The sequence below is a fragment of the Quercus lobata genome, chromosome 4, assembly GCF_001633185.2.
Source record: "Quercus lobata isolate SW786 chromosome 4, ValleyOak3.0 Primary Assembly, whole genome shotgun sequence".
In the NCBI taxonomy this organism is placed as follows: domain Eukaryota; kingdom Viridiplantae; phylum Streptophyta; class Magnoliopsida; order Fagales; family Fagaceae; genus Quercus; species Quercus lobata.
Genome location: NC_044907.1, coordinates 36,722,013 through 36,794,101, shown reverse-complemented (window position 1 = coordinate 36,794,101; position 72,089 = coordinate 36,722,013). Strand labels below are relative to the sequence as shown.

The window sequence follows — 72,089 nt, the reverse complement described above, 5'->3', positions numbered from 1 at the left end:
ATGCAAAATCATATCTTGATCTAGGAATCCCTTTCCCTTTCACATTCAGCCAACCAATGCAAAGCCCCACTAACAAATTGAGCAAATGAAAACAAGTCGATATCAAAGACCACAACTAACAAATCATATTTTGATCTCAATGGGATTTCAAAGCTTTACACCATTGTAGTCATTTGTCTTGGATTGATAAGCTAATCCAGTAGAAACCCAAATTTCTTGGTCGCTAGAAAAATAGTTGCTTAAATACAAATCAGGCAATCTCTTAAATTTTCTAAGGTTTATTTTAACGAGTGCCCTTAGGGCAATAGTTAACATTCAATTTTTTTTTTTTTTTAAAAAAAAATTGACACCACGTTAATAGAAAATGCAAAAAGATATCAAAACATTAATTTTTTTTTCTTTTCTCATAAAAATTTTCTTTAAATGGATTATTAACCATTGCCCTAAGATCATCCATTAGCATTTCCCATTTTCTAATACTGGGGTCTGCATCATCAGTATTGGAAGGATTTGCATGTTGTATGAGACAAACTAAACCATTGCACGAACTGACCATTTTAGACATGTTCAAATCAAAAGCAGAGGGAACTGAATACTTAAAAACCCAATCCAACATGCGGTCACAACAAAGAACCTTACAAACTTTTGGTATCTTAAAAGAATTATATTGAATATACAAGTTTGTATGAGAGAAGCATGATCATGATCATTGTTGTTATTAAGGTGGGTGGAAATGAAATTAGGAGTAGTGATTGAGGAGTCCCAAGTTTTGCAAACACACTTGAATCTTAGGAGTGACTTGACTAGTAGCCTTGACAAAATGTTCAGTACGATGTCATCTGGGAGATGATTCTTCCATGGTCGGAGGATTAGAGGTTGTGGATGAGAATCTCTTGTTTGGAGCATGTTTTCGGCAGAACAGAGAGTTTAGTTTTTGGCATAAAGAGTAAAGTAAAGACATTTTAACTAATTTGTTAAGTTGGGTTGGTTAGGCTTATTGATGTGGTTAATTGATAAGCTGATTGATGGGTTGGTTCATTTGATTTTGTTTTAATGACATCATTGTGCAATTTTGTAGGTGGCCCCATTTCGTATAGTAGTTTAACAACGTATTTTCAGTTTTTAAATAATACTAGTCGCAGACCCACGCATTACGCGTGATTATTTTTAAGTAAAATATTATTTTAGTCTTTAAACTTTGTAAAGAAATTCTTGAAAAAAAAATCGTTTTATCAAATTTTTTATAATCTTGTTTATAATGTTTCTTACCATTATGATATATTTATTGGTTGATGATTTGCATGACATAGACATTAAATAAGAGAGAGAATTGTTCATTAGATTTTTTTAAGTCATGGTATATAATACATATATACATATATACATATACATATACATACATACATACATATATATATATATATATATATAAGGTTAAATGAAATGTCCAACAGAGAGATTATAAAATTTTCCAACTTTATTTCTAACATAATTTCCAAATTACTAAAGGACATCTCATTTTTAGTTATGATAGGAAATATAATTTCCCTAGTTAGAGTTTGATTAGTTTTAAGTTTAAATTTTGTATTATTATATTTAATTGTTGATTATTGATTTATTTTTATTTTTTTGAGAAACGGACAGCTGTAATATTATTAAACAAGGGGTGCCAAATTGGCAACAATTACAACATTAAGATGAGAAGGAACATCCTCCATCCATACCTCTAAATCACTAACATGTCTAACGTGTCTAGCAAGTTTATAAGCAACAGAATTTCCTTGTCTCTTAACATGAGAACAGTAAAATCAACAAAGGATTTTGTTAAAACCTTAGCATCCTCAATCAAATGACCGAAAGAAACAAAAGAAGGTTCTTCACTCCTTAGGGACTTTATTATTCTCTCAGAGTCTCCCTCGAGGATAATGGAAGAAAAACCAACTTCTTGAGCAAAATATATAGCTCTCATAGCAACCAAAGCTTCAATTTCATCCACTGAGGAAGGTAAATGAATAGATTCATACATAGAAGCCATAACCTGTCCAAGATCATCCCGAATAACAACTCCTATTCCAACTGAATTACTCTCCTTAAACACAACACCATCAAAGTTAACTTTAACCTTCGGGTGAGGAGAAGGAGACAACATCACTCTAGATGGTCCGTGAGAATTTAGAGTTGGTAGAGCAGTAGGGAGAGTGTATATAAAATCTGCATGAACTACAATTGCATTAGGGAGGACTTGAGAGATGGGGAAAGGCTTATCTGAAGTGTGAAGTAAATTCCTACTAGACCAAATTGTCCACACAATGACTACAAGCAGTTCTAAATTCTTTCCTTCTTCAATGATAAACTTGATCAACTCTCCAAAACTATTAAACTCTGAATTATTTTGAAAAGTCCACATAGAGTCAGAATCCCAAATAGGAGAAAGGCAGGGACAATTCCAAAGTGCATGCAATGTATCTTCACATGATAGATGACAATGATCACAACTATCTTCATTGAGTACGTTCCTTCTCACCAGATTTGTCTTCAAGGGAATGGAATTCTTGCAAGCTCTCCAAAAAAAGTTACGCACCTTATTTGGTATTGACAAACTCCATATTTTCTGCCATTTAGCTTGACCGATAGGTAGCACAACTGCCTGACCAAGTTGCAGACCTTCAACATTAGTAGACTTCTGCTCTTCCACTAAGAATTGATAACCAGATTTAACAGTATACACTCCCGATTGATTTAAAGGCCATAAAGATCCCATTGTTTGGTCATAGGATTAATAAGGTCAGCAACATGAGCTTTAGTAAGATATGCAGACAAAGCAGATTGAAGCTTTGAATTTTTAAGTGAAGGCAGCCACGGATCAGCCCATAACTTAATATTTTCCCCTATTCCAACCCTCCAACGAACAACTTTTTTGAGCACATTTCTACCTCTTAAGATACTCCTCCAAGCATATGACCCACGAGGATTATCTTTAGCATCTAAAACTAAACAATTGGGAAAAAATTTAGACTTAAACACCCTGTAGAGTAGTGAATCTTTATTGTGAAGAAGGCGCCAAGCTTGTTTAGCAAGAAGAGCATCGTTAAACAAAGATAAGTCTTTAAAACCCATGCCTCCCTCCTTTTTTTGGCTTACACAACTCACTCCACTTCAACTAATGAATTTTCCGCCGGCCACCCCTTTGACCCCACCAAAATCTTCTAATCAAACTTTCAAGATCATTACATAATCCCAATGACAATTTGAAACAATTCATAGAATAAGTAGGGATAGCTTGTAGCACAGCTTTAATCAAAACCTCCTTGCCAGCTTGAGATAAAAGTTTATCTTCCCACCCTTGCAATTTCTTCCAAACCTTTTCTTTAATGAACTCAAAACTCTGCTTCTTTTTCCTTCCCACAAAGGATGGCAAACCCAAACATTTTTCATATTGCTTTATTTCCACAATCCCCAAAGCATCTTTGATTTGAATTCTGTTAGCCACTGAAGTTGATTTACTAAAAAAGATAATCGTCTTGTTCTTTTTTATTTGTTGACCCTACCACCTCTCATATACTCCAAGGATATCCAAAAATTTCTGACATTCCTCTGAAGTTGATCTACAAAACAAAAGACTATCGTTTGCAAATAAAAGATGCGTCAATTTTAAGCTGCACTTACTAAAAGAAAAACCATGTATATCACCCTGATGTGCTACCTGTGAAATAAGTCCATTGAGTCCTTCAGTGCACAAAAGAAAAAGGAAAGGTGAAAGAGGATCACTCTGACGTATACCTCTTGTAGGATGAATAACTCCTTTAGGTTCACCATTAACAAGGATGGAATATGAAACTGATTTAACACAGAGCATCAACAAAGAAATCCATTGATCATTAAAACCTAGCTTCCTTATTACAACCTCCAAAAAAGACCACTCAACTCTATCATATGCTTTGCTCCTGTCAAGTTTGAGAGCCATGAAACCTTCCTTAGCTGATTTGTGATTGTGCATACTATGAAGAGTTTCAAAAGCTACCAAAATATTGTCAGATATGTTTCGATTCTTGGTAAAGGCACTTTGATATTTTCTGATAATATTAGGTATAATTTTCTTGAGTTTATTCGCCAAAACCTTAGAAAATAGTTTATACAAAACATTGCATAGACTAATAGGTCGAAAATAAGAAACTGATTCTAGATTATTAACCTTAGGAACAAGAGTAAGGAAAGTATGATTGAGATGTTGGGGAAGAGAAGCTAAATTGAGTAAAGACAAAATAGATTGTGAAACATCCATACCTACAAGATTCCAATAATTTTGATAGAAGAGTGTAGGCATGCCATCGGGACCAAGGCATTTGAGAGGAGCCATTTGTGTTAAAGCAGCTTGGACTTCCCACAACATGAAATCTGCAAAAAGCATTTCATTCATCTTTGGTGTAATCAGGTTTGGAATTGTACTGATGGCCTCTTTGGGTTGACAAGCATCAAAAGTTGTAAAAAGGGACTTGTAATAGCTGACAAGACAGTCAGCAACATCATTAGGATTAGTAACCCATTGCCCAACAGAATTTTTAATACCCCAAATTTTATTCCTTCTAAACCTCTAAGTAGCTTTACTGTGAAAATATTTTGAATTTCTATCTCCATGAACAGCCCATAAAGATCTTGATCTTTGAAACCACATTTTGTTTTCTTTATCAAGCAACTTATTAACTTTACTCCTCAATTCCAAAACTCGATTATTAACCCCTGAAATCATAACATCCTTCTTGGCTTGAATCAAATTTTTTTTTGCTTGTTCCAAGTCCCTCCTCACACTACCAAAACACTTTCTGCTCCATGAAGTTAGAGCTTGTCCATACTTCTCCACCTTGCTAACAACTCAAATTCCAAGATCCACATGATTAAGGTTAATCTAAACAGCTTCAATAGTTTCATCACAACCTTTATCTGATAGTCACATCTCTTCAAATCGGAAAGATTTGGATGATCTAGCAAATTCTAAACCATTAGGGACAATCCACATTGGAATATGATCTGAGGTACTACAATGCAAGTGATGTACTTTAGAGCCTGCAAATTTAATCAACCAATCATTATTCGCCAAACATCTATCCAACCTTTCCCAAATCGAATGACCATTGGAAAAGTGCCTTTGCCAAGTATATTGAGAGCCTGTAAATCCCAAATCTATAAAGCCACACTCATCAATTGCTTCCCTAAAAAGCTGCATTTGAACTGGACTCCTTAAACTTCCTCCTAACTTTTTCGAACTATTAACAATCTCATTAAAGTCTCTAGGACAGAGCCAAGGTAAATCAAAATGCCTATTCAGCAAACAGAGTAAATCCCAAGACTTCTTCCTCTTCTGTGCATCTAGTTCTCCATAAAATCCCGTAAATCTCCAAGCTTCATTTGATCCCTTATTAATAATTGAGTCAATATGATTCTTAGAAAATGATTCAATTGACAGATTGATAGAGTTTTTCCATAACATAGCTAAACCTCCTCCTCTATTCACTCTTGGAACAAAAAACAAACTGTCAAAATGAACATCCTTCTTAATTTGATTTAGCCTTGGTTCATCTGCCCATGTTTCAACTATAAACACAACAGAGGGATCTTTAGCCTCTACTAATTCACCGAGCTCCTTCCCTATACATAGGTTCCCAAGCCCATGACAGTTCCAAACTAAAAGACTCATTGCTCTTGGAGTGGCTGCATAGCAGCCTCCGCCAATTTGAAAGGTATTGCTTCATCAACTTTCAAAACCTGTAAACGTTTGCTAGGTAAATTCAGTTGATTTCCCTCACTATCAGACACTACTCTCTTCCCATAGGACTTGTTATGCACAACTAGACTTCTTGGTTTTTTCTTTCTACCCAATCGTTTCCAGGACCCTAACTTAAGATGCATATCATCTTCATTGGAGTTATGTGTTCCAGGAATAGGAGTTGTATTCATAGTGGATGTCTTAGCCATCTCCAGAGCATTACTATCTAATACATTCCTATTCAAATTGTCAGTTAAAGTCTTTGAAGATAAGGAAGTCACCGGAATAGGAGTTGTATTCACATTGGATGCCTTAGCCTTCTCCATAGCATTGATATCTAATACATTCCTATCCAAATTGGCAGATAAGGTCTTTGAAGATGAGAAAGTCTCGGGAATAGAGGTTGTACTAGCATTAGTTCCCTTAGCCATCTCCACACTATTGGTATCTAGACAATCCTTATCTAACTTAATAGATAAAGTCCTTGAAGATGAGGGAAATAAAGAGTTTGGATAAGCCACACCTGTTTGGAAAGAATTCCCCTTGTCAAACTTCTTTAATTCAGTATCTATCTGTAGAATTTTAGCTTCAAAAGATTTTGGTGATGAAAGTGAAGTTTCTAGTGTTAGGAATTGAGTATCTGAAGGAATATCCTTGCTAATTTTGAGGGAGTGGTTAATCCCCACCAAATCAGGAGATTTTTTAGTAGAGAACAGAGTAGCAGTTTGAGTGGCAGTTTTTACATCCTCATTTAAAAATTTGTGAAATTCCTAATTTAGTGAAGTAACGGTTCCTTGTTCAAAATCCATAGAACTGACAGTAACTACCCTGGCCACCAATGTCCGTGGAGAAACACCATGTATCTCTTCCCCAGAACCTTCCACAATAACCACACTCTTCTTACCAAGATTGAAAATCGAAGCTCGAAGCCAAACCCCAAATTCTTGTGATTCAAATAGGTAAGGTTCCTTTGCTAGGTAACCAATGCTCATAATCCTTTTCATCGTGACTGACAAGGCCACACCAATAAGCTTCTCATACTTGAATGCCACCCATCCTTCCTTATCATCATCGAAAATAACTTTGTGACCCCAACAAAGTGGTTTTGAAACATCAACTCTAACTCTGATACGCATAAAGTCACCCCCCGTCATATCATTCTTAAACTGGGTTGAAACTACTGGACCCATAGTCCTTCCAATTTCCTTTACAATTTCAACATTCAGTTAATCACTAGCAAGCAATGTAATTGAATCCATAACAAAGTATGAGAGAAATTAATATTCTGGGTAGAAGAATTATTTTCCAATCGTTTGAATAAAACCAAGTGTTTATCAAAACTCCAAGGTTCATTCATCAACACTCTCTCAACATCAGTATCTATTTGGAAAACAAAAAGAACCACATTGTTACCAATATCTCGAATCTTGAATTCATTCTGAGATTTCCAAAGTGGCTTAAAAGTCCGACCAATTGCCTCAACATTCAAAGCACATTTGGTTAAAAATTTTGCTGTCAAAACATACTCTTGATTACTCTGATTCCCTGGAAGATGGACATGAGAAGTTTCTTTATTTGACAGAGTGAAATGATTCCAGTTGGAGAGAATAGAACCCATTAGAACGACAAAGAGAATTGTATCCCCAACCCAAAGAAAATCCCAACAAACCCTACCAGAAACAAAGTTGAAGGAGGGAGAGAAATATCACTCTAAATAAGATAAAATGTTCTACTGAGTAAGTGCCAAGGCCGGGGCCTAAGAGTCTTACATACAAAGAAAAAAGTTTCCACTTAGGGAAAATTATTGATTTAATTAAGTGAATGTAATGGTTGATTTTATTGCACTATAAAGTTTTCAATGTCCTCTGTATAGTCATTTCTATTTTATTTCTTACTCCTCTTAGCCAATTTTTTACTTTCCAAATAATGGTTACTATTGAAGTTTGATTTGATTTCATTTTTTCTTCCATCATTTTTTCTTGATTACTTTGTATGTTCCCTCATTAGTTGTAGTTTTTATGGTTATCAATAAGAAATAGATATCATGGATGACTTAAATAGTTATAGATGTAGTTACGTTAGTGATATATCAAAGGTTTTTTTTTTTTTTTTTTTTTTTTTTTTTCCTTTTGAATTTTCAAGGAAATATGAAAGACATTTCTCTAGTTTGGTCTCAATCAATTTAGACATCTATAATATCTTAACAGAAGTAATAATGAGCATTAAATTTTTTTAATGTATGAAAAGGTTAAGTTAGTGGTATGTCAAAGTTAAAAAGTTCATGAATAATTATTTCATTGTTTACTTACAAATATCTAAATTAAAGTTTTTTTTTTTAAATCTAAATTAAATAAATGAATATGTAGAGGTAAAATGATATGAAAAGTTAAAACTACCCAAGATGAACATTTAACCATTGGTAGATATGTGTTTTGGGAAGACTTTGCTTGATTGCTTTACCTGGAACTATATAACTATCCAAATATTGTTAGGAATGGATCCATCATTTGCAAATTATCAAGTTTGATGGCCTTATATGAACTCCTGTTTTGTGACAACCTTTTTTTAAAAAAAAAAATATATATATATATATATATATATTATTTTTGCCAAAACAACTTAAGAATATTAAAACTTAAGTTATCACATGTGGTAACTGTAAAACAAGCCAGTGATATGAAAAATAGAAAGGTTTAAACTTTTAAAAAACATTTTCAGTAGACTATAATATAAAACATTTTTTTCTCAATATTTTATGTAACTTTTCCCATAAGATCAATATTGTTGACATCCTTCAAAGATGATACATAATATTTTTGAGAAGAAGAAGAAGAAGAAGTAGACACGATGCTAACACATAATATAAAATTATTAAGTTTGCGTGATTTAAATTTGTGGTAAAAAAAAAAAATAATATATCTACGATAAAGGTTTTTATCTAAATGATATATAGTAGTCCATATTTTTTTAGTCTTGATTCAAAAAGTCCATTCTCAATAGCCTTATAAGACTATAAATTACTCAATCTATAGGCGTAGACACATTCAAAGAGTGCTATCTAAATTATAAATTATATGACTCTTTATCACACAAATATTTTGAATCTCCTAATGTATGGTAAAGGAAGGCAAGTGTGTGTCTAACCATTTTCTTGATTTGTGCTGCATAAGTTTGGAGGATGTGACTGAATTTAAATGTTGAATAAAATAATATAAGAAAAAAAAGAGTAAAAATAAAATATATAACAATAAATATCAAATTATCCAAGTCATTCTATGTAATATAATAACATTATATTATTATATACTATCTGTATAATGCAGTGGGATAATATTTAACAATCAAAGAGAATAAAAAAGATACCAACTTAAAACACAAAACTAAATCAAATCAACCCAAAGTAGAATTCTAATTAACACAAAAAATTCATCAACCTAAGTATGGATGCAATAGAAAAAATGAAAAACAAATTGAGAGAGAAAGAGAGAGAGAGAGAGAGAGAAGTAACCTTTTTGTGTGAGAAAACTATGCATAGAATGAAAAAAAAAAAAAAAAAAGTCAAATTTATAGTAATATGTTGAATAAGAAGAGTTAAAATAAAGGAAGATAAAAGGGTAGAGAATGAATGATTTTAAGGTAGAAAGTAGTGGGGAGATGAAGAGGTAAAAATGACGGAGAGTTTTGGAAAATTAATAATAAAAATAATGATTAAAAGATATTTTAATTTTTAGATAATGGAGTTTTTAAGTCACATTATTAAATGAGAAAATGTTTTAAAAACTATTTAGGAAAAATTAGAAACAAAAAAGGATAATGACGTGGCTGTTGAGGTGGCTCAACCGGAGTGTATTAACAATAAATGCTACATTTCATTTTTTAGATATATATATATATATATATATATATATATATAGATTACATGCATTTTCACACATTTTTTTACCCACACGTATTTCCAAAAAAATACAAATAACGTTACTAGAGCAATGTTAATAAACGGCCCCATTTAATATGTCTTGACTCAATAGTTGTGGTGTTTTTTCTCTTTTAATTGATTAATCTACTTGGCAAGTATTACCTAATCAGTTTGGTGTTTTATACTTTCTCATAAAAAAAAGTTTGGTGTTTTATACAATTAGGAAGTTTGACATTAAATACATTTTGTGTGCATCTCCATGAAGAATTTTATCATAGGGCTCAAAACAGTCAATGTGGGATTTTCTTATTCTAAACTCATTACTCATTTGTGATAATGTTACTCTTTCATTGATCTCTCTTTGCAGATTTATAACTTCTACTATACTTGGAGAGAATGGATGAGAGAGCCAAGATGCCTAAATTTGGTAAATTTTGATAATTCTAAATTCAAAAATTTTTTTTATTAGAAAAATATTTCTTAAAAAAAAAAACTTCAAATAAGGGGAGAAGAAAATTTTGAACTTCAGTTCTCCTTTATAAGAGAACTGATAGTGTAATTGAGCCATAAGGCTCTTGATTGAATTCCCAACACTTAATGTTAAATTGTTAATATTAAAACATATAAATTAAAATGTAAAATGGAGGACAAAATGTTGGAAAATCTGGTTTTGCATCTCATACAAAACATACAGTGGAAGCAACAATCACGGATCTACTTCATTCATGAGAGATAACATGTAACCTTGAATTCTAGAACAAAGAATAGAAAGCATAACTTGATACAAAGAAATTCAAAACAAAAGATCAGAAGTACTTGGAAACACTTTTAATCTTCACTCCAATTCCACTAACGCCTAAGAAGTGTGGTCTCTCAATCAGTACAAGGGAGAAAATAAGAGAGTGGTTTTCTCTCACACATACACACCATTTCATAATGATTGCTCTTTATCATGTTACTTACAAAATTCTGTATGTTTCTCTCTTTATATCTAACTGATTATCTAATTGGGCTAGCCTTTTGGGCCTTTCCAATTGGGCTTAAGCGTGTGGCTTGGAGTGGGACTAAAAGGGACCAATAAGAAACTAGCCCAAGGGAACTCTTGACAAGTCCAAAGTTATCATTAACTATATTTAATACCACTATATAAATATAGTTGCACTCTAGGCCTTATCTATAAATTATATCCCAAGACTTTATTGTATATGCAGACCCTTCATAAAATATTCGTAGTAATAAAAAGTTAAGAACGTAGACTGCCACTTTGAAGATTACTACATCTTAATCCTTGAGTACCCGATTTAATCTTTTAAGTTATTCATCATATATTTATGAAATCCAATTCCATAAATATATACTTTAGTAACTCCTTACTAAAGTGGTTAGGCCCAACTCTCTAAATAACCAAATCCATTAAACTTATCTCAAGGGAATATTTTGTATCTCCGTTAAGAGACTATGAATTCCATCTTGAGAATATATGTTCCATCAACACTAAATGCGGCTGCCTAACATATTGAGGTTTTAATCGTGTCTTATAGATCTCACTCCTGATGTATCAAAGCAACCTACATCTCATGATCAAGTCCATTATTCTCTCAGGATTAAGAGTTGATGTAAATAGATGTCGTGAGATTTATCATTCATTTGGCAGTCGTTAGGAGAATAATAAATCTCATAGTGGTCCAGTTCAAAATGTCTTAACTCTTAAAACATATCAACATACCAACTAGAAGTCTCCACTTCCATGATCAAGACAAATCATCTTAGTTGATATGTTATAGTCTTCGCAAATGAAATGCCTAATTTCATCACCGACTGCGACCTATTTTAAGTTTACAAGGAACATGTGATTTATATCTTTTGTGACTAAATCACATACAATGCATCTCATGGACTATGATAATGTCCCATTAGTTCATTTATAGATAATCTCATATAATTAAACAACTTAATTATTTATGACATGCTAATAAATTGGATTTTAGGGCATAAACCCCAACACAAAATGGGTGGATGGTAAGCTCACAAGTTGATGTGCATATCATGTGTTATGGAACAATCTTGAATGTTCTCCATGTATATAAATTCATTAAATTGCAATGAAATGGAAGACTAGACTCATATACATATGATTTTTTCTTTGTTTTATGAGCTGATTTTCACATTCAAATCGTACTTTTTTATCCAAAAAAATTACTAAATAAATCATCCTCAAGAATAGTAACTCCATCCAAAAAAAAAAAACCTTTCAAATTGCCACCGGTATGTGCCCAATTCATTTCATTGCTCAAGATTTGGTTAATTTGTGTTCAGAAAACTATAGATGGTCTATATTTTTACATAATTGTTTTGAACATTGTGCTTTTCTTAAATCCTTACATTTAGTGCCCTAGATAAAATTAATCCAAACATTGCTACATCTTTTGAATCCACATTTGAAGTTAACACCATCACTTATCTTGGTGTCATTTTCTCCATTTGCACAATGTCTCACCTCCGTAGCCTCTTCACAAATTCTACATACATAAAAGAAAATTGGGGCCCTAGATGGATTTAAGTCTAGAATGGCACTAGATTTGAGAGGTGTTGGGTCGATTAACCATGCTCGTGCCCACTCAATGTATAATTTAGGTCCCATTAAAAATAAAATAAAAAAATATAAAAAAAAAACATATAATTTAGGTCATATAGACATATCATGAAAAGAGAGAGAGAGAGGAATCCCTACCTTCAATGAAGAAAAACTATGATACGGGAATAAATGTGTACTTTGTGGGGAAGTCTATGAATGCATCTAAGTCCTAACTCCATGCCCAAATTCAGAACATAGTTAAGGGTCACCTTACTATTGGTGCATCCAATTTTTTTTCCCATTGAGTTCATGTGTGGATCCAACGTGTAAATGTTGAAATCTAATCACAAAATGGCATCCAAGTAAGTTATAAAATTGGGTATGAGTTTAGGTGTGGTTGTAGATTAAATTGTTTAGGTGTGTTTTTTGTTCAACCTAATACAAGAGAGGAGGTTGAATATGTAGCATAGTGTATGTAGGCCTCATAGTAGACTAATTAGAGAGGCAAATATCCTTTATTAAGACTAAAACCATAGATACAATGATGGTCCTTGATTTTAGATTGTTCAAAGGTGAATATGTATGGAAAATATATTATACACTATCATTTCTCCTCGAACAAGTGGCATTGAACATTTTATTTGGAATTTGAAAAGAAGATCTCAATATATTATACACCAACCAACCCATTAAATAGAAAATGCCACAATAGAACATAATCATTAGCAGTGTCTCAAATAATGCTACGACGTAAGGGCAATTGAAAACCAATATGTGCAATAATAATTGTTATATAATGAACCAATGTGTGCATTATTTCATTAAAGGTCATCATGTAATATCTTAACTAAATGGTGATTAAAAATGAAAGAAGACATTTACTAAATTGATGTGGAAGGTAAACAAGAGTGATAAGGATGATGTTGCAGAATATCTTGAAAGGTAGGGGACTTAGTGCAATTAAGAAGAAACTTAAGTACCATATTTCAAATAAAGATTTAAGTTTCCAGCCCATGACTCCTCGTGCTTTTCCCTTTCACACCACCAGCCTTATTTCTTGGCACCACCTACTTCTTGTACAACAAAAATTGCCACCGTATGACACCTCCTCCTTAACATGCCACATCCTCCTTTTTCATGTAACCAGCCACAAATTGTGTCTTGGCTTCCATGTTTCGGGCAAAAACAATGTGTAATCGGCCAAAATATGAGAGAGCTAAAATTAAAAAGAGAAAGAAAGAAACTTTGGTGCAAGACTAACCTATTCTACCTAAACCGATTCTACCTTCAATTTTATGTAAGTTGTGATTTCATGTACTGATTTTTATTTGGCTGTGAATATTTCTTGTTACATGATTCAATTGAATTCCATGGCTATGTGTTCTTGATGTCAATTCAAGAATAGTGGCTGCAAGTTCATGTTGTAGAGACCTTATGCAACTTTATCTAGTCAAGAATCAAAAACACTAAATCTGTTGTTGAATTAAGTGTAACTTAATTCAACGGTGAAAACCATAGTTTTAAAAACTGGATTGGACCGGCCAATCCGACCGTTTCAACTAGGAACTGATCACTAGTCCGATCTAATTATGGTAAAAAACCAAAAATAGGTTTAAAACTGGTAAATAGTAAAAACTGACCGGTTCAACTTGAGAACCAAAAACTGGCGTGGTCTAACCGGTTAATGACCAGTTGGGGTTTTTTGACTTCTCCACTAAAACTACGTCGTTTTGGCCCTCAATAAAATCCTAAAACTAACCCTAAGCCAAATAAGATCTCTCTCTCATCTCAGTCTCACGATCATCCTGCCTCACTTTGCCTAAAAAAACCCATGCGAAGAAGAACCAAAAACACCAACAACAACCAAAAAAAAAATCAGAAACCCACAAACCTGGTAATCCAAAACCCATGAACCCAGAATTCCCGCCGTCGCCAATCATGGTGCTATTTTACTGCCACTTTGACCGAGCATAGAGCTTCAATGGGTTGGTGGCTGGGCAAATCTGATGGTTATGCACTGGACAAATCTGATGGGTCGGCGGCAAGTGAAGGAAGAGAGGGAAAAAAACAAAAAGGAGAGGGTGAGCTACTATGGAAGATTTGGATTGGCTAGGGAAGAGAGGAAAAACAAAAGTGGGGAGGTTGTAGAACCAGAGAACGTACGAAAAAAAAAAAAAAAAAAAAAAAAAAAGGAAACAGAGAAACAGTTCAGAGTGAAAGAGAGAGATTTGAGCAATTTTTTTGGACTTTTTAGATAAGGAGAGGAGACTCAAGAGAGGACAATCTATTTTAAATGTGGTTGGATACTTGGATGTCCTTTGGCCACATTGATTGTTAGGTGGGAGAGGCAGAAAACATTTTGTTTTTTTTTTTTTTTTTTTTTTTTTTCTTTTGATGAGAAATACGTTTGTGATATGGCTTATGTGGGTTCGAGTGGTCCATCAAAGGCAAAGAGTTATTTGCACTTCGTATACCAGTAAGGTTATTGCAATATTCAAGACAAGTATAAAATATTTTTATAATAAATACAATTTTTTTAGAAAAAATATTTAGATGTGAAATTATATTAACATAGATAAATATTTTTAAATTAAATAATAGTTTTTTAAAAAATATTGAAAATTATATATGATTAAAAATCTTTAGAACCAAAACCTTTCTTTTTTCTTGGGAGTTTGTTTAGGTTAACTTCTTTTTCTTTCTCTAAAAAAATGATAATTTATTTTTCTTTTAATTTGAGCTAAATTTAACATGAAAATACTTCTAAAATTTTATATCTTTTTTTAATAAATATCAGTAGCTATACCTATATCCAAAAAACCGGTAATCAATCTCTTTTCCGGTTCTTTTACCATACCGGTTTTTAAAACCATGGTGAAAACAATGGTGGGACAACAACGTTTAGCCTGAATGGATATTCTGGCACACCCAAAATTCATATGCCCACTTTGAAGCCTTCGATTAGCATCTCTACCCCTAGGCTAAAAACATCATAACCAGCCACCATCCCACAAGTAACTGCCATTTCAACTTTTCCACCTTCTGCCACAAGGTTCTGTTAAGCTATGTAGAGAATATACATAGAACTGTAAAGTACCACTTGTGACTGGCTCTATCACTCTTTCTCTTCTATCCGATATACTTATCCATCAATCATAAACATAAGAATATACATTCATCTCAGTCATCAACAATAACAACTTTAAAGGACAATATATAATGGAATACATATAATATCTACTTTATTCTTGAAATATAAGAATAAACAATGCAATTTTTGTATAACTAGTTGCAGACCCGTGCGATGCATGGGAATATATTATTACTTTGAAATTGTGGTATGATGTAGAATATATTCTCTCTAAAAATCAAAAAATTTCTAAAATTATTTTTCATTTATCCGTCTTTACATATATATCATTTTAATATTTTAGGTTTTTTTGATTGATTTTTTTTTTTTTTTTGAGGTGATCCATATTTTTCTAAATTATATTATGGTAAGTTTTGTTTTCCTTTTTTTTTTTTTTCTTGCAGCTAAATTCTTTAAGTTTTTTACTTAATTTTTTTTTTTAAGTTTCAAATATATTATTCAAATTTCTCATTTCTTAAATAAGATATCATGATAATCAAAACTCAACACAAAATTACACCTATATTACTCAAATAGTTGAGAAACACATTCAAATACATAGCGAGATTGTATTTTAATATAAATTCTAACTTTCACTTTCAAAATAACTAAGTATTATGTCAAACAAAAATCAAACAAAATCTATGAGAGGGAGAGATAAGGCTTGTGATGGAGAACTCAAAAACACACATAAAATTGTATATTAACACAAAATAGTGTTATAAAAAAAAAATATAATGATTCATCAACTTAAAGTTTAGTTGCAAGAATGAATAAATAATTGAGAAAGAGAATAATCACCTTTTTTGGGGGAGACCTAAATTGGATAATTTATATAAAATAAGATGTGAAGAAGAATAGTCAAAATAAAAGATATAGTCACACGAAATTATCCAAATCATGTTGTGTAATTGAATAACATTATATTCTTATATTCTATCTTTATAATGCAATATGATAGCATATGACAATAAAAAAAAAAAAAAAAAAAGGAAAAATAACAACTTGAAAACATAAAACCAAAATGTTTGGAGCATGAAATTCAATTCAATCCCATTTATTTTTTTGTAGTGGTATGCATCAATTTAAAGTAGAGTTTTAAAGAACACATAAATTCATCAACCTAAAGAGATATAAAACATTTTTTTTAAAAAAAAACTACACAAATATATATATATATATATATATATATATATATATGTATGTATATATATGTAGGGACTCAATTTGGAGCGACCCCAAAACTTGTATTGGGTTTGAATGCTAAAGGCCCAAACAATAAATTTGTAAAGCGTGGATATAAAAGAACTAGATTAACTTTAAAAGAAAAACGATTTAATTTCATGTTTCTAGATGGATTACAACAAATATTACAATCAGTTTCTCCTTTAGTCAAGTTGAGTTCTTATTTCGTCAAGTTTTCTTCTAAGTGTCACTTGTTCAGAAGTTCCGATCCCTTTTCTCAATGCACTCTTCTACATTATATACTACCATGTTGGTGTCCTCTTTACCACACATGTGTAGGTTGGATTCGGGGAATCACCTCCTGTCCCATCCAACACTTCCTGGATCCTTTAACCAATAGCTGTAAGGCTGCTTCATCACTGTTCAAGCATCATCTCCACATTAATGCGGCCAGAAAGTTGGTTGAGAGGCAATTAATGCGGAGGTAGCAGTTGTTCAAGATATTTGTTCATCTTTTCTTTCTTACCCTTGGTCCCATGTCCCACCTTTAGTGGTGATGTAGCTCTAAAGTGTGTTTGTAACAATATGGAGTTCAGGTCATCCTCAGACTCACACTGCTAAGGAGGATTTTTTCCTCGGACTAATACTAAACTCACCTCACGTGATATCTACTCTTCTTTTCATTTGGTTACCCTTATGACCTTATATGGCCTCCTCGAATGGTTTTACATCCTTGGATGGGCCACAGGCCCATTTAGATCGGTTTTAATAATTGTTAAATAACCGGCCCCCACAATATATATGTGTGTGTGTGTGAGGGGGAGAGAGTGAGAGAGGGAGAATAATAGTAGAGTTCTAAAGAACATTGAAATTCATCAATATAAAGCAAAGATACAAAAATATTTTATTTTTTATTTTAAAAAAAGCTACCAAAAGAAAAGAAAAACATGAGAAAGAGAAAGAGTAATAACCTTTTGGTGTGATAAAATATGTATAGAGTGAAAGATATTAGCAAATTTATGGTAAGAAGATGGGGATAAGAATAGTCAAAATAAAAGGAAGATGAAGAGGTAAAGGAAAAGCGATATTAATGTTAATAGTAGTGGAGAGATGAAAATGCATAAGGGAAGGGGGAAAGTTGGAGAAAATGTAACTGTAAACTACAACATTAATAAATAAATAAAAAGAGTCAAACAAATAAAAGAGAAATGATTGAAAACAAGTAAGTGATATAGCTGCTGACGTGGTTCAACAAAAGCGTAGTAATAATAGATTTTACGCTTCAACTTTTAGATAAGTAGGTGATATAGTTGCTGACATGGCTCAACAGAAGCGTAGGAATAATAAATTCTACGCTTCAGCTTTTAGATATATATATATATATATATATATATATATATAGATTTGGTAATATCTCATAAAATTTTGTCCCACTTTGAACAAATAGCCTTCTGCTTACCATTTTTTTTTTTTTTTTTTTGATAATCTTCAATGTCATTACTCAAAAAGAAGGGGGTACAAGATGACTATCTGCTAAACATACAGACTTATAAAGAGTTGATGGCAGTTTGTCATTATTATAACTTATAGAAATGCTAGAGTTCAAGGATAATTTAGTTGCAACAAGGGCAGTAGAATTTCCTGATCTTCTAACCCAAGAAAAGGAAAACCTATTTAAAGATTCAATTAAAGTACTGATATTGCTAATAACATTTCTAATAGTCCATTCAGAAGGTAAATTAGAAGACAGAGGATCTATGCATTCCTTGGAGTCACTTTCAAAGATAACCTGGGACAATCCTTCAATGGAAGCATTTTGAACAACCACATGAGAGGTCATGATAACAACTATGCCAGTGGAGTTTCTTACAACGGCGGCAATTGCAATGGAGGATGTAGCTATGGCAGCATTAGAGTTCACCTTGATCCAACCATGAGGAGGCGAAGTCCAACACAGGTTATGAAGTTGTTTGGGATTTTGAAGGTCGGCAATGAAAGAAGGGAGAACTCTTGTGCTCTTTCCTAGATTCTCTTGCTGGAATTCTGAATGCAAGGATGGCCCCCATTGTGAAGAGCATCGTTCCTGAGACCCCATAATTCATCAATAACACAAGGTTTTGAATCTAAAATAAATAAAGGGCGTAAAAAGTGGCATGTTAATTAAAATTTAAAGCACTTGACTCTGGGAACTCAACTGTTGTCAGACAATAAACACTAAGTTAACTCGTCAAACCCATCTTATCTGAATATTTCAAAATCTCAATCTCTCTCCTCCATCGCCATGCTTTGCTCTCTCTTAAGTCTCAACCTTGCTATTGCAGCGTTGCCGTTGCCACTACCACAGTCACCACCGTGTGCCAAGTCTCAATGTTTGGTTGCTTGAAAAAAGAAGGAAAATAAATTATTATATGGCTATTTTTTTCGTCATAACGTATGGAGTGCATCAATAGAACAATGATAGAAAAATGGAATGGAGCACACTGACAGACAAAGATAGAAATGGGGTAAGAACTATAACCTTATTGTTGGTTCCCATAACAAAAGTGATGCTAAGCCTGATATTTTCAATAGAAGACCTAAAGTGCAGATGTGTAATGCAGCCCAAGAGTCCATAGAGCACCTATTCTTCAAATGCCTAGTGACTCGGAATTTGTGGCCATCCCCAACAACGTTTTAGAATTGAAGAGCTCAACCTGTCATCTATCGAGGAATGGATCCAAAGTGTTCAATTCAAAAAGCTCAATGAAGGTCCCACTAGAAGATGTAAGAAATTTATCAATGTGTGCTACCATATGTTGTGATGTAATCTGGATGCAAAAGACTAGATAGATCGTACGTAGGACTACGACTAATCCAATGCAAGAAGCACATCTCAAACTACAAAAACTCATTTGCAAGCCTGGGAATCCAAAACTGAGGTACAAAGGTACCAGAACATATACACCTTTTCCTCCTCCTTTTGTCAAAGTTAATTTTGATGCAGCATTAACAAACAACCAAACATGTGTTGCAACAGATGGCCATGATCATAAGAATGACATTATTTGTTTTGTATCAAGCTAATAATAAGGATGGATGGATGGATGGTCCTCTTATAGCAGAAGCAAGAGCAGCACTCAAAGCTTTGTTTTAGAAAAGTTTTGATGGAGGGAAATGAACTAAATGAAATTCAATGAATCCAAAGTTCTCTATGCAAATCTCACTAGTCCATAGAACCACTAATAATGGATAGTAGCTTGGCATCAACTTCATGCTATTGTTGGCAAGCTTTACATGTAGTTAGAAAGTGCAATTCCTAAACCCACACTATTGCTCATTGGACTCTGCTTGTTGAGGAAATTATTCCGATAACTAAACTAATACCCATTGGCTTCCTTTTAATTATTCAACTCTTTGGAAATTTCCTTTGCTATTAAAATTTGCTTCCTATTGTATAATTGTCTCCCAATGTTGTGGTGTGTCTTCTTCAGTTGCTATAGAGCTCGTTTGGGCAAGTTAGAATCTACCGATTTTCTCTTTTCACTTTGATTTGGTTTTCCATACCTTATCACGGCAACTATAGTCTATAGATACCATGTGTATGGTCAAGTCCAAGCAAGCATGGATGATAAACTGATATATATATATATATATATATATATATATTATTAGAGATATATTAGCCCATTAGCATAGGCCTAAGCCTAATTCTACTTTGTGTGCAAGCCAAGTCTCCTACTTGTACTAGAAGTCTATTAGTCTAGGGTTTAGTCTATTATATATACACATGTTATAATTCATTGTAACACAGGATTTGTACTACACTCTAATATATTATTGATGTAGCCCTTTAGGGTTTCCTCCGTGGATGTAAGCCGTTAGGTTGAACCACATAACTCTCATATGTTACTGTGTTCTATACTTTATGCTTTCGCTTCCGCATCCATACTAGCATATTCAACATAGTGTATCAATGCTAATATTTAACATGGTATCAGAGCCACCTTCCTATGGCCATGATTTTCTGTCCTTGTGGTATATTTAAGAGCAATCTTTGTCTTCCTCGGTGTTTTTTCACTGCGTTCATCTTCTTTGGCTTTCTACTACTGCCATCAAAACTCTCCGGTATAGTCAAGCCACCATTAAAAGTCACATCAACACTGCAAGACCATTGCCTTCCTCAAACTACCATCATAGAGCCAAACTTCATTCAAGGGATCTTCTCAACCTTATCAAATCTCAAGATTTCATCAAGCTTCCATCTTGAGTTTGAGAGGGGGTGTTAGAGATATATTGGCCCATTAGCATAGGCCCAAGCCTAATTCTACTTTGTGTGCAAGCCAAGTCTCCTACTTGTATTAGAAGTCTATTAGTCTAGGGTTTAGTCTATTATATATACACATGTTATAATAATTCATGTGAGAGAGAGAGGGAGAGAGAGAGAGAGAGAGAGAGCTTTCAAAAGAATAAGTGACAACTGGATTTAATAGTGCACTCATTCCTTATCAGATCTCCAAATTACATATCTTTGGAATTATGAATAAAATGATGTACAAAATCTAGTAATGTAATGAAATTTAATCCTTTTTGGTGCAATTAAGAAAATGTTGGTAGAGAAGAGAAACTTTTGGTTCCAAAAGGTTGGCTGTTGTGGATGAGGTAATTTGGATAAGATGGATGATATCAAGAGAGTGTCCCACCAAAATAAATAAAAAGTTCTTAAACTACAGCGATTATTAAAAACAAATACAGAAACCGCTTCCTAGAAACTACACATTTTCAATTTTACTTAAAAACCATTCATGATTTTAATGAACATTAGCAGTAATCATATTCATGATGGAGTGATTAAATCTTAAAAAAAAAAAGAAAAAAAAACAATGTTGAAATGTCATAGGTATACAGTGATTATATAGTAACAAGTGAAAACCACTCCAAGACATAGGTACATCTCATTGTTTACAAAGTTGTTTAACTTTACTAAGTACTAACTGCAACTTTATCTGAGGCCCTTTAAAAAAAGAAAAAGGAAAAGAAAAATGAAGACCGTCCAATTTATGAAAGATTATTTAAAAAGATCTTATCAAACATGACTAAATATAAGGTGGCAGGCACTAGCACAAACTTGTTTGATTTAAAAGCACAGACCAACCAAATTTTTGTGCTTTGATTGGCAAGGAACACAACAAACAACCATCTCATTGTTACAAGAATCTAAGCAAATTGTGGCAAACTTTTGACTGCCAAAAGAACGAATATCACTAAGAATTAAGAACCTTTTATCCAAACACAACATAATGCTCTATAAAAAACAATAGTTCTTGAACCTCCCTCTAGCAACCACACTAGTCTCGACTCTTGTCTTACAATTTGATGGAGTGCCCAATATCTTCTTTTGAGCTTATTCGACTTCCTTGAATGTCCTATTTCTCTACAATAAAGATAGAAAATTTAAGAACCCCAAGCTAATTTGCTCATAACAGTATTTAAAATCAAGCTTCTTCTTCTCCAGTATTTGATACCCCTCCACAAGCATTAAGGGATGTTAAAAATCATGAATAAAAATTTACGACCCTACATCATACCCATGCTTTTATGCCTACATCAATCAGCATCTCCACCCCTAGGCTAAAACCATCATACCTAGCCACCATCGCATAAGTAGCTGCCATTTCAACTTTTCCACCCTCTGCCACAAGGTACTGCTATAAGAATACTAGGATGGACAAAGCATTTAAACTACAGCCCACCTCTGCCCCCCTACATAAAAATAAGAACATGATTATTCAAGACAATCTTCTTTTCTGAAAACCAAACAAATGGTTTTAAACATATCTTTGAATGAATTGGTTTGAAAGCATTCCTATTAAATAACTTTTAAAGAAGACACCCGACGATCATTTACGCAATATATATATAACATGTGTCTTGAACCCACGATCTATATATTTATTAAAGTTGTACGCTTCAACATGAGTATCCAATTACAACAAATTTGGTGGAATTATCCCTTATTCTTATTTTTTTTTTCATCTTCAATCACACCTCATGTATTACACATACAACTGTATGAATCATCCAACAATAATTATATTTACCAAATTCTCTACAGGTTTTACACCACCATATACTCATATCATGAAAAGAGAGAGGAATTCATACCTTCAACATCTGATCATGTGCTACATTGCCAAGGAAATTGTTGAAAGGTTCATTATGTGGTTTAACAGGAGTGTCCACTTCCCATGTGTTTGTTGCATCCCTACAAATGGTAGAAAGGTAAGCACTACAACTTAGGACTTCAAAATCTAGCATTAACACTTATTCTTTCATGTGCTATTTTATTGTAATGTATCCAAATAGCCCAAAGATTGTTGAAAGAATACAGTGAAGTGATTGCACTGGCCTTATGCTTTATACACAATTTCCAGCCAAGTAGCAACATAATTATGACTTGACTTTGACTCAAGTACCTCCTAATGGTGAGTGGTGATCTGAACCACATCACACAAGTTAAGTTATAGGTGATCCAAGCATTCCTCTTCTATAACACAAGAAGGGCAAGAAGTATCAATGAAGAGATTCCTATTTGCTAACTCCTAATCAATTGAAGACAATCATCTTGTAGTTTCCAAAGGAAATAAGGAATTTAAATGGAAGTTCATGCTTCCATAGGGAAGCCCACATATGAGAGCCATATCTCTAAGTTCTACTCTTCCATCTGAGCATCAACAGTGGAGAAGTGAGGCTCTCTTGACTGTTTAATGACATGACTGATTGTCTGTACTTCCAAATCAGTTACTAATTGTCTTGTTTTCTAATGGAAAAAGTATGACTCAAAACTACTTTGAGAATTTAATTTAAGCTTTAGAAAATCATTTTTAAGCACAAAAACTCAAGGGATCAAGATGTTTTTATCAATAGGTACAGTTGTTATCTTAACAATGACAAAGTTGTGGCGTTGACATCATCATTAATTCAAATATTCCTAATTAACAAACAAGCAAATAAAAACATGTGCTTAAATAATTCCTCATCCTCAACCAATCAAATATGAATAATATGAAGAGGTGAGCCCCACTCTCAAGGCAAATTTTGCAGAAGAAAAGGCTTCTGGGGCCATAGCTTATTGCAAATTTTAATTTACATTTCTCTTGCTAACCAGCTCAATACATCCTTGTCCAATGCCATTTATCTTTCAATAAATTTATGAACAATCTAAATAATACTCCCTCTGTCTCACTTTGTTTGTCCTGTTTGAAAAGTCTAACTTTTTAAGAGAACATCATTTATTGTCTTGTCTACCTTTTAAAAATGTACAAGTTTCCAAAACTACCCTTAAATAAATTTATCAAAAAATTGAAATAGTAAATTAATAAGGGTATAATAGGAACATTAGTAAATTAATGACTTTTATTTTTAGAAACAAGACAATATTTTGGGACATCTCAAAATAGAATAGAGGACAAACAAAGTGGGACGGAGGGAGTATTATTTAGTAAATCAATAAAAGCAAAGAAACATCTATGACAATTTGACAATATTAAAATTTAAAAACCTAGTGGAAAAGCATAAGTAATTAAATAAGTAATCAAACAGAAATATTTTTGTAGAAATTAAAAACTAAACCTTCACAATTGGCTCGATGAGTAGCATAGGTCAGCGAAGCAACCAGGTTCAATATCTTGAAGAAGTATTTCATCGAACAGTTGTGTGCTTGACTTGAATTTCAATTTCGAAGTATTAGTAGGCATACTCATTATTTGGTAAAATTGAAGTTTAGAAGAAGAAATTATGCACCAGAAGTAGACAAATAAGATGAATAAAAGACATATATTATAATAGATGAAAATCAAATTGCAAGGTGAAAATGATTCTTAGGCCTACCAATTACTTTAATAGCAACAAGGCATCATCTGCATTGAAAAAGAAATAAAGAAATTAAAACACAATAGTTTGAATAATTACATAGCCCAACGGTTTGATTTCGCTATTATTTACTTAAAACACAATATATACTTGAGCAACAATCGTATGAATAAGCCATTCAATTTAGAGAAATAGAAAGAGACAAACCTTTTCTTCAAAGTTGGATCAAGATGTTTTTGTGTTCTATGATGGTCAATACAGATTGGTGTTGCTATCATAGTTGAAAAAGGTATTGATTGAAGATGAACCCTGATCGTGAAACCCATTGGTAAATCACCGTCTCCAGGGTTTGGAGCTTCGTTTCCAGAGTTGGAATTGGAATCGAAGTAAGCGGGACATGTAGTGTTTTTGGGGACACCTTTCATGGGTTGGTCGATGGTTTCTTCTTTGCATTCGGTGTCGGATTCCAACATGGCTTGAATCTTCTTCCCCATTGTTAAAAGCCCATTGATCCATAGATGACGTAGGAGATATATTGGGTTTCTGAGGACAACAGATGCATTCTACGTAAATCCTCATCCTATTTAGAGAAATATTTATCCCTTCACTTACAGCAACCTCAATGCGATTCTCTTCGAATGGATTTGATATATTCACTTTCCCATAAACTAACCATACATTGTTGCAAGTACAAAATGTCTCACATATGGTTTGTTGTTTACCACCATTGATGGAAATCTTAATTGACAAAAGGCTATTCATATTGGTGTTCACAAGCTTTGATGGAAAAGCAACACAAACAACCAAATTTGAAAATTTGGGACCAACCAAGAATGATACGGAATTTCCGAAAATCTGATGATGGTTGAATTTGAACCACTTTGGAATCTCAATTGCTGGTAATGTAAGATAATAATGACGGTAAATTTTAGATTCAAGGCTTCTTGTAGCTTCAGCAACTGTATTTGGTAAAATCCTTAGAATTTCTCCAAACTGCAAGAAATTGAAGTATAACATAAATTGCTTCTTTATACCTTGAACTTCAAAGAGAGAAAGAGAGAGAGAAAGAGATACCTGATTCCATAATCTACTTAATGATTGTGGATCCAGCCGATAGCATCTAAGTGCATCCACAGTTCTAATAGATTGTGGAAGTCTGGGAATTTCTCGAAGCTTTTTGCAATCTCTTATGTAAAGATATTGTAATCTAGCAAATCTAGTAATACTTTCTGGGATGGTAACAATACTAGTATAAGCTAGATCTAAATTGGTCAATACTGGGAAGTAATCAGGTTGCATCCAAGAATCTAATCCAACTTTAATTCCAACACATGCGCCAAGATTTAGTTGTGTCATGCTTAGAAACCCAATTGGTCTCGAAAAGTTATGAAAGGAATTGCATGCTAGTCTCAATTTGGCAGAAGGAATATCTACTTCCTCCTGCATTTGTGATTTATTGGCCCTAACTAGAAAATTTGTAAGCTTACCACAAAAAATTAGTCCTAATGTGTCAAGTCTAGTCAAATACAATAGTGATGAAGGCAATTCTCTAAGACCACTAGAAAGCAAATACAATTTCTTTAGACATTTCATTTCAGGGTGAATATCGGGGAACTTCTCAAGCCTTGAGCAGTTATTTAGATTAAAATATCCAAGAGATTTTAGCATGAGTGTACTTGGAAGAATTTGAAGTTGTGAACAGCCATGGAGATTCCATACTTTAAGCTTCTCAAGAAATCCAATGGACTCATGAACCTCAATTAAATTTTCACAACTGTGAAGGTCCAATTTCTCTAAGTTTGGGGAGCACAAGTCAGGTAATTTTGTAATGAATTTACAAAATCTCAGCTCGATAGTTTTCAAATTTTTGTACTGGAACCCCTATAAAAAAATAAAAAAACAAAAAAAAAATTTATCTTCAACAACTTTTAAAAACATTTAAAGAAATTAAAAGTTATAAATACTAATACTTATACCTGCTTGAATACCTTCTCCAATAAAATGCTAGACATCTTGAGTGCAACAAGTTGTTCAGGGGGACAACATTTGGAAGATAAGGACAAAGGAAATACATGCCATTCCAGAAACCTTAACTCATTTGGGAGGTATTTAAGTTTTTCACCAATATGTACATTGCCTATAAGAAATTTGAGATTTTTCATCCTTTTGAAAACATTAGCTTTCAATGAAACCTCTGTTCGTTCAAGTGAGCACAACTTTATACCACGAATTTTATTTGTTCCCTGCTTAAGAAACAAAATTAGTCACGCCTTATAATAGGATTCAACAAGAGAATAAAGATTTTGAAACTTTAAACAAAACATATATTGAGAAAATTATATTATTTTCAATATTGAAAGGGGGGAAATCCAATAAAGAAATATCTCGAAAAAAAAAAATGTAGAAGCAAAGAATGTATACCATATTTCTAGTTAGTAATTTATAAGCATCCTTATAACGCCATATCCTACTACGTTGTTCAAGCTCTTCTGATTCTTGTTGAACGATTTCTCTACCCATTTGTTGCAGCAAGTCATGCATTGACAAACGGCCATGTTCCAAGGTTATGAGACACTTGTCAATAAGCTTTCCAATACCATAGTCTGGATATAAATCGCATGAACCTAATATATATACAACATCATCCTTGTCGTAATCCTTAAAAAAACATGCAATATCAAGAAAAATATCCTTTTCAGTTTTTTCCAACCCATCATAACTTATTTTGAGTATTTCTTGAATTTTTACATGTGGAATGTTTTTATACTTTTCTAATGCACTTTTCCATTCATGTATATTTTTTCCACACAAATCAGAACCAATTATTTTTATAGCTAATGGAAGGCCATCTGCATAACGTATAATTTGTTTTGCAAGTTCTGAATAATCATCCCCATATTTACTTGTTCGGAAGGCATGCTGGTTGAAAAGTTCACGAGCTTCACCTTGACTCAATTTTTTAACCTCGTATTCTCGATGATCTCTTCTCAAAGTGGTTAGTACATGTTTGTTTCTTGTTGTTATAATTACTCTACTTCCGGTAGCAAGCCAATTACATTCTCCAAGCAAATTTTCTACCTCTTTTGATTCACCCACATCATCAAGAATTAAAAGAACTTTTTTACTACGAAGTCTTTCCATTATCAAATTGGTACCTCCAAATACACTGTACACCTTCAAATATCTATCTAAGATATTAGAAAGAAGTGTCTCTTGTAGTTGGATTATGTCACCATTTATCTTTGACCTTTCTCTAACATTCTCTAAAAAACAGCTTCCTTCAAAACGGTTAGCAATTCTATTATAAACTGCTTTCGAGATCATAGTCTTACCTATTCCCCCAAGACCATAAATTCCCACCATGCAAACATCATTCAACTCCATATCTAAAAGCAATTCTACGGCCTCCACTCGAATATCTATTCCAGTTGGATATTTAGCAACAAATAATGGCATAGGATTTGATTTAGTACTTGATATCTCTTTTATAACTCTTTGGATAAACTCAAATTCAGATTCAATGCAGCTGCAAAGCATAGAGCATAAGAAAGGCATAATGAGTTGGATTAGTTGTAAATATAAATATAAAGATGAACTAAATTCAATATATCTATTTTTTTTTAAAAAAAGTATACATTAAAAAAATTGAACATTTAATAGTCACAAAATCATTTAAAAGTTTCTAACTAATGAAAGAAAAAGAGTTGTCAAAATGATTTTTATTTTTTATTATTTTTTGAGAGAAAGGTTGTCTGAATATATAACATCATATGAATTAAAATTATTCTATTTCTAGCATCTATCTATCTATATATTATTGGACAAAGTTTGACTACAAACTTAATTTTAGTTTAAGGTTACAACTTCATTTAATATATTTTTATTGGATGTGAATTTTGACAAATCCACAATTGGATTACGTTTTCTTTTTATATCTTCTATGCTTACAAAATTTCTACAAAATTAAAAATCAATAGATATGTCATCAATCAACTGTTCAAATTGCAAATTTTTGTAGTCTAAAATTATGCATATAAATAATTTTATGAATCATATAGTCAATAACATCTGATTGGCACAAAAGTTGACATGTATGTTAAGAGCATAACGAACATGCAATCTAACGATTAAATTTTCAAAATATATAATCATGTTAATTGTTTTAATGGTACTTGTAGTCTTATGCTACCACCAAGTTTGTAGCCAAACTTTGTCCTATATTATATATATAATCTATATATATCGAAAAGCTGAAACGTAGCATTTATTGTTGCTATGCTCCAGTTAAGTCACATCAGCAGCCACATCATTATCCTTTTTTGTTTCCAATTTTTCCTATATATAATTTTTTTAATTCTCATTTAATAAGGTGACTTAAAAACTCCATTATTTAAAAATTAAAATATTTTTTAACTATTATTTTTATTATTAATTTTCCAAAACTCTCCCTCCATTTTACCTCTTCATCTCCCCTCTACTTTCTACCTTAATATCATTCTTTCTCTACCCTTTTATCTTCCTTTATTTTTACTCTTCTTATTGTCAACATATTACTATAAATTTTACATTTTCTTTTTTATTCTATGCATAGTTTTCTCACACAAAAATGTTACTTCTCTCTCTCTCTCTCTCTCTCTCTCTCTCTTTGTTTTTCATTTTTTTTTCTTGATTTTTTTTAAATTTTTATTGCATCCATACTTAGGTTGATGAATTTTTGTGTTAATTAGAATTCTACTTAGGTTGATGTGATTTAGTTTTGTGTTTTAAGTTTTTATGCTTTCTATTCTCTTTGATTATTAAATATTATCCTACTACATTATACATATAGTATATAATAATACAATGTTATTATATTACATAGAATGACTTGAGTAATTTGATGTTTATTGTTATATATTTTATTTTTACTCTTTTTTCTTCTTATCTTATTTTATTCAACATTTAATTCAATCACATCCTCCAAATTTATGTAGCACAAATCAAGAAAATGGCTAGACACACACTTGCCTTCCTTTACCATACAATAGGGGAATCAAAATACTTGTGTGATAAAGGGTCATATAATTAATAATTTAGTTAGCACTCTTTGAATGTGTCTAGGCTTATAAATTGAGCAATTTATAGACTTAAAAGGCTATTGAGAATGGAATTTTTGAATCAAGACTAAAAACATATGGACTACTATATATGATTTAGATAAAATCCTTTATCATAGATATATTAATTTTTCTTGCAACAAATTTAAATCATGCAAACTTAATAATTTTATATTATGTGTTAGCATCGCCTTTGCTTCTTCTTCTTCTTCTCAAAAATATTATGTATCATTTCAAAGGATGCCAACAACATTAATCTTATGGAAAAAGTTACATAAAATATTAAGAAAAAAATGTTTTATATTACAATCTACTAAAAATGCTCTTTAAAAATTTAAACCTTTCTATTTTTCATATCACTGACGTGTTTTACAGCTACCACATGTGATATCTTAAGTCTTAATATTCTTAAGTTGTTTTGCCAAAAAGAAAAAAAGTTGGAAAAAAAAAAAAAAAAAAAGGTTGTCACAAAATAGGAGTTCAAGTAAAGTTTTTTGCAAAATGAAATATCTATTTTGTAAGGCCACCAAACTTGATATTTTGTAAATGATGTAATCACTCGCACAATCAAGCATACTTTAGTCTTCAAAAAACACATACCTACTAGTGGTTAAACATTCATCTTGGATTGTTTTAACATTTCATATAATTTTACCTTTACATATTCATCTATTTTAATTTAAATTAAAAATTTTAATTTAGATATTCATTTATTTCTTATTGATAACCATAAAAACTACAAAGCGAGGGAACGTATAAAGTAATCAAGAATAAATGATAGAAGAAAAAAAGAAATAAAATCAAATGTCAATTAGTAACCGTTATTTGGAAAATAAAAAAGTGGCCAAAAGGAGTAAGAAATAAAATAGAAATGACTATATAGAGAACATTAAAAACTTTATAGTGCAATAAAATCAACCCTTACATTCACTTAATTAAATCAATAGTCAACAATTAAATATAATAATACAAAATTTAAACTTAAAACTAATCAAACTCTAACTAGGGAAATTATATTTCCTATCTCATAAATAAAAATGAGAAGTTCTTCAGTAATTTTGAAATTATATTAAAAATAAAGTGGAAAAATTTTATAATCTCATTTCTTGACATTTCATTTAACCTTTTATATATATATAATCATAATCTTCATACACCATGACTTAAAAAAATTTAATGAACAGTTCTACCTCTTATTTAATGTCTATGTTATGCAAATCATTAACTAATAAATGTATGATAATGGTAAGAAACGTTATAAACAAGATTATAAAAAATATGATAAAACTATTTTTTTAAAAAAATTATTTACAAAGTCTATGGACTAAAATAGTATTATACCTAAAAAATAATCACACGCGAGTCTGCGACTAGTATAATATAAAAGTTGGATCCCTACAACTAGTGGATACATATAATAGTGACATGTGTCTCTTTGACAATACATAAAACAATGACACATATCATCTTTTGTAACTTTCTCCATCTACTATATATGATAATAGTGATTAACCAATGTGATGCATGGAAAAACTTATATATTCAAATGTTATATTAAATTATATTCAATATTATGAATACAAATCCTCTTTCCATTCAAATTTTCTTGTGTTTGATTTTTTTTTTTTTTCCATTTTTAACTTCTTTTTTTTATATAAGGAAAGTCAGATGAATACATGGCAAGTTGTGATTGATAGAAGAAAAAAAAAAAAAAAAACAAAAGATAGATAGAGGATTTATATTCTGATGTTGCATGCATAACCGCATGGATTGCATCTATCTCATACACACCCAAAGGAAAATAAAATAATTCCAATATCTATAATTCCAAATTGACATTTAAATAGCAGAATTTACAGCAAAAATAAGCTAATTTGTTTTCCATTTTTTTGCTTGGTTCAAGCTCCTAAGAAGATAGTCCATAAAAGATATACAACACTCCAACTAATACTAAAGAGTACCATAAAATATTTAGATATGCAAACATTTAAGCAATTGTACTAATACTCACTACTTTATCCGTGACTACCAAGTACCCATTATAGGAGCATATGCTAAGTATATCTCCCGTAGCTCCTTTGTCAGTGACTATCAAATACCCATTACAGGAGCACATGCTAAGTATTTCACCGTGACTTTATAAACACTTTATAGCGCTTTTAATCAATTAAACTTTTTTTTAAGTGATTAAAACCCTTCAAAGCTTGTGTAGAGAAGCAAACCTACAAAATATATATGGCTAAACAACAAAGAAATTTAGCTTCTTGCAATAGAATCCATCCAAAACCCAATTGCATAACCTAGAGGTATCTTTTTTGAGGGCACAAAAGCTTATAGTTATATGTAATAAGGCATTCATGGTGACTTATTCTTCATCAGACTGAACTCTGGAACATCAAAGATTAAATTGAAACTAACAAATTCGAACTTTATTAGTAGAAGAGAAATGTTCAGCTTCATCTACCATTACTGGCACATTCCTTGAACAATGGTAATCCATAACGGGATACTAATGCTACAGATTATATTATATTTGTCTTGTTCTTTTCATGCACTTTAGCCAAAGATGATCAGCTAAGCAAAGAAAGTATTTAAAAGCTTACCGAGAAAGCTAAGATAAGTAAGAAATTTGATGGAGGGTTTTGAGACTGGGATGCAACAATAACAAAATTGCAAGTTGTAACACTAAAGATTTTGAGACTACTTTGATATCGATATTGCTCTACAAATATTTATAAATCCACCATTTTGTTCAAAATAAAAAGCAACACCCAAGCATATATATATATATATATATATATATATCAATTCTAAGTCAGTTAACAGCAGGAAACTCAACAACAATGATGGCCAAATAAAATAGCTTTGACAATCAAAAGTCAGTTAGCAATAACAAAAGTCAATAACATTGGAAATTTGAGATTGAAAACAACAAAAACACCTTACAAAATCTAAATGCAAGAATCCAAAAAAGAAAAAGAAAAAAAGATTAGATCATCATATTGCCAGCTTAATTTCAAAATTCAATGAAAAACACAATCCATGTCTTCTCAAAAATGTGGAAATTGAAGCATGATTGTAATTTTGCGGAGAACAATCAATACCAAACCAAAATGATTTGTTGTGGATGATGGGGTGGATTATATTTAGAATGTTCATGGGTAGTTACAACATTGAAAAGCTTAAATAAATAATTGATGTGTGAGAGAAAAAGAGAGATAAGGCTGTGAAAAATTAAAAATTGGGAAGAGGAAACGCTGTAATTAGTGGTGGACAAGATGAAGAGGTATAGAAGGCATCTTTGGGTTGAAGATTTTAGGGCAACAGTTTTGTTTGTTTGTTTGTTTTGTGTGTGTGTGTGTGTGTGTGTGAAAAATAGTTTAGTTGAGGAAAGAAAGTGAATCGTAAAGGAAGCAAATTTAAAGTAAAGGCGCAACCGAAATCATAAAAGAAAAGGAAGACTGATAGTCTGTACTAAAGCACAGGAAAACTCACTTTCAATTCACCACAAATGCATGAGGCTTCCTGTAATTATATTATAGGAGAGATAATTATAATTTGTAAATAACAGTATTCTCCTTTTAAATTTTGTATTCGTTAAGGAAATTGATAGGTCATCTTAAAAATAAAAAAGTAATTAAAAGGGAAAACTAAAAGCAATTAATTGAAGAAGCGTGTTATATATATTCTCTCTCAAAAAGAAGGGTGTTAAATTGGTGGAATTTATAGTGCTCATTTAAGGTTTTTTTTTTTTTTTTTTTTTTTCATTTATTATTAACACTTGGCAAAAAGATTGACAATATGAAGCCATGTAACATTCTTTTTCCATGTCATACCAAATAGATGGAGGAAATTACAAAAGATGGTATGTGTTATTATTTTATGCATTGTCAAAGTCAAAGAGACACATGATATCATTTTGTGCATCCACTAGTTGTAGGGATCCAACTTTTATAATATGCTAGTCTTAGATAATTGCTTTGTAATTTTGATATAAGTATAATTCGTTCTCTTAAATTTGTGGAAAATAATTTGCTCTCCTTAAAAATTAAGAGAAATGTTATGTCGACAATAATTTTACAACACTTTCATTTATCAAAAAAAAAATAATAATATTTTCACAACAAATTATACATAACAGGTTGTTATTAGTTGTTATTGGTTGTTATTGGTGGGCAAAAAAGTAATTTTAGTGATAGGTTTAAATTAGAACCGATAACAACTTACCAATTATGAATTGTTGTGAAAATGTTGTAAACATAGCATTTCTCAAAAATTAAACAATTTCTAAAATTATTTTCCATCTCTCTATCTCTTTCATTCTATTATTTTTTGGTGTATTTGATTGATATCTATCCATTTTTTAGGTGGTTCATATTCCTCTAAATTATGTTATAGTGAGTTATGTTTTCCTTTTTTTTTCTTTACAATTAAATTTTTTAAGTTTCAAATATGTTATTCAAAATTCCTATTTTCTTTAAGGATATTATCATGATATTCAAAACTGATCACAAAAATACCCATGATATTACTCAAATAACTGATAAGCATAATCAAATACATAGCCAAGATTGTGTTTTTGATATAAATTCAAATTCTCACTTTCAAAATAACTAAGTATTAACTCAAACAAAAATTAAATCAAAACAAAAATTCTCACTTGTGATAGGGAACCCAATTCAATTCAATTGGATTTCTTCATATTTTATCCAAATTCAATTTCTTCATATAGCCAAGCATACATCTTCATGGCATTTCTCACATCCAATTGATCTTCATGAATTTTGAGACTTTTCCCAAATTTGGGTAATCTTTCACTCTAGTATTTTTTTTTTTTTTTTTTTTTTGGGTTTGTCTATTGCTACCTTATCTAGCTTTATACGTGTTCTTTGATTTAATTTTCTTTCCATTGACATCGAATTCTGCAGTTTTGGTAAAGTCTTCCAACAAAGGCATCCCATAATAATGTCTAAATTTGTTACAATACAGAACCAAAAAAGGTAATATATCTTGTACTAAGTTATGCATCTACATCCATAATAATGTCTATTACTACCTTATCAAGTTTTATACGTGTTCTTGATTTAATTTTCTTTCCATTGACATCAAATTTTGTAATTTTGGTAAAGTCTTCCAGAAAAGGCATCACATAATAATATCTAAATTTGTTACAATACAAAACCAAAAAATAGTAACATATCTTGTACTAGGTTATGTATCTACATTCATGTCACAACTAATATTTACATATAATAGAACTGATTTATGCCACGCATATACAAAGAGAATTATTAATCCATAGTGGTGAATACATCACACAAATGCACATAAGAGGTATCCATCAGTGAAAAAAAAAAAAAAAAAAAAAACAAAAAACATAAGAGGTATCCATCACACAAATGCACTTACGTTTTTTTTTTTTTTTTTTTGAAATTTTAATAGTGTGGCAATTGAATAGTTTCCATAACTACTTGATTTGGTAGAGGGAGAGTTTTTATTTTAGAATACTAAGTATTTAACACACGCACACACAAGGAGAGAGGAGAAGGTCTTAAAGAAACTGATAGTAGTGTAAATCCAAAAGGGCCCAACTCATAGAGTTGAAAGAAGTTTGAATTATTATCAGATTGGGTTTGATAGAATAATAAATGGAAAGTTGAAAATTTAGGAAACGTGAATTGAGAGAGAGAGAGAGAGAGATGACTTGGAAATGTTTATGAATTAGGTTTGATGGAGATATTTTATTTTATTTTATGTGATAGAGTAATAATTGGGAAAATGTTAATTTGCAAAAGGACGAAAAAGAAAAAGAAAAAAAGAAAGGTAGTGGGACCGCTGACATGGCCGTTTCAACTTTTAGATATATATAGATATAGATTATGGAAAAATAATGTCACATGGCAGAGAATTATTAGTACATGTTAGTCATTTTGCCATGTGCCAACAATAAATAATATTTTTTTCAAGCTCTTAAATCGCACTATAAATTTCATAATTATAATATGAAAAATGTTAACAAATGCCCTAAGGTTATTTGTTAATTAACCATTTTTAGAAACTTTTTATGGAAAAAAAATTTTTTTGATTGACTTGTCTCAGTTTTTAATATTTCTTATGAAAGTGGTATTAAAACTTTCGTAAAATAGTTTATTAACCAATCCCCTCAGGGCATTTGCTAACAAGACTTATAATATAACCACTATAAGCTCCTTTGAATAATCCATCAATTTTTTTCCTTTCTTTTTTTCACAGGTTTTTTTTAAGTAACCTAAAAGGCATGTTCTTTTTTTGACACGTGGCAAAGTCTCATTTTATGTTTTCCCTTATTGAATACCTCAATTACTGTTTCTTTTTCCAATTTGCTTCTTCAAATGATTAATGGCTGTCACCCCTTAATTACAAACAACCTGGTAAAAGGCCTCAGTAGCTTTTTAGGCAAAAGACGTTTTCCTTTAGAAGAGAAGCAAAAAGACCTTAATAGTTAATTCTCCTTATTGATTTATTTATTTGCTTCATTATTATTTTTTATTTCTTATTAAATCCCAGGATGAAAAATATTTTCTGAGCATAATATTTATTGAGCATCCAATAGTAAATTATAAAAGAGTTACATGATCAAGTAATTATAGACCATATACATGCACTTTTGAGTTTTAACCCATCCATTTTTTTTTTTCAATTTAGTTACCGGATGACTATAAAATATGGACAAAATTTAGTTACAAAAATAATTGTAGCCTTAGACTACAACCTTACTCAATATCTTTTTATTAGGGGTGAATTTTGACAAACTTACCATTGAATTATAACTTCTTCTTATATTCTCCATGCTTGCAAAATTTCTAGAAAATTAAAGATCAATAGCTTAGTTATCAATAAATTGTTTAAATTGCAAATTTTTTTAGTTTAAAATTATGCATAAAATATAAGCTTATAGAACATATAATATATACTATCTGATTGACACAAAATTTGACATGTATATTAAGAGCATAAAGAACATGCAATTCAACGATTAGATTTTCAAAATATGTAGTAATTTTTTTTTTTATTAAGTAAGGTTATAGCCTTAAACTTCAACCAATTTTATAACTAAACTCTGTCCATAAAATATTACCTATTGTTAAGTACAATAACTATAAATCTAATCTAGTATCATACAATTCAATCTTCTAATTTATTTGGGACCTTACACTCATATTTTGTCTAACAACCTCTGCAAGATATGCAATGCAGAGTCTAATTCTGTTACTCGTACACTATGTTACTACCACAACGCGACAGAGGTGTCAATAGCAAGCGGATTGGACATAAGAGCGCTGAAGGAGTTTGGCAATGGTTTGGAAGAAGATGTAATTAGGATTTGACATAAGAGTAGATGTGGCAATAAGGTAGATTTATTAATTTTATACAAAAGAAGTTTGATGGAAGAAATTTTTGTTCAGTCCGTATAATATGATTGTTGATTATTTTATCTGTTTAATTTTCAACTGTTAATAAATAAATAAAAAATGTTTTCTTATATTGATAAAATGTGTGTGTGTGAAAGAAAAATAGTGAAAGATGTTAACATAAAAGTGATGACCAATTTCTGGTGCTGAAAGGATGTGTACTTAGTGCTAGTGTAAAAGTGATGACCAATTTCTAGCGCTGTATTTTTGGTATTGAGGTACAACAGCTATAAGACATTGTGATCATGGTTATGGGTTAATGGGGTATAAAGGGTAAATGTAAATGCCAAAGTTTGGCACGAAAGGAAGGTGTATGTGATAACAATTATAATTTCTCAAAAACTAATCTATATATCTATATATATATAATAATAAGTGAAACTGAAAGAAACTCAAATTAGAATTCCAAATTAGAATTCAAATTTTGCATCATGTGTCCTAAATTATTTATTCTTAAAGGGTTTTATTTTTTAATTTTAGAATCAAATGTGGGACCACACCATAAATATTCATACAAGTAAGACATTAAGTACAAAAACCAAAGAGTCCAGAATAAATGAATCGTAAAAAAAATGTGTTTCACAATAATTAAAAAAGAAATGGACAATTTACATTTTATACCTAATAATATCCTTACAAAAAATTTTAAAGAGTTAACAAAATATAAAAATGACTATCAATAGTATTCAAATTATATATATGAATTATATTATGCATCTTATTGTATATCTTTAAGTATATCCATGCATATATATGGAGTTACATGCTAGTAAAATAAATAAACCCATGCAAGGCATAGGCATACTTAGTTTAGTAGTAAAAAATATGATAGAAACAATAGTTTCGTAATTTATTAGCAGTCCTAACAAACCATTAAAAGCTTATAACCAATATAAGAACACAAAGAGTTGTCACAATTGATAAAATTATCCAAGTTAAAATTATTCTAATTCTACTATTGACCTTTATAGAATAACTAGTACCTAAGTATTTTAGAATATAAAGAAATTATTTAGTCCTCTTAGAAGAACACATCAACAATACCTAGTGGTCTTCTCATCTAATAGTATTGTGCCATGTGATAATTTATTGACTAAGATCCTTGGCATCAACCCAGTTTTAAAAATAAATTTTTTTTTTTTTTTAAAGCCTTCCCTTTCACCTTTATCGTCCCTACCCTCTCACTCTACCACCATCACCACCACCACCACCACCACCACCATTCCTATCTTTAATGTCAGCAATGATGACATAATTTATAAATTGAAAAACACTAAAAGTTTGTAACTAATAAAAACACACCAAAATATTCATTAATTAAATACTTACCTATCATTGTAAGGAAATCCAGACAAATTAGCTGCTTCAGTTAAAGTTGTCCTCCACCTCTGAATCTTTTCTATGTCATCTTTGAATTTTTCTTCATGTTCAGCTAGTGCAATCCCAAACTCTCCATCTTGATTACGTATTTCTAATGGGCTCACTTTGTAAAAAATTGGTAAAACCAATTGGCCAATACTCCTACACTCAAAAATCTTAACCAGTTCATTCAAGCACCAAGTAGAAGATGCAAAATTTTTAGAGAATACAACAATTGAAATCTTAGACAATTCAATGGCTTTAAGAAGTTCCATTGAAATTTCTTCTCCCCTTTGAAGGTCATTATCGATGAAGGTGTTAAAACCCTGGTCACACAAAGCCTTATATAAATGGCCTATAAAATTATAACGAGTATCTTCACCTCGAAAACTCAAGAAAACATCATAGTTCCATCGGTGGGTAGAAGAAAAGGCTCCTTCGTTGGTCAAGAAAGCCATTGATATGATCTGTTAGCTGAAGATTGAGAAGATGTAAAAAGAAGAGCAGAAGGTAAGCAAGATCAAAGGTGTGACGAAATTAATGGGAATGATAAGAGATGAATGAAGGCTTGCAATTCTAGTGACGGTTCACGGATGAGTTGAGGGCACTAAATTTGAAAAGTTTTGAGTATGTGTGTTTGATTGAGAAATTGATGAAAGAATGATGATTTACAACAAGTGTACTAGAATTGAATCTCAGAGAGAAAAAATAGAACTGGAAATATGGAATTGAAAGGGAAAAAGAGATGTAGTCCTCACTACAATATGAAATAAGAAAGGATGGTTAAAAGAGGATCCTTTTCACAATATATATATATATATATTCTATACAAAATTTAGTGACTCCTTTTTTATTATTTTTATAATAATAATAATATAATGGCTATAAAGTGTCAATTGACTCATGATTTAATGGTACATGGTAGGGCAGTCCACGGGTTGGTTCGGGTCGAGTTTGTGCCCAACTCGAAACCAACCCGACGGAATTGGGTGGCAGAAAATCTCACCCGCTGCCAATCGCCAAAGTAGTCAGGTCGAGTGAATCAAACCTTCAACTAGTGGCGAACGGATCAATTGACATCATAGACTTGAGAAAACGACAAGAAAATGGTGAGAAAACCTAGATCCAGTGAAAATCTCATTGGATTCTATAAGATTTCGCTAGATTCGGTAAAAATCTCATCGAATTCGATGAGATTTTGACAGATCTAGTCAAAATCTCATCGGATCTAGATGAAATGTCACTAGAATCTAGGCTTTTTCACCGAGATCTAGAAAATTTTCGCTGGAATCTGGGTTTTTTCACCAGAATCTGGAAAATTTTCACCAAAATTTGGGTTTTTTTTGCTAGAATCTAGGTATTTGTAAGTTAGTTTGGGTTTTTTGAGTTTTGGGGGAGGGAAACCGAAACCAACTTGCCAGAGTTGGTTTTTGGTGGTGAAGACCCACTACTGACTGTCGGAGTAGTCGGGTCAAATTTGGTCAGTTTCTTCGAGTGGGTCGAGTCTTTGGATGGGTTTGGACAACCCTAATGTGGTTGGAATTTTCCTCATTGCAATTTTCTACCAAGGGTGTCCTACACATTATGCAATTTTCCCTACACGTTATGCAATTTAACACCAAGGGTGTCCTACTCGTTCTACTATTTTCCCTATACGTTATGCAATTTTCCACCAAAGGTTTCCTACACGTTCTGCTATTTTTCCTACACGTTATGCAATTTTCCACCAAAGGTTTCCTACACGTTCTGCTATTTTTCCTACACGTTATGCAATTTTCCACCAAAGGTGTCCTACACATTCTGCTATTTTCCCTACACGTTATGCAATTTTCCACTGAGGGTGTCCTACATGTTTTGCAATTTTTCCTACACGTTATGCAATTTTCCACTGAGAGTGTCCTACACGTTTTGCAATTTTCTACAAAGAGAGAAAGTAGGAATCCTTTTTTTTTTTTTTTGACAATGCGCATTCATGTGTAAACATCTTTATCACGGTAGCTTCTTAGTCGTATTCTTTTGCTGAATTTTTTATTGTTTCCTAGTATATAAGCATATCTTACACTTAAACTTCTTGTACGTACATATATATTAATAAATCTCGAGTCTTCTGCTTTGTTATCAAAGATTCAAAGGTACAGAATCCTACGCGTTACTTTACTGTTGCTATCAAAGTGAGAAACTGTTGTTATCGCAAAATTAACGCAATACGGACATTTATAAAAGTTAAACAAAACTAAAAGTAATGCTTTTAAACAAAAGTTAAAAGTTAACGCAAAGTGAGAAAAAGGTTTGTAAAATACGGAGATATATAAAAGTTAAACAAAATTAACGCAAACCTGTTGCTATCAAAGACTGAAAGTGAGAAACTACACATATAAAAGATTAAAATAATCTTAAATGAAAAGTAATGCGCTCAAAGTCAAACACAAAGCATCAGCTTTAACTTTTTTTTATTATTTTAAAACATTGTTACAACAAACAATATTTTCATAACAATTTTACAACAAAACTTAAATGGTAAATTATTACTGATTTTCATTTAGAGTTCATAACTTATATCACTTTTTTACCTACCATTGGCAGTTTCACACCTAGTTTTTATTATCAAATTATTGTGAAAATTATTCTTTATTTTATTAAGGAAAAATGCTAATGCAACAAATTATTTTATAAATTTTTTCAAACTTCTAGTGTGATAAGTGTTTATTAGTAAGTAAAAATATAATATTAGTGGCAAACCAAGATGAGAACCCATAAGAATTTATCACAACCTCACATCAACAATTTGTAAAAATTTTGTAAAATTATTTGTGCTTTTAGCATTACTCTTTATTAAATTGTGAAACTCACAAAAAGTTAAACGCAAAAGCTACCACAACCTATTGTCATGCTTCATTCTAAGGACGGATCCAAGATTTCAAGTTATAAAAGGGGGGGGGGGGGGAGGGGGGGTGGGAGTATAAGCAAAAAAAAAAAAAAAATCCAAAGCATCCATATAGTTAGTGATGACTCTAGAGATTTTTTTAGGATGGCCATTAAGAAACTTAAGAACTTGTCTTTGGGGGGGGGGGGGGGGGGGGGGATGAGATTTGTATATATAGTATATTCATAATTTATATAATAGTCTAAAGTATAATGTAAATTCCATTCAATATATAAGTTAATTATTTTATAACTCAACATTAGAATCCAAAAGTTTAGTATTATTTTTTGAAATATCATCATGAATAGATCAAATAGTTTTTAACTTGCTTAAGGGATTAGATTCAAAACTAAATTATAAACCATTAAGAACTTAATGACTAACATAGAAGAAAATACTAATAAGTTTCAAAGTAGAAAAACAATTCTTGAAAGTAAATGCATTAAAAAAAATCTAGTCAAATAATGATTTGCACATTTCAGCGTTTTATTTTTTAAATTATATATTTTTATCTATTTTAAAAGTAGCTTATTATATATATATATATATATATATATATATATATATATATTGTTAATATGTTATATAGTAATATAATTAATTTAATAAAAATCAAGAAAAGAAGGACCAGGAATAGTCATACCTATCCCAGTATACCATACACGGGTGTGGTGGCAGGGACAAACCCAAGAGGGGGGCAAAGGGGGCTCGGGCCCTCCCTGGGCCCAAAAAAAAAAAATTTTAGCAGCTAAAATTTTCCAAAAAAAAAAAAAAAAAAAAGAGCTTAGGCCCCCCCTTAGTTTTAGCTCGACCCCCCTCCCAAAAATATAAACCCCTGCCCATCATCCGACCAGCCCATGACCCATGTAAATCTTTAAAAAAAAAAAAAAAAACAAAACAAAACAAACAAACAAACTCAGCTCTCAGCAGTCCAAAACCAAACCAAACGGAGAAAGCAAAAAAAAAACAAAAAAAAAAAAAAAAAAAAAAAACAAAAAAAAAAAAAGAAAAAAAAAGAAAGGAAAGTGAGACTTGAGAGCTAAGAGGCGAGACAGAGAGATCAAAGATAGAGAGGCGAGACAAAGAGACCCACCTCGTGATGCCGCACTGCTGCCAACTCCCACGCCGTGTTGCCGTGACGCTTGCAAAAGTGAAACCCATCTTGATCAGTTGATCTTGCTACTTGAGACCCACAGCGACAAGACCCACTTGCCGCTGCCCACTTCAAACCTACTTGCCACCATCACCGATTGCTCGAGACCCACTTGCCGCCGCCGCTCACAGGTATTTACTCTTATCTTTTCATTTAAAACTTAATAAATATAAAATGTTTGTGATCTAATCTGAGAATCTAAGATTCACAGAAACTGTGCTTGTGGACTGGTGGTGTTTCATGTTTGTGTTTTTACTGATGAACTGAACTGATGTTGGTGATTGACTGATTGTGAATTGAATCTGTGCTACCAGTGCCGGTGGTGTTTTTTTTTTTTTTTTGTTCAGCTTTTTGGCTTTGTGACTCTATGACTTTGTGTTTGTGACTCTCTATATAGATAAGAGAGATAGAGAGAGAAAGTAGAGTTTGTAGTTGTAGAGATTAGTTTTTTCCTTGTTGATTGGTAGTTTGGCATAATAGGGACAAGTGGAGTTAGGCAACGGACAAAAGGTAAAGGTAAAGTTAAAGTCTTTAACTTTACCTTTTTTTTCTCTGTAAGGTCAATTAGTGTCGGTAGTGGCCAATGGGATTCATTGGGTTAGTGGGTTAGTGTTAGAAAGTGGGAGACAACACAAACACATAAATAAAGGCAAACCAAACACAAAGACATAAATAAAGGCAGAAGGCAGACCAAATACAAAGACATCAAACAAATACAAAGACATAAATAAAGGCAGACAAACGACAAAAAGAAAAAAAAATCATATAATATAGAAAATTGTCACACAAATTTAAGAAAATAATGGTGATTCTTATTTTATTTTTAGATCATGGAAAAATCAACTACAATGCTTGATTTTTTCAAAAGAAAAGGTTCAACTTCAAATTCTTCTGAAGTCAACGTGGAATTGCCAACAACTAATGTTGCTATTCCAATTCCGAAAAATGTGGATGTTCCAAATAATCGGTTGCAACTAAAGGCCTCATTTTTTATTGTCCGGTATATTGCCTTTCAAGCTATAGCTTTTAGAGGTAATGATGAAAGTTTTAGTTCATTAAATCGTGGGAACTTTTTTGAATCATTGGGTATTGTGACTTTTTGGAATGAGAAAGTTGCTGAAATAATAGAAAAAGCTCCCAAAAATGCAACCTACACATCACCTAGGATTCAAAATGAAATTCTACATGTTTTCTCAGCTAAAGTGAAGAAGGCCATTCAAGAAGAAATTGGTGATGCAAAGTTTTGCATAATGGTTGATGAAGCTCGTGATGAGTCCATGAAAGAGCAAATGGTTGTGGTTTTTAGATATGTTGATGCAAAAGACTTTGTGAAAGAACGTTTTTTTGGGCTTATTCATGTTGTTGACACTGCAGCTTTGACTCTAAAGAAGGGGATATATTCTTTGTTATCTCAACATTGCTTAGATATACAGAACATTCGAGGGCAAGGATATGATGGAGCAAGCAACATGCGAGGTATGTGGAATGGATTACAAGTTTTGATTTTGAATGATTGCCCATATGCTTACTACATCCATTGTTTTGCACATCGCTTACAATTGGCATTAGTAAAAGCATCAAAACAAGTTGTTCCCATTTGTCATTTTTTTCATACATTGCTTTTTCTTATCAAAATTGTTAATGCTTCATGCAAGCGCAATGAGCAATTAAAAGTTGCCAATGCTAATGAAATAGCACATTTGATTGATCTTGAAGAGCTTGAAACTGGAAGTGGACTTAATCAAATTGGCACTTTACAAAGACCTGTAGAAACATGTTGGAGTTCACATTTTAGATTAGTTTCTGGCTTATTAAGGATGTTTACTTCAACTGTTGAAGTTTTGCAAAATATAATTGATGATGCAATTGATGGAGAACATCGGGCAGAAAGAGAGTTAGCTTATGATGGTTTAACTTCATTTGAATTTGTCTTCATCTTGCATCTTGAGAAGAAAACTATAGAAATCACTGATAAACTTTGTCAAGCTTTGCAAAGCTAATCTCAAGACATTTTAAATGCCATGCGTTTAGTTTCATCTACTAAAGCACTTATCCAAAATTTTAGAGATGATGGATGGGATGGCTTACTCACCATTGTGATATCATTTTGTCCTAGATGTGAATGCTCGTTATGTTGCGAGGCGAGATTGAGCTTGTAATTAGCAAGATAACGTTACAAATGAGCATCATTATCGAGTAAATATTTTTTATGCTACAATATATTCCCAACTACAGGAACTAAATTATCGATTTAATGAAGATGCAATGGAGTTACTTAGGCTTAGCTTAGCTTTAGAACCTCAAGAAGCATTAAAATTTTTCAAAATTAGTGATCTTTGTCTATTGGTAAAGAATTTCTATCCACAAGATTTCACAGATTATGACAAACAAGTGTTGGAGAAAGAGCTTTATCATTTTGAGCATAATATAGTCCAAGATCCAAAGTTCAAAAAATTGAAAAGTTTATCTGAGTTGTCTCAATAGTTAGTGAGAACTGAAAATTCAGAACACTACAAACTTGTTTATAGAATGGTGAGACTTGTGCTTACTCTTCCAATTTCTACTGCTACTACAGAGCGAGCATTTTTAGCTATGAAAGTTGTCAAAACTAACATTCGAAACAAAATGGAAAATGATTTTTTGACGAACTCTTTGATATTATACATTGAAAAGGATATAGCTTCGACATTTAGCTTGGATTCAATCGTAGATGATTTTGAAGATTTGAATGAGAATCGAGTTCCCTTTTCATAGATGATTGTATAAAGAAACAATAGTGTTTCGTGTCTTTTGTTTTTGTTAGTAGATGATTGTATTTTATATGTTAAGAAACAATGATTTTTGGATATTTGTCTTTGTTGATAGTTTATTAATACTATATGGATGTGTATTTGAAAATATTTTTTTTCGCTTATCTCCGCCCCCAATCCCCCCCCTCAACTTAAAATCCTGCGTCCATCCCTGTGTGGTGGTAAAATAAAAGAGAAACAAAAGTAGAAAAAAGAGAGCGCAAACTACTGGAACTAAAACACGTGGACCATGGTTGTAGAGCGCAAAATACTGGAACTAAAACACGTGGACCACGGTTGTAAATATAAACCATACACATGGATCATGGTTGTAATTCTTGGAGCAATCTAATCAGTGAGTAAAGAAGAAAACAAGCAAGAGCAAACAGAACAAACTTTGCAAGTCAAGCAACTCAGGATGCCAGTCGCCAGAGATTAAGAAATAAGGGAGATGAATAGATAGAGAAAAAAATTAGAAGAGTCAAAGGCACACAAATGCAAATCTTTTATTTGTTGAAGGTTGGTGGTGTCATCTCCTTTTACAATCATCTCCAAAGTGAGCTAAAGATTTTTTTTTTTCTCCCAAGGTGTTCAAAGTAGGGAGTTCAAAAGTTTTTTAGGTAGTCAAGAAAAAATATTTAATAAAATTTATTATTTTTTGGGTTGAGAATTTACATGAGTTGGCTGGACTGGGTTGTCTTTATTCTCTCCAGTTTTTGTCTCTCGATCTCTCTTGACTTCTCTTTTTTTTTTTTTTTCTTTTTGAATTTGGTTTGTATATAACATGGGTTAATGGTTTTTTTTTTTTTTTTTTAGGTTGGGTTGGGTCTGGGCTGTCTAGGATGGGCTGGCTAACAAGGGCCAAGGTTTTGGGAGAGAGGGGGCCCAACTATTAAAAACATAAAATATACCTAGTAAAAAAATATTTTTGGGCCAGGGGGCCCAAGCCCCCTACTAGGTCCATCCCTAATATATATATATATATATATATATATCTCCATTGTATAACCCTGAAATTGTGTATCGATGCACACCAGTTTTGAAATATTCTGTTCCAATAGTCAATCTGAAACAAAATTCAACAAAATTCAACACTTTGACTGTATACATAGAGCAACTTAGCTAGGTATAAAATTTCATACTACGCTTTTTCAAGTATTGGTGTTCAATTGTAATATTCAGATTTCAGAGTTTAGAGAAGATAAGGTGTATAGAATGAAAAATCTATGTTCTAGTTTACTAAGACTATTAAATTTGTTAAAACAAGATTTACAAGCTAGCATTTCATTCACTCAAATAACCAAAACAAAATTGTAAACAAACGCATAACTTAGAGTAGAACATATGTTCCATGTAGACTAGCCCTAGTTCTATGCCAACTGCGATGATGGAGAGAAGTTTCAATTGATTGTTGCTAGTTGATTGAAGAATACATGGTCCTTAGTGACTGCAATGACGTTGATGTTTGAGATAATGTACCCAAAAAAAAACAAAAAGAACCTATCTTTTAGGCAATCGAGTATGCAAAAAACCTTATCCTTTTCCCTCTAAATTAAGATGAGTTATGGAACCCTAACATAGGTAATCTCAGATAGGTAAAGTGTTAAGTTTTGAACTACGATATGTAAGGTGAAAACAAACTTAACTATAGATGAGTTTATTGTAATTTGCCCAAAACTATTAGTTGACTAGAAAATACAGTACCACCTTGTTACTAGCAAGTCAGTCCTCTATTTAATTTCGCACACAATATAATTAATATATATTTTTTAAAATTAGTGGTATAATTCTATTAGTAGGCATCATGGGTTGAAGTCCACATCTTTTGTGATATCGTGCTTGTGATTTGAACTCTACATCCCATTCTTACTATTTACCTATAAAAAGATAATAACAGGAATTACTCTAGAATTATGGATATTTGATCTGATTGAGACCATGGTAGGCAACATGAATTGGAATGCTTTCATTAAGTCAACTCATATGCACAAGTGCAGCTTCATAAGATCATGTCCAGAGCACTTATTAGTGAATGCATTTAAAACTTCTATTGAAAATAGGATTCTACATTTGCTATTCTAGTTGCACTCATTAATGAAAAAATATTTGGGAATAGATGAAACACAATCTATAAAAGAAAATTGTAATTTACAAGTAAAACTAAAGTTATTAAAATTGGGATCCTAAGCAAGATCTACGAAAGGTCCTTATAGACACTACAAGAAACTTTGTTGTAGTGAGACAAGATGGTAGAATCGAATCAAGGATCATAGGATTTTACTTTATGTGAAAAATAATGTAAAAAATACCATTAATAATAAGTTATTTTAAATAATCATTATGTTGGTCAAAGGAAATGGGACTTAAAGGATCGCATTCATAAATGAAAAATTCAATTAGCCCCCAAATTTCAAAATGAAAAAGTTTAGACACCGAGGTCAAGGATCACACATAAGAAAAAAGTTTATAAACAAGCATACCTATTCTTTGATACTAAATGAAAAAATCAGTTTAGACCCCAAACTCTTTAAGTAGTAGATTAATTGAATTAATTTATAATTATTCCAAACAAATAGCACAAAATTTTTTTTCTACCTCTGGAAATATCATCTTAAAAGCATCAAGCAATATAAACAATAAAAGCTCACACGAAAGTGAAGTGGAAAACCAATAATAAAAATTTTCGATAACTTGTGCGTTGCACGGGTTTATCTCTTTGAGTAGCTTTTGTTACAAAATATGTGAGTTCAAGCTTTATAGAACATGTTCTTATTGTCCATAAAGCTGCCACTAAGAAACATTACATACCTGAAACACTTGGAATAGAAAGCAACATCTGTATAATTACTATAGGGTAGCATTTATTCTTGCTACAATGTAAGGACAATTGAGAACCAACATATGCGATAATAATTATGTTGCAAATATGTGATTTAATTTGTATGATGAGTCTACATAATGTAAACAGCTTGTGCTTGCCTTTCAGGCCTTTCTATAGAGGAATCTTCTATGGAGTGTGTAAACCAACATTATATTTACAGATACAATTTAAAACAATTGTAAAATGTGTTTTCTACAGGTTTGCTACTAATATAGTTAGGATTTGGTAAAGCTGTAAGTTGCAACAATACATTTTATTGTGTTGATATGGTATGGGAAGATAAACTTTTGGTTCCAAATGGCTGGCCATTGTGGATGATGTAATTTGGATAAGAGGAATGATATCAAGAGTGTATGCCACCTAAATAATTAAAAAATTCTTAAACTACAGCTATTATTAAAAATAGATAGACATAATCCGATACCCACAAACTATAAATTTTCAATAAACTACAAATTTTCAATTTTCCTTAAAAACCATTCACTATTTGAATGAAAAAAAATTAGCAGTAATCATATTCTTGATAGAGTGATTTAATATTTAAAAAAAATAAAAAATAAAAAAAATAAAAATAAACAATGTTGGAATGTCATAACTCATTGGCAGACAGTGATTATACAGTAACAAGTGAAAACCACTCCTAGACATAGGTGCATCTCAAATTCTCTACTTTATCTGAGGCACATACCTGTTTAGTTTAAAAGCAAAAAACCAACCAAAATTTTGTCCTTTGATTGGCAAGGAACACAACAAACAGCCATCACAGAACAAGGGAGTTCAAAAAAAAAAAAAAAATTAAATAAAAATCAACTACAAAGAGTTTGAAAAAAAAAAAAGCAAAAAAAAAGACTTGTATGACATCCAATCAAAACATAAATTTAGTTCAAAATTACTCTTTGTATATATTAACAAACAACTGAAGTGTTATTATAGGGATGCAATCAATTCTTGAAAAGTAGGAAGAGAGGAGTTTAAGACATCCAATCTAAGCCCAAAGGCAAGCAAATTGCGGCAAACGTATAATTGCCAACACAGAGCAAGGGAGTTCAAACAAACACGATCACTAAGAATTAAGAACATTTTATCCAAAAACAGAGTCAAGCAAACACAAAATAAAAAAGCTCTATACAAAACAATAGTTCTTGAACCTCCCTCTAGCAACCACACAGGTCTTGACTCTTGACTCACAAATTGATGGAGTGCACAATACCTTCTTCTGAGCTTATTAGACTTCCATGAATGTCCTATTTCTCTGCAATAAATATGAAAAATTCCAGAACCCCAAGCTAATCTGCACATCACATCATTCAAACTTCTTCTCCTCCAGTATTTGATATCCATTCCACAAGCATTAAGTTATGTTAAACAATCATAAATAAATAAAATTTCCACTCTGCATCATACCAATGCTTTTATGCCTACTGCAAAACAAAATTATACCAAAGGAAATAATATGTTATTAATCTCACTTGCATCACACTTAAGAAAATCACAGGATTATCACTAATAACTTCACTTCTTATACATATAGCTCAGTCGCTCCCTCAAGTAACACAAGGCTTTCAACGAAAGTAGTAGTTATAGTTGAACAATATTGAATTTGAATATCAAGATTCTTCTCATGTAAAGTTTTTGGATCAAGGAAAACAATCCTGAGGAAAAATTGAATTTGAGGAAAAATAAATTGTTGTAGTGTCGTAGGTGTACCTTGTAATAGATAAAGACCATTCCTAGAAGCAACCAATGCGAAAGCAGAGATTGGACAACCAAGGAGATGGCTTATTACTCCTCTCAACTTTTACACTGAGGACAATGGATGCATTAAAAAAAAATATGATTTTAGAGAAATCTCATTAAGAATTTGAAATCAATGAAAAACTTTTATTTGAGAACTGGAATGTCTATCAATTTCAACTTTCAAAATGAAAGTAAACTACAGAGAGTTTGAAAAAAAAAAAAAAAAAAAAGGAAAAAAGACTTGTATGACATCCAATCAAAACATAAATGTAGTTCAAAATTACTCTTTGCATGTATTAACAAACAACTGAAGTGTTATTCTAGGGATGCAATCAATTCTTGAAAAGTAGGAAGAAAGATGGGTTTATGACATCCAATCAATTCTTCAAACTCAGTATCAACAAGGCTTAGAGACTCAAAGATCAGGAGATATATCTAAAGCTACAGAAGTCAAAAGTCAGCTGCAACCTCTAGCAGCAGAATCTGAAGCCCCAGTAACTTTAAGTGTTGACACCAAAACTGAGGATGGAAATTCAGTGCGTGTAAAGGAGCAAAGTCACCCACATATAACTGAATTGTGGCACGATTGGATGATCTAGCCATGTTGTATGCACCCAATGACCTTGCACCTATAACCTATTCCAGTTAGTAAAGCTTCCCTCTGAGATTAAGTTTTGATGTAGAACCCAAAATGCATGTGTTGGAGCAGAGTCCAAAGATATAGAAAGAGATCTAATAAGCTTCCTTCCCTTTTTTTTTAAGAATCAAAGAGAACTAAAAAGCTAATTTTATGTTTTCTTTTGGTCCCCCCACCCAATAAAAATGAAGAAAAAGAAATCAAACAGTAATGAATGAACTACTTTGCTGAGGTTTGCACTATGATGTGCTAAACTCCTCGTGTGTTATTGTGAACATCTGGTATAAATTTTCCTTGGGACCAAGACAAACTTAATAGCCCCCCCAAAAAAAAAATAAATAAATAAAATGATGCTACCATCCTATGATATTGATCTTGCTTAGATATCTGCTTGAAAAGTAGGATGAAATATGGGTTTATTTAATTTTTCCTGCAAAGTCTTTTAGCTATGGTGAGGAATGAGTTTTGAAATTTTGATGGAGAATTTTACTGTATGCCTCAGTGCAATCAATATAAAACGAATCCATGTAAGAAAGTATATGCATGTCTAGGTGGTTGACTGAGAAATGGTTTAAGTAAACTTAAATCTAAGGCACTAAAATTGACCAGAAGCTACCAAAGTATACCTGTTTTGATGAAAATTGTGGATACCAGTACTCATTCTTGACGGAATGATTGAATTCAAGGAAAAATAAATTTTTGGAGTGTCACAAGTGTACCTTGAAATAAATAAAGACAATTCCTAGAAGCAACTAGAGATTGGACAATCAAGGAAATGGTTTATTACTCCTCCCAAATTTTACACTAAAGACAATAGATGTCATTAAACAAATTTACGATTTTAGAGAAATCTGAAAAAGAATTTGATATCAATGAAAAAGTTCTATTTACAATGGCGATCAACTTTCAAAATGGAAATCAACTCCAGAGTGTTTGAAAAAAGAAAAGAAAAAAGACCTGTATGATGTCCAAGCAAAAGATAACTTTAGTTCAAAATAACTCTTTAAATCTTCTTCATATTAAAAAAAAGTTTAGAAATACTACCCAGATTACCATAAACTTTGAACTTCAAAAATCACTTACCATATTACCTTACACTAATAATCTGTTAAAAAATATTTTCACTAAATGACCACAACAATACTAATAGAAACACAATGTATTGGCAGCTAAACACCCTGATTCATTCTCATTACCATTGGCAATGAACATGTGATTTAGCCATCTCAATTTAAATAGTGAAGGTGTTGACAATCCATGATTTAGCCATCTCAGTCACTACATGTCATCTCAATTTTTCTCTCAACGCAACAAGCTAAAATTGCATAGCAGATGCACTGCAGCCACTAGCAAGATATATATCATTTTGATCAAGGAACCAAGCACAAGACCTTTGCTGGGCCTATACTCACCACATAAGAACTTCCACATCCCAATTCAACATTCTCATCACAGGGCTTCTTTTCCTCCCCCTTCTCTGCTCCATTTTTATTTTTATTTTTTGGATTTAAGTAAGATCTCTATTCTAATAGTTTGCAACACCATCAGAGAGGCACACAAAAAGTCAGAATTAAATTTTATGTTATTTCATGAAATCGCCACAAGCATAAAGGGTTGACATACATCTCAATTAAATTCACTCACATCATATCAGTAAATTTATGCCTACAGCAAAACAGAAGGATACCAAAGGAAACAACATGATAATGGTCTTAATCGAATCACAACATTGGATCACAGAGAGATTTAAACCTTTTTCCATGAGTCCGAGCTTAACGTGTAAACCTCAGCCACAACCGGAGTACTCCAAAGCTTTACAACCTTGTAGTCATTTGTCTTGGATTGATAAGCAAATCCGGTAGAAACCCAAACTTCTTGGTCGCTAGTTGCTTAAAAACGAATCAGGCAATCTCTTAAATTTTCTAATACTGGGGTTCCACAAATATATTGGAACGATCAGAGGTTGTGGACGAGAACTTGTTTGGATTCTTTGGAACAGAAATTTCAGTTTTGGGCGTAAAGTGTAAAGTAAAGGCACTTTTAACTAATCTGTTGGGTTGGGTTGGTTGGTTGGGCTTGGGAAATTGGGCTTATTCGTGTGGTTAATTGATAAGCTGATTGATGGGTTGGTTCATTTGATTTTGTTTTAATGATATCATTGTGCAACTTTGTAGGTTTTATGTCCTGAGACATCTTGGTGTCCAGCACTTAAAGAGTGTCATTGAGCCATAAGGCTCATATGATTGAATCCCAATACTTAATGTTAAATTGTTAATATTAAAACATATAAATTAAAATGTAACATGGAGGACATAATGGGTGGGTGGTAAGCTCATAAGCATATCATGTGTTATGTATAAATCTTGAATGTTCTCCATGGATATAAATTTCCATGAAATGGAAAACTAGGCTAATATACATATGATTTTTTCTTCTTCTTTGTTTTATGAGCTAATCTTTACATTCAAATCATACTTTTGATCCAAAAAAATTTCTAAATAAATCATCCTCAAGAATAGTAACTCCATCCAAAAAACTATCAAATTAATTGCCACCGGTGTGCCCAATTTGTTTCATTGCCCAAGATTTGGTTAATTTGTGTTAAGAAAACTATGGATTGTCTATATTATTACACAATTTTTTTGAATATTGTGCATTTCCCGGATCCCTATAATTAGTGCCCTAGAGAAAATTAATCCAAACATTAATGTATCTTATGAGTCCACATTTGAAGTAACACCATCACTTGTCCTGATGTCATTTTCTCCATTGCACAATGATTTTACACATGCTCCTTAGTCCCTACAATGTCTCATCTTCGTAGCCTCTACACAAGTTCTACATACACAAAAGAAAATTGGACCTTAGCTGGATTTGAGTCTAGAATGGCACTAGAGTTGATAGGTGTTGGGTCCATTAACCAGGCTCATGCCCACTCAACATATAATTTAGGCCCCATTAAAAAAAAAAAAAAAACAAAAAACAAAAAACAAAAACAAACAAACAAACATATAGTTTAGGTCAAGGTCATCAAGCCCAACAATTTCAATGAAGAGAAATTGGGATATGAGAATAAATGTGCACTTTGTAGAGAAGTCTATGAATGCACCTAACTCCATGCCTAAAATCACAACATAGTTAAGTGTCACGTTATGATTGGTGCATCTATTTTTTTTTTTTTCATTGAGTTCATGTGTGGGTCCCATGTGTAAATGCTGAATGACATCTAAGCATGTTATGAAATTATGTATGAATTTAAGTGTGGTTGTAGATGCTTTGCTGTATACGATGTGTTTTTTGTTCAACCTAATACCAAAGAGGAGGTTAAATATGTAGTGTAGGGTATGTAGGCCTCATAGTAGACTAATTAGAGAGGCAAATATCCATGATTAAGTGTGTTTGGATACCGCTTATTTTCTGAAAACTGAAAATTAAAAATAATAAAAAAATATTTCAGTTACCATTCATTAATGAAATTATTGGTCATTTGCATATTTGCACTGTTCATGGAAAAAAAAAAAAAAAAAAAAAAAAAAGGGATGGCAAACGCAAACGCTTCCCACCAAAACGCAATCCAAACATAGCTTAAGGCTAAAATCAAAGTTACAATGATGGTCCTTGATTTTAGATTACTCAAAGGTGAATATGTACGGAAAATATATTATACACTAACATCTTCCTCAAACAAGTGGCATTGAACAGGTTATTTGGAATTTGAAAAGAAGATCTCTATATATTATACACCAACTGACACATTAAATAGAAAATGCCACAACAAAATATAGTTGTTGACACTTGATAGCATCTCAAATAACGCTACGATGTAAGGACAATTAAGAATCAACATATGCAATAATAATTGTGATATTCTGCATCTCCAACCTTATAACTAAGTATGTGTGCATTATTTCATTAAATGTAAGCATGTAATATCTTAAGTAAATGGTGATTAAAAATGAAATAAGACATTTACTAAATTGATGTGGAAGTTAAATAAGGGTGATGTTGTAGAAAATCTTGAAAGGCAGGGGACTTAGTGCAATTGAGAAGAAATTTAAGTACCATATTGCAAATAAAGATTTAAGTTTCCAGCCCATGACACCTCATGCTATTCGCTTTCACACCACCGGCCTTATTTCTGGACACGTCCTACTTCTTTTACAACAAACAACGCCACCAGATAACACCTCCGCCTTAACATGCCACATCCTCGTTTTTCATCTAACCAGCCAGAAATTGTGTCTTGGCTTCCATGTTTCGGGTTAAGACAAAGTGTGTAAAGGGCCAAAATATGAGAGCGCTAAAAAAAATTAATAATAATAAAAAAATTAATTTAAAAAAAATTTAAAAATTTAAAAATTAAAAAAAATAATAAAGAAAAATAAAATAAAAAGGAGAAAGAAAGAAAGAAACTTTGGTGCAAGACTAACCTATTCTACCTAAACCGATTTTACCTTCAATTTTATGTAAGTTGTGATTTCATGCACTGATTTTTATTTGGCTGTGAATATTTTTTGTTACTTGATTCAATTGAATTCCATGGCTAATTGTTGTTGATGTTAATTCATGAATAAAGTGGCTGCAAGTTCATGTTGTAGAGGCCTTATGCAACTTTATCTAGTCAAGAACCAAAAAAACTAAATCTGTCTTTGAATTAGGCTATACTTTTATTTCAGCTCTTGCTAAGGAATTTTTTACATGATGTATCCTTTACAGCCATGGTGTTTGTTATTTATGCATTTCCTTGAATTAATTTCCATGACCCTAATTCAATTACATGTTATTCCCATGTTGGATTCATTGATTTTGTGTATATGTAACAGCCTCTAAACTTGATGTTCAATTTAAAGCTCCATTGGCTATCGACTTTAATTCTAGACCTTGGACCAGCACCTAAAACTATTATTAATTTCCATGGCTCACTTTAACAATTCTTGCAAAGATGTTAGTCCTGGCTTTAGTAATTGCATAATCATGTCACATTCTATTAAATTCTTAGTTGTGTTCAAATATGTGTTTTCAGCTTAGATGGATTTGAGTCTAGAATGGGGCTAGAGTTGATAGGTGTTGGGTGCATTAACCATGCTCATGCCTACTCTAACATACAATTTAGGTCCCATAAAATAAAAAAAAAACAAAAAAAAAAACATATAATTTAGGTTAGAGCCGTCAGGCCCAACAATTTCAATGAAGAGAAACTGAGATGTGGGAATAAATGTGAACTTTGTGGAGAAAGTCTAGGAATGCACCTAAGTCCTAACTTTATACCTAAATTCACAACATAGTTAAGTGTGACACTGTGATGGGGCTGATGCAAACCAATTTGTCCAAAGCACTACAATAATATCCAAAAATTGCCCATTTTACCCTAACATGAGCATCTATTTACAACATATCTAGTGGAATTATCCCTTATTTTTTCATCTTCAAACACCTCATGTATTACCCTCCATACAAGAAAGTTTGTTATATTTATCGGTTGAAATCGTCAAAAAAAAGTATGTCGAAATATTATTAAAAAGGTCGAAACATATGTTTTCTTGAGATAAGTTTCAACAATTTGAAACCATTGAAATAAGTATTTTTTTTAAAATAAATAAATAAATTTGGATGCATTCCTTCACGTGATTAAAATTTAATAATCTGATTCAAAATATAAACATAAATACAATGGCGCAATTCCAAATTGAACTTCATCTATATCTATATATATCTAAAAAATGAAGCGTAGAATTTATTGTTACTGCGCTTTTGTTGAGCCACATCAGCAGCCATATCACCTACTTATCTAAAAGCTGAAGTATAGAATTTATTATTACTACGCTTCTGTTGAACCACGTCAATAGCCATATCACCTACTTATTTTCAATCATTTCTCTTTCATTTTTTTGACTCTTTTTATTTATTTATTAATGTTGTAGTTTACAGTTACATTTTCTCCAACTTTTCCCCTTTCCTTTTGCCTTTTCATCTCCCCACTACTATTAATATTAATATTACTTTTCCTTCATACCTTCATCTTCCTTTTATTTTGACTATTCTTATCCCCCATCCTCTTACTATAAATTTGCTAATCTCCTTCACTCTAAACGTATTTTATCACACAAAAGTGTTATTACTCTCTCTCTTTCTCGTGTTTTTCATGGTAGATTTTTTTCTTAAAAAAAAATATTTTTTTTTTTTTATCTTTGCTTTATATTAATGAATTTCCATGTTCTTTAGAACTCTACTATTATTCTCTCTCTCTCTCTCTCTCTCTCTCTCATATATTTTTTTTTCCTTTTTTTGTAGTTTTTTTTTTTTAATGTTTTATATCTTTACTTTAGGTTGATGAATTTGTGTGTTCTTTAAAACTCTACTTTAGGTTGATGAATACCAGTTTCCACTACAAAAAATAAATAGGATTGAATTGAATTTCATGCTCCAAACTTTTTGGTTTTATGTTTTCAAGTTGTTATTTTTCCCTTTTTTTTTATTGTCAAGTGCTATCATATTGCATTATAAAAATAGAATATAAGAATATAATGTCATTCAATTACATAACATGACTTGGATAATTTGGTGTGACTATATCTTTTATTTTGACCATTCTTCTTCTCATCTTATTTTCTATAAATTTATCCAATTCAAGTTTTTCCCAAAAAAGGTGATTATTCTTTTTCTCGATTATTTATTCATTCTTAAAATTTAACTTTAGGTTGATGAATCATTATATTTTCTTTTATAACACTATTTTGGGTTAATCTACAATTTTATGTGTGTTTTTTGAGTTCTCCATCACAAGCCTTCTCTCTCCCTCTCATAGCTTTTGTTTGATTTTTGTTTGACATAAGACTTAGTTATTTGGAAAGTGAAATTTAGAATTTATATTAAAATACAATCTCGCTATGTATTTGAATGTGTTTCTCAAATATTTGAGTAATATTAGGTGTAATTTTGTGGTGAGTTTTGATTATCATGATATCTTATTTAAGAAATGAGAAATTTGAATGATATATTTAAAACTTATAAAAAAAAAAAAAATTAAGTAAATGGAAAACATCAGGGTCACTTGGTTTCACCTATGGTGCACGAAAGTCAAAAGATCAGCAGAAAAACTATCTTGGAAGCCTGGTTAAAGCACCATGTCCAGTTTATTGTAGATAAAATTCATAAAAATTTCAAACATGGAAGCATGAAAATACCTTAGTCAAGTCCTGAAGCAGAGGATGCTTACGTATATCTTCCCAATTCTGTCAACTTCACTGTAGCTTCCTACAAATTCCATCAAATTATGCAAAATGGTTGGGATAGTCAGTAAGAAGGTAGATACACTTTAGTTTTATCCAATGAATTTGGCCAAAACACAATCTTTCTTTAATTAAGCTTTAAAAAGCATAGAAAATCTCAGTCCCAAGTCCCAACCCAACGAAGAACTAATTAGGTAACTCAAACATGCAACAACAATCAGGATGTTCCATTCCACCATCAACAGTCAATGCCTTAACTAACAAAAATCAAGACACAAAAGCCCCATCAGCAAGAAAATATTTAATCAACAAATCTTTTCCTTGAGAATTAACTAAAGCAGATTTACTACCCTCAAGAATATATATATAATGATCAAGAACTGAGCTCACTCAGTCATTTGAAGGCTATTATATATAGGCCACTTCTCCTTAACCACAATTGTTATATTAGTCACTTTTCAACAAGACATTATGTGCAAAACAAAAGATGCCTTTTTGTTATGTTATTAGCAAACAGTATTTGTTTCTAAATTTACTCTGGATTTTCTGCAAGAACTCACAAAACATAGATATATAGCTCAAAAAATTCATAATATAACCAACACACAAGACAAAGGTAAAAGAACTATAAACTTGATCTGGTTCTCAGTTGTTAAACAATAATAATTGAATCATTCTAAGTAGAAGATTAAAGAGCCACATACTAGTTATACTTGTTTTTTTTTTTTGCAAAGCAAGATTCAAACCTGAACCTTCCCCAATCACACCCCAGCCCACCCAACCTTTTCACCTCCTAAACTAGTGGCAAGTGCATGCTGCAGGTGGTCCAAAGTACTGAAAAAGTATTATAGTCCTTCTAACATAAAATTGACGACTTCCCTTAAACTAGGTAGATGTCCATCAAATGCACACGAGCAGGAATGAAAAAAGGCAGGACCATGACTATATGGCATTCAGGTTTGTTGAGATTGACATGAGACAATCTTGTACAAAGAAACTGGGTGGACATCTTCAATTCTTCACTACTGAATTTCAACAGAAATCAAAGAACCATAATCATCACAAAAGCTGTAATCCATAAAACGACAGGGAGACACTAAGCCAAATGAAAAAGAAAATATTGGAAGGATATATATATATAAATATATATATATATATATATATTTGGATTCTTATCTCTTACAAACCTTCCAAGATCAGCATTAAGTTTCAACCCTGTAATAGCACTCTGTGGTTTGGCACTTAACTGATGTAAATTTAGAAGCGTTTTACAGCCTAAGGGCTGAAATTTTGGATGTCAAAACTAGATTTCTTAACTTGATCACATATCACCCATTAAACATATACTATAAACAATAAATTCTACACCAATAAGATTTATCCAATGACATGGGATTCTCACCAAAAATCAAATTTCAGCAGGTTTACAATTCCATGGATAACATGTAAGCCCTAATTTTCACCAATCTATTCTTCTAACATCCAATTTTGGCATAGCATTTCAAATTCAATACTCTATTCAGGCAAAAATTCAAATGAAAACCACAGAATTCAAAATCCTCTGAGCGCTTTTAGATTCTCAGACAAATATAGAGATTCTAAAATTGGGGAAAAAAATCAACAGCACCAAGCTCTAACAATCACATAATATAGATGAGAAAATGAGATTGCAAGCCAAGATAGAGAGAGAGTTTAGAACCTGTTTGCTTCAAAAATTCGAATGAAATTGCTTTGTGAATTTCAAAAATTCAAGTCCAAAACAAATTGATCAGAAAATAAGGTTTTGAATCGATCAGTTACTAGTTGTCTTGTTTTCCAACGGCAACAGCATGACTCAAAACTACTTTGAGAATTTAATTTAAAGCTTTAGAGACTCACTTTTAAGCACAAAAACTTTAAGGGATAAAGATGCTTTATCAGTAGGTACAGTTGTTATCTCAACACGACAAAGTTGTGGTGTTGACATCATCATTAATTCAAATATTCCTAATTAACAAAGAAGGAAACAAGCAAATAAATATGTGCTTAAATAATTCCTCAACCTCAACCAATTAAATATGAATAATATGAAGAAGTGAGCCCCACTCTGAAGGCAGGTACTGTAGAAGAAAAGGCTTCTGGGGCCATAGCTTATTGCAAATTTTAATTTACATTTCTCGTAGTAATCAGTTCAATGCATCCTTGTCCATTGTCATTTATCTTTCAATAAATTTATGAACAATCTAAGTTATATTATTGAACATATAGTGTAGGTTAGGACCATCAGGCCCAACAATTTCAATGAAGAGAAATTGAGATATGAGAATAAATGTGTACTTTGTGGAGAAAGTCTATGAATGCACCTAAGTCCTAACACCATGCCTAAAATCTCAACATAATTAAGTGTCACGTTATGATTGGTGCATCCATTTTTTTTTCACTGAGTTCATATGTGGATCCCATGTGTAAATGCTAAAATCTGAGAATAAAATGACATCCAAGCAAGTTATGAAATTGGGTATGAGTTTAAGTGTGGTTGTAGATGCTTTGATATAAAAGTTATTTTTTTTGTTCAACCTAATACGAGAAAGGAGGTTAAATATGTAGTGTAGGGTATGTAGGCCTCATAGTAGACTAATTAGAGAGGCAAATATCATTGATTAAGGCTACAATCAAGGATACAATGATGGTCCTTGATTTTAGATTACTCAAAGGTGAATATGTATAGAAAATATATTATGCACTAACATCCCTCGTCAAACAAGTGTCTTTGAATAGGTTATTTGGAATTTGAAAAGAAGATCTCAATATATTATACACCAACCGACCCATTAAATAGAAAATGCCACAACAGAACGTAGTTGTTGGTAATGTCTCAAATAATGCTACAATGGAAGGACAATTGAGAATCAGCATATGCACTAATAATTGCAATATCCTAAACCCTATAACTAAGTATGAGTGCATTTTTTCATTAAAGGTAATCATGTAATATCTTAAGTAAATGGTGATTGAAAATGAAAGAAGACATTTACTAAATTGATTTGAAAGTTAAATAAGGGTGATGTTGTAGAAAATCTTGAAAGGTAGGGGACTTAGTGCAATTTAGAAGAAACTTAAGTACCATATTGCAAATAAAGATTTAAGTTTCCAGCCCATGACACCTCATGCTTTTCCCTTTCACACCACCAGCCTTATTTATTGACACCTCCTACTTCTTTTACAACAAACATTGCCACCATATGACACCTCCTCCTTTGACATGCCACATCCTCCTTTTTCATTTAACCAGCCAGAAATTGTGTATTGGCTTTCCATGTTTCGGGCAAAGACATAGTGCGTAAGCGGCCAAAATATGAGGGAGCTAAAAATAAAAAGAGAGAAAGAAACTTTGGTGCAAGACTATCCTATTCTACCTAAACCGATTCTACCTTCAATTTTATGTAAGTTGTGATTTCATGCAGTACTGATTTTTATTTGGCTACGAATATTTCTTGTTACTTGATTCAATTGAATTCCATGGCTAAGTGTCGTGATGTTTATACATGAATAAAGTGGCTGCAAGTTCATGTTGTAGAGACCTTATGGAACTTTATCTAGTCAAGAATAAAAAAACACTAAATCTGTCGTTGAATTAAGTTATACCTTTATTTCAGCTCTTTCTCAGTGTAGAAAACAACGGTGGGACAGCCACGTTTAGCCTGAGTGGATATTCCGGCACACCCAAAATTCATACGCCCACTTTGAAGCCTTCAATCAGCATCTCTACCCCTATGCTAAAAAAATCATACTCAGCCACCGTCCCACAAGTGGCTGCCATTTCAACTATTCCACCCTCTGCCACAAGGTAACTGCTAAGCTATGTGGAGAGGGCAGTACTTCTCTATCGATCCCATTTTGCCTCTCCTGTAGGAGAACACGTATGATACATAGTACCAATCAAGATTGACAATCAAGATTCCCTTACCTTTGGTTATTTATAAAAATTCAAATTCTACATGGAAGAAAGGCATGGCAATCTATATCAGGGGTTAATTATATTTGACCATGGAAATAAAGTGTTCCTTTGAATGGTAGTACAAAACTAGAAAAGGACCCCTTGTGACTGTTTCTATCAATCGTAAACATAAGAATATACATTCATCTCAATCATCAACAATAAAGGACAATATATAATGGAATAAAGATGATATCTACTTTATTCTTGAAATATAATTAGAATAAATAATGCAATTTTTGTATAATTTGGTAATATCTCATAAAGTTTCTCACTTTGAACAAAGAGCTTTCCGCTTGCTTCAGTTCACACAAATGGGAGGGAAAAGTACAAAAACTTTAGAAATAAAATTTAAAAATATGATATACCAAAATCAAATACCTTATAATCCTCACCAAGTCCTCCTAGGGAAACAAAAAATAAATAAATAAAAAGGGAGAGGCATACATATTGCAACAATCTTAAATACATTACAATCTTCCTCCCATGTATAGGCCAAAAAAGAAAAAGAAAAATATGAAACACCAAACTTAAATACATCATAATCCTTTCAAGAAAAAAAATCAACAAACATGGTAAACATTACTTTGCCATTAGGATGCCAAATGAAGGTTATAGACAAGATTTCCCAAAGAAATCTGAAATGAGTTTTTGTGTTAGAATTTAGAATTGGATGAAATTGAAAGATCCACACCACCATCCAGCTATAAATCAGCTAAGAAACTTGTTTGAACTGCTAAAATCATATTCTTTACTTTCGTTTTTTTTTTCCTTGATACCTGAAACATTAAAATCAAACACTCAAATAGATGTCATGCCATTAAATAAGGCAAACCCATCATGATCCCATTAATAAATAGTTGATCCATGATATTCCTTAAAAAGAAAATGTGCAACATATCAAGAGAAGATAAATGGCCCATATAGTATTTGAAAGATGAGCTAGAAAGATCATCTAAATGATAATGACAAAAATCGGTCATATATGAGGATCAATTACAATTACCACCATCTAAACAAGAATTAAGAAAAGGTTAAAAGCCATTCAAATGCAATAAACTGAAATCCAAATTATAAAGCATGTGTTGCTTCCAACTTCTATTACACAATCAAATACTAATTCTTGGTGTGTACTTTTACTTTGCTTTTAAACCAATCACAAATGCATTTGTATTAGGTAGCCTTAAGCACTATATCTCAACATGAGAACACCTGACTTGAGCCAACCATACTGATTCAACTAGTGGCTAGGAATCAACCCCTCTGTTGGGTTAAGATAGCTTGACCCAAGTTAATAATTCAATTATGCAAGTTGATTAATTAAGTTTAATTGCATGCAAAATGTGAAGGCACCAACAAATCACCGAAAATACTAACCATAGTGGAAAATAAATTAGACACGGTGATTTGTTGACAAATGGGGAAAACCTCGCAAGACAAAAACCTCACTGGGTGATTTTAAGGTCACCATTCTTAAGAATCTACTAAACAACAATTAAACGGTTAGAAGTATAATAATCTTACCAATTACCCTAGTCTATCCCAAAATACCAACCTATAGTTGAACTTTTGCTCTAATACCCAATTGGACTTAATCTTGTAGTAGCCTTCTTTCCTTTGATGCACAAATCTCCAATTTGTGACTAACTCTTTGCATGGATCATAGTAAGTGACGAACTCCAGCAACTTGAATAAATGTTGTTGATTGCAAAGTTCTTCACTTCATCGACAATGAAGATCAGGAAACACTTGATTACAAAACTCTATAGCGTACAAACGCAGTAACTTTACACAAGGAAAATAAGTCTCTTGGTCTCTGTATTTGTGTGTAACGACTTTTAAAATAAGTCTTATATATGTGTACGGTTGTGAGAAAAGAAACCCTAAACAAATACAAAAGACTTGGCCAAATTTCAAATCTGGAAATTCTGAAATCATAATTCTCGATAGATCGAGCTGTTGCCCAGCTATCTATCGAACTTCACATCAAGTCTCGATCGTAGGCATTTGTCAAGCTATCTATCGAGACTTAATAAACGGATTTTATTCACTTGTTTCTTGGACCAATCTTCATGTTTTTAATACTTGACTTGAACAACATGTTTTTTAAAGTCAAAACCCATCTTAAATCTACCTAATTATAAGTAAAGTCCATTTTGTTAAATGATTAACCAATCTATATCTATATCTATATAATACTAAAAGCTGAAGCGTAGCAATTAATGTTGCTATGCTCACATTGAGCCATGTCAACAGTCATGTCATTATCATCTTTTTTCTTGAATTTCTTCTATAATTTTAAAATATTTTTTCTAAATTTTAAAATACTAAAAAATGAAAATAATTCTCAGTCTTATCTCTACTATAAAGCCCAATCTTTATAGCTTTAATTCCACAATAAAACTCAAGCTCAAGCCCAAGCCCAAGCTTGTGTCTCACGGTTTCAAATTCCCTTTGTCTCCTCACCTTTTGGTTTACTGTGTTTCACGATTTCTGTCTTCCCGCCTTTTAAATGGCAACCCTTCATTAGCGTTAATTTTTTGGCGGTTTCAATTCCTCAACGACAACCCTTCAGCTTTTGCTAATGCCAACTTGGAACAGCAGTCTCTCTGTCCTCCCTCCTTTGTCTCTTCCTCTCCTCAAAATATATTAATACTAACAAAAGGTGGATGATTCAATTCAGGTATCTGTGCTCCATTCTTATGACTGCCCCGCATAATAATTCAATGTAAAGATTAGATTATTTTGATTGAATTTTTTTTTCCTTTTAAAATTTTGTTATTGCCTCTTTCGTGCTGTGATATGGATGATTGTTATGTTGATTTTTCTTTGTATTTGATTTTTTTTAGGATGTTGAATTTTGATTGCTGGGTTTTTTAATTGGAGCTCTATCTCTTTCGTATTGTGGGTCATAGATGGGTTAGTGTGATTCTGATTTCTTCGTGTACTGCTGTTATGTAGATATCTCAACAATTTGGTTTGGTTAACATGTGGGGTTTTTAATTGGAGTTCTACCTCTTTTGTATTGTGGGTCATATATGGGTTCATGTAGATATTGTTTAATGAAAGAGGCTGAATAGTTCATGCAGATTTATTTCCCATATGATATGAGCAGTTGCCCCAAATTAATAAAAAGTGAATAAGAGTGGTCCAAAATTTCCCATCTTCGATGTTTTGGTATTGACGCTATTAAAATTTGTCCCTTGCTGCGCAGATTGGTCCAAGACAGATCCCAGCTATAAGTTTTCTCATATTGAACCAACCAAACAATTATCAAAGATTGCCAAATTCACTTCCGGTTTCTTTTTCTTTTTTCTCACTTAATTTTCTAGCTATACTTTAAGAAGTAATAATAAAATGGAATGTTCTGTTCTCTTCAACTGCAAATGGTCGAAATTCAAGAGCTGCATGTGATGACAAACCAAATAAGAGAAGCTCCAGATTTGTTTGCGCAATGGTAATACAAAAACAACGTGGTTAGTCCATCTTCTACTCTCTCTTTTCTTTTATAGATTTCTTAATTTTTTTTTTATTTGTTTTATTTCTAAGTGTAATTCCCAAATTTTGAATGTACCTGTAGGGTTATTTGATGATTATCTAGTTAGGGAGAGGTGAGAAATTTTTTTACCTGCAAACAAGTTCAGGTATTTAAATTTCTCCTTCTGCCCAGGTCATTATTTTCTTTCTCAGCATAACACAATGCAAGACTAATGCAATGATATATTTTTCTAGCTTAGATTATTGGGAAAATTTATGTGAAACAATCTTGGACAATATTAAGGGTCTACATAGATCCATAGGAAATTTTAGGAAACATATGCATAATTTTTCAGATATATAAAATTTTCATTTGCCCAAACTCAAAAACACTCAAAAAAAACCTCATACAATCTAAGTTTCATAGACTACAAAAAATCTTTTTTTACAAATTTCTGATGCAATAAGCTATTCTTGGTATAAAGTATGCATAATAAAAGAACACCAAAATCAACTTAAAATTCTGCAAGGTAAGGATTCTATTATTATAAAGAAAACAAACTTTTCCCTATCTTATCTGCCTTGACTAAGTTAAGCAGGAAGTATCATATTCTTTTTTCCTTTTCTCGTCTTGGATTTTTCCATTTTGCATGATAAGTAATGTCTATAATTCTGTTTATCAAAAAAAAAAAAAAAGTCTCTAATTCCATTGTTTCACTATTTCATTTTTCCTTCTACTCTACTTAATAGAGTGGAGAATGGCCCCATTTATGATGACTCAATTCTTGATAGAGCCTTATGTAGGAATTGGAGTCTCAATTCTAATATCCCGTAAGTCCAAGTAATGGAATGGACTAGATTCATCTGTATAGCTTTGTGTAGGTGATTTCGCTGTAATTTAGGTTCTCCTTTGCTGTAACAATATCAGTTTTTGTGTTGTATATGGAGGTTGCAAGTTCCAGCTAGAGTTGCAATATGCTATACAGAATGATGCAGAGCTTGCTCTGCTATCTGGTTGTTTGGCTTGTGCCAGTGTTTTTTTTTTTTTTGGTTAGATAGGGATTAATTTAAAGATTTGAGTTTATTTACGTTGCATGCATCATGTGGGCCTTGATTTTTGGGTTTGGTCTTATCCTATGTGATTTCAACGACTATTTGTGTAGGTATGTGTAAGTATTTTCTGTCATTTTTGTGTGTAAGTATTTGGGTTGGGTCTTATCCTGTGTGATTTCAATGAACATGTAGTGTAAGAGTATAACTTTTGCTGTCATTTGTCAACCACTTTGTTTTATGGATACTGAAATTGTCGTATAACTTAATTTGGTCCTTTGAATTGATTCTGTTGTGGACCTATTTTACGTGTAATTTAATAATTTTGTAGAATATAAGTTTGATTCATTTCTATCTGTTTAAAAGATTCATTTTTTGGAAATTCTAGGAATTGGGGTTTTATAAATCAATTTTTTTTTTTTTTTTGGTGAGATGTGGGTTTGTTTATAAATATATTATAGGATGCTGGGTCCTGTATATTAATATTTGAATTGTTGTAATCTAATACTTTTTAGGGATTTTTATAGGTTTGGGGTCATCGAGAAGATGGGTTTGATTGAATAAAGAAAAGGGGCTATTTGGCACAATATTTGTGAAATTCATAAGATTTCAACAATAATTATGTTTTGTTTGGTTTTTGAGATAAGGTTGGAATAGAAAATTAATTTGGGTTTTTGACTGTGGTTTGATTTTGATGGTTAATGTAACAGAACTTTATGCTATTAGGGAGCTTGGTACAACTTTTCGTTTTAGTCCTAGAGTGGCTGTATACCTTGGGGACTAAAACAAAATAAGTAGTAAGATTAAAGTTTTTTTTTTCCAAGCGTTTTTCTCATTAACCAGAGAGTTGTTGTAATTTGATTCAATGGACCACCTTATATTGGTTGGTGACACATTGGGCAAAAATTTGGATTTAGAAGTTGATGGCTTAATTAAAGTGTGACAACATAATGGATAAAGATGTGAGTGATGAAGAGATTGAAGCAGAAGAATTGGAAAGGCGAATGTGGAAGGATTGTATCAAACTCAAGAGGCTTTAGGAAAGATAGAAGATTGCAGCCCAACAAGCTATAAAGAAGCAGAAGCCCAAGCAGACCACTGAGATCAGGCTCGGAGGAAGCAGAGCATAGGATGGGATTCTCAAGTATATGCTGAAGCTAATGGAAGTTTGCAAAGCTGGCAACTTTGTCTATGGTATCATTCCTAAAAAGGGTAAGCCAATGAGTGGTGCTTCTGACAACATTAGAGCTTGGTGGAAAGAAACAGTGAAGTTTGATAAGAATGGGCCAGCAGCCATAGCCAAGTATGAAGTGAAATGCCCTGCCATGAGTGAGGCAGAAAATAATTAGAATGGGAACTCTGAAAGCATTCTCCAAGACTTGCAAGATGCTACTCTTGGGTCACTTTTGTCTTCTTAAACGCAACACTATGACCCCCCTCAAAGGAAGTACTTGCTAGAAAAGGGAGCTCCACCACCTTGGTGGCCAACTAGAAACGAAGATTGGTGGGTAAAGTTAGGGCTACCCCGTGGTCAAAGACCTCCTTATAAGAAGCCACATGATTTGAAGAAGGTGATGAAGAAAGTTGGAGTATTAACATGCTGGATTTGAATGAACGCAATCACACTGCTGCAATCTTATACAAAAAATAAAGTTGTGCACATCACTTTCAAGGATTCTGCAATCATATGCTGCTGAATGCAAATTAGACTTGAAATTTCATATTTACATGTTTGTGCGTACCAAATTAAAAATGTCGTCTTAAGTTTGATTGCTCATATAAATATTTATTCTTGATGTGCTACTACATTAAAGCAATGAGAAGGGAATTTGAATTGTGCATGTCAATCTATAGAACAAATGGGTTTTGATGGATAGCTTAGTTATATTGTTATGTTCTGGTCTTTTGCAGGATGGATGAATAATAAAACACTACATAGTGATTGACTTTGCATGGATTGTAGAAGGATTTGCATTTCTAAGATATTTCTGAATGCATTTTTTTAAAAAACTATTTGCTTTGTCTTTTCCCATTAAACAATAATTTAGATCAAGAGTTGCACTTATCAAGTTAAAAAAGGATCAAGAGCTGCATATTGAGAAATTGATTCTTTCTATCTTTGATCTTAAAAAAAGAATCAGATTCAATTCCAGTTGCATTAACAAATTCTATTATTTTATATGGATTGTAAATAATATAAAATGTCTTTTTTAATGAATGTTTTATGAATTATTATTTATATTAGTTTAAAATATTATTGATTGATGATTGTGAAAAGTGTTTTTTTTTTTTTTTGCTTTGTTTTATGCTTTGTCAATGGGTATCATGACAACAATCTAAAATTGACCTACCTTTGCAAGTAAAAATTTTGAATGGAAAAACATTTGTTTTCCAAATATAATTGAATGAATATAATCTCAAGTTTAGATGGGAATTCTACATAGATAAGAAAGTTTTTGACTCTGTTATAGAAATTGACAAAAACATTTAGCTTGAGAAGTGCATTTTTTTTAATATAGCAAAATTACAAATTTGATATCTAACTTCTACATGGCGTAATACATTTGTCAACGTGTTTTATTGGCGAGCTTATATTAATGGTACTTCAAATGAATGTAAGAACAACAAAGAAGAAAAAAAAAAAAAAAAAAAAAAAAAAAAAAAAAAAGTACTTTAAAGTTGTCTTTCAATTTATTGGAAATTGATATTTTAGCATTTATTAGATACTTGAGGATGTAGAGGATTGAAATCCTAATTTTATTTTTAATTTAAATTTGATTTATATTTTCCGCTTCGTGATTTAATGTTTCATATCAAGGATAGGAATCCTAATGTGAGATCAAAGATGAAGAAACAAATAATTGTTTCAATCTTCGAACACAATAGATTTCCTGTGCATCGCATAGGGTTACAATAAAATATGACCCTAACACCCTCTTATGGGAATTCATTGAGCGTTTTATATAGCCAAAAGAATACTATGATATACAAAGCATTGAAACTACAAACCCACACTTTACCCCCTATATATAAAATAAGAACATGATTATTCAAGAGAATATTCTTTTCTCGAAACCAAACAAATGATTTTAAACATATCTTTGAATAAATTGGCTTGCAAGCATTCCTATTAAATAACTTTTAAAGAAGACACCCAAGGATCAATTATGCTATATATACGTAACATGTGTCTTGAACCCACTATCTATATATTTATAAAAGTTCAAAGATTGAAGCTTACAATTAAATACCAGAAAGTTTAGTTTGACATGGTGACAAACATAAACATTTTTTTCATTATTGAAAAATAATACAAAAACAACTACACAATCCATGCAAATGCATTGGATGGGCAAATGCGGACCAATTTGATCAAAGCACTACGATAATCTCAAGAAATTGCCCAATTTTTCCCAAAATACTGATTGAAGAAATGGCTCGCAACATGAGTATCCAATTACAACATATCTGGTGGTATTGTCCCTTATTTTTTCATCTTCAATCACACCTCCAGTATTATGCATACAACTATATGAACCATCCAATAATAATTATATTTACCAAATTCTCTATAGGTTTTATACCATCATATAGACATATCACAAAAAAAGAGAGAGGAACCCATACCTTCAACATCTGATTGTGTGTTATACTACCAGGGAAACTGTTGAAAAGTACATTAGGTGGTTTAACAAGAGTGTCCACTTCCCATGCATCCCTACAAATAGTATAAAAGTAAGCACTACAACTTAGGACTTCAAAATCTAGCATTAACACTTATTCTTTCATGCACTTTTTTATTTCAATGTATCCAAATAGCCCAAAGATTGTTGAAAGATTACAATAAAGTGATTGCACTAGCCTATACTTTATACACACTTTCCAGCCAAGTAGCAACACAATTATGACTTGACTTTGACTCAAGTAACTTCTAATGGTGAGTGGTGATCTGAACCACATCTCACAAGTTAAGTTATAGGTAATAAATAGGTGATCCAAGCACTCCTCTTCTGTAGCACATGAAGGGCAAGAAGCATCAGTGAAGAGATTCCTATTTGCTAATTCCCTAATCATTGGAAGACAATCATTTTGTAGTTTCCAAAGGAAATAAGGAATTCAAATGGAAGTTCAAGATTCCACAATGCAGCCCACATATGAGAGCCATAATTCTCAGTTTTGCTCTTTCATCTAGACATTAACTATGTAGAAGCGAGGCTCTCTTAATTGTTTAATGACATGACTGATTGTCTAAATTAGTTTATCTGTATTTCCAAATCAGTTACTAATTGTCTTGTTTTCCAATGGCAACAGTATGACTCAAAACCACTTTGAGAATTTAATTTAAGCTTTAGAGAATCATTTTTAAGCACAAAAACTAAGGGATAGAGATGTTTTATCAATAGGTACAGTTGTTATTTCAACAATGACAAAGTTGTGGCATTGATATCATCATTAATTCAAATATTTCTAATTAAGAAAGAAAGAAACAAGCAAATAAAAACGTATGCTTAAATAATTTCTCAACCTCAACCAATCAATTATGAATATTATGAAGAAGTGAGCCCCACTTTCAGGCAGGTTCTGCAGAAGAAAAGGCTTTTGGGGCCACAGCTTATTGCAAATTTTAATATGAATTTCTCCTGGTAGTCGGCTCAATGCATCCTTGTCCCATGTCATTTAACTTACAATAAATTTATGAACAATCTAAGTAATATTATTTAGTGAATCAATAAAAGCAAAGAAACATCTATGATAATTAAAAATATTAAACTTTAAAAACCCAGGGGAAAAGCATAAGTAAATAAGTAATCAAATAGAAATATTTTTTGTAGAAATTAAATATAAAACCTTAACAATTGGCTAGATGAGTAGCATAGGTCATCCAAGCAAGCAGATTCAATATCCCAAAGAAGCATTTCATCAAACAATTGTGTGCTTGACTTGAGTTTCAATTTCGAACAATCCCCAAGCATACTCATTATTCGGTAAAATTAAAGTTTAGAAAATCTTACAAGAAGAAATTATGCACCAAAAGCAGACAAGATAAGATTAATAAAAATACAAATATTATAATAAATGAAAATCAAATTGCAACGTGGAAAGGGATCTTAGGCCAACCAATTACTTCAATAGCAACAAGGCATCATCTGCATTGAAAAAGAAATAAAGAAATTAAATGCTTCTTGTATAAATATTAACTAGTTGCTAACTCATGCGAAGGATGGGAAAGTTCTTAGAAATGCTAAAATTTATTTTATCAATATGAATGCATTTTTTTTGTCAATTCAATGGAAAAAATGAATGTCACTATTAATGGTGATTTCAGAAAGAACTTATTAGAAGCCAAATGCAATAATTTAATATGTACCCAAAAGACTAAATAATGTTTTTGGAGGGTTGAGAGAAATTTAGTTAAGGTAAATGAACCTTTTCGCTTTGGATTCTAAGGAATAAATCACACAAATGGTTAATTACAACACTAATATTGAGAGGAATATACAAAATCGTCCACATTAAGCAACCCAAAACCAAATTTGAAATGTCAAAATTATGTTTCCCAAGCCAATGATACCAACAAAAAAATAAGTCTGCAACTAAACTTGGCATGACCCAATCAATCCCAAACAACCAAAGCATATACATCCATAAAGAATGAGCCACCAGGCAAGAAATCAACAGGTGATCCACAGATTCCTCATTACAACAGCACATAAAACAACAATTTGTCAAAGTGTGACCATGGGGTATAAGATTATCCAAAGTTAGAATCTAGCCATAAGCTGCTATCCACATAAAGAATGCCACTCTTTTTGGAACCTTTACTTTCCAAATGCCCTTCCAAGGGAAAGTAGAAAGAGTTGCATTTCGAATCTTTTGATAGAAAGACCGAACATTAAACTTCCCACTTCCATTGAG

General features: G+C 31.9%; 4 protein-coding genes across 5 annotated transcripts; 1 reads left to right on the top strand and 3 right to left on the bottom strand.

The window, feature by feature from the left end:
* Positions 1–21,443: 21,443 nt before the first annotated feature.
* Positions 21,444–25,308, bottom strand: LOC115983460. 2 transcript variants are annotated; one of them, XR_004090061.1, is made up of 5 exons: positions 24,623–25,308; positions 24,434–24,462; positions 24,176–24,267; positions 22,709–22,808; positions 21,444–22,306 (listed from the first exon to the last, which is right to left on the bottom strand). XR_004090061.1 is itself a non-coding variant. In XM_031106136.1 (4 exons), exons 1-3 carry the CDS (start codon positions 24,907–24,909, stop codon positions 22,729–22,731), a joined length of 459 nt encoding a protein of 152 aa, XP_030961996.1. In that variant the 5' UTR covers positions 24,910–25,308; the 3' UTR covers positions 21,444–21,977; positions 22,709–22,728. The 2 variants fall into 2 exon arrangements, 1 of the variants encoding a protein (XP_030961996.1); XM_031106136.1 differs by lacking the exon at positions 24,434–24,462 and having other exon boundaries at positions 21,444–21,977.
* A 59-nt stretch (positions 25,309–25,367) lies between these two features.
* Positions 25,368–26,547, bottom strand: LOC115985122 (disease resistance protein TAO1-like). The gene is made up of 3 exons (XM_031108091.1): positions 26,392–26,547; positions 25,490–26,296; positions 25,368–25,391 (listed from the first exon to the last, which is right to left on the bottom strand). Exons 1-3 carry the CDS (start codon positions 26,425–26,427, stop codon positions 25,368–25,370), a joined length of 867 nt encoding a protein of 288 aa, XP_030963951.1. The 5' UTR covers positions 26,428–26,547.
* Positions 26,548–27,056: 509 nt separating this feature from the next.
* Positions 27,057–38,779, bottom strand: LOC115985121 (TMV resistance protein N-like). The gene is made up of 3 exons (XM_031108090.1): positions 38,292–38,779; positions 27,235–27,941; positions 27,057–27,073 (listed from the first exon to the last, which is right to left on the bottom strand). The coding sequence occupies exons 1-3, from the start codon at positions 38,777–38,779 to the stop codon at positions 27,057–27,059; spliced, it is 1,212 nt and encodes a 403-aa protein (XP_030963950.1).
* A 4,201-nt stretch (positions 38,780–42,980) lies between these two features.
* Positions 42,981–44,397, top strand: LOC115985120 (zinc finger MYM-type protein 1-like). Its single transcript, XM_031108089.1, has 2 exons — positions 42,981–43,002; positions 43,271–44,397. The coding sequence occupies exons 1-2, from the start codon at positions 42,981–42,983 to the stop codon at positions 44,395–44,397; spliced, it is 1,149 nt and encodes a 382-aa protein (XP_030963949.1).
* Positions 44,398–72,089: the final 27,692 nt, after the last annotated feature.

Bases quoted from the DNA above. Each gene is read 5' to 3' on its own strand.
- LOC115983460 (XM_031106136.1), bottom strand. From the start codon at position 24,909: ATGGGGAAGAAGATTCAAGCCATGTTGGAATCCGACACCGAATGCAAA. The intron at 24,268-24,622 runs GTTTGTCTCTTT...TTGAAATTCAAG, and splicing joins GATCCAACTTTGAAGAAAAG to TCAAGCACACAACTGTTCGA. The intron at 22,809-24,175 runs GTTTAGTTTTTA...TACCATTTGTAG, and splicing joins TCATCGAGCCAATTGTGAAG to GGATGCAACAAACACATGGG.
- LOC115985122 (XM_031108091.1), bottom strand. From the start codon at position 26,427: ATGTCTAGCATTTTATTGGAGAAGGTATTCAAGCAG. The intron at 26,297-26,391 runs GTATAAGTATTA...ATTTTTTTATAG, and splicing joins TGGAGAAGGTATTCAAGCAG to GGGTTCCAGTACAAAAATTT. The intron at 25,392-25,489 runs GTATCTCTTTCT...AGAAATTCTAAG, and splicing joins TAAGTAGATTATGGAATCAG to GATTTTACCAAATACAGTTG.
- LOC115985121 (XM_031108090.1), bottom strand. From the start codon at position 38,779: ATGGCTTTCTTGACCAACGAAGGAGCCTTTTCTTCTACCCACCGATGG. The intron at 27,942-38,291 runs GTAAGTATTTAA...TATGCTTTGCAG, and splicing joins GGATTTCCTTACAATGATAG to CTGCATTGAATCTGAATTTG.
- LOC115985120 (XM_031108089.1), top strand. From the start codon at position 42,981: ATGGGATTCATTGGGTTAGTGG. The intron at 43,003-43,270 runs GTTAGTGTTAGA...TCAAAAGAAAAG, and splicing joins GGGATTCATTGGGTTAGTGG to GTTCAACTTCAAATTCTTCT.